The 68724-nt window shown below is 31.6% G+C and overlaps 3 protein-coding genes across 3 annotated transcripts; all 3 read right to left on the reverse strand.

The window, feature by feature from the left end:
* Positions 1-8638: 8638 nt before the first annotated feature.
* On the reverse strand, positions 8639-15549 carry LOC139484318 (glucose dehydrogenase [FAD, quinone]-like). Its single transcript, XM_071268055.1, has 4 exons — positions 15471-15549; positions 12186-12397; positions 10399-10588; positions 8639-8808 (listed from the first exon to the last, which is right to left on the reverse strand). The coding sequence occupies exons 1-4, from the start codon at positions 15547-15549 to the stop codon at positions 8639-8641; spliced, it is 651 nt and encodes a 216-aa protein (XP_071124156.1).
* Positions 15550-26243: 10694 nt separating this feature from the next.
* On the reverse strand, positions 26244-31097 carry LOC139486215 (glucose dehydrogenase [FAD, quinone]-like). Its single transcript, XM_071271009.1, has 4 exons — positions 30955-31097; positions 28838-29012; positions 27696-27921; positions 26244-26497 (listed from the first exon to the last, which is right to left on the reverse strand). Exons 2-4 carry the CDS (start codon positions 28959-28961, stop codon positions 26314-26316), a joined length of 534 nt encoding a protein of 177 aa, XP_071127110.1. The 5' UTR covers positions 28962-29012; positions 30955-31097; the 3' UTR covers positions 26244-26313.
* A 19-nt stretch (positions 31098-31116) lies between these two features.
* Positions 31117-51830, reverse strand: LOC139484319 (uncharacterized GMC-type oxidoreductase Mb1310-like). Its single transcript, XM_071268056.1, has 8 exons — positions 51689-51830; positions 46082-46293; positions 44235-44424; positions 43316-43444; positions 40621-40742; positions 32879-33046; positions 31544-31695; positions 31117-31168 (listed from the first exon to the last, which is right to left on the reverse strand). Exons 1-8 carry the CDS (start codon positions 51828-51830, stop codon positions 31117-31119), a joined length of 1167 nt encoding a protein of 388 aa, XP_071124157.1.
* Positions 51831-68724: the final 16894 nt, after the last annotated feature.

Genomic DNA, 68724 nt, shown 5'->3' on the forward strand with positions numbered 1-68724 from the left:
TTATAAATTGTAATATTGTAAAGACAGTCATAGATATTTTGATGTATGGGAGCTCATAGATATTTTGATGTATGGGAGCTCATAGATAATTTGATGTATGGGAGCTCATAGATAGTTTGATGTATGGGAGCTCATAGATAATTTGATGTATGGGAGCTCATAGATAATTTGATGTATGGGAGCTCATAGATAATTTGATGTATGGGAGCAAAATATGTTGTGAAATTAAATCTCTCATTAAGTATTACAATACCTTAATCTTGAATCTACAACAACCGAAGGGTCATTAACGGATCCAATTCTACATGTGCCTATAAAGTGAGTTGCCGTCGTTAGGAAATGACGTCCAATACACCTCCAGTAATTATCCGAATCGAAAATGTCTTCACTACAATGTCCAGGTACATCTTGTCTCACCAAAGTGGCACCAATAGATTTCCATGCTTTAGTTTGTTCTAACGAACGCATAAACCGAATGCCTGCAATTATATTTGAACGTGGTCCATACAATAGCGTGGGATAAACCTTATGTGAACTGTTCTATTGACAGTAAGTTTATTGTGTGTTTTTGTTAAATACATGTTATGTTGTCCAATACAACAGTCCTTGTGATAATTTAATCGTTTCTACAAAATTTTGTTAAAAATGTACTAAGATATAATCGTATGCAATTGACTATTGACAAGTTAAAAACTTAAATGAATCTGTACTGCTTCCCCAAAGGTAATAATTATTTAAACAATAACTCAATTGGAAAAACCATTTAAAGGAAGATAATGACAATTATTGCAATACTGGTACTTTCAAAAAGTACATTTCGAACAATACTGTTCTACTGTTAAGTCTATTTGTGGAAAAGTCCATTTGACGAGGCTCAGTACTTGTACATCCCGTCATTGTGTTGTTTAATCTTGATTTTCGTTTTTGCTATTGTGCTGTGTATGTTTAACTGTTTGTGTTTCTTTGTTTCTTTGTCTGTTTTTATAGTGATTAAGATTATAATAATTGTTGACTGCTGTACCCCTACTTTTGACATTTTTTGTTTGTTATGGTTTGTTCACATATCGATGTTAATATAATTCAATTTTATACGACTTTTATACAAGTGAGAGGTTAAGTAGCTATAAAACTAGATTTAATCCACCATTTTTTTCATAAGAAGATACCTGTACCAAGTCAGGAGTATGACAGTTGTTATCCATTCATTTGATGTGTTCGATTTGCCCTTTGATTAGGGACTTCCGTTTGGTATTTTGTTAGAGCTCAGTATTGTTATGTTATTTTGTAATCAAATCATGTAATCACACTATAGTTGTTATATCATTATTTATACCTCTAACAAAGTCTTCAATGTCCTCTGGGTGAGAAAGATATCGTGGATCTATAATAGGAGAACTTAACGGTGAATTGTCCGAAAGCCGCAAATAACCTTTACTTCTTGGTTGTAATAAAAACATTTTCACTATGAAACTATTTTGATCAACACGTTTTAAATGTTCTTTTACAATCTGAAATATGGATATGAAATAATTAACGTATGCCAAAACAATACTGTAATGTGTCATTGGAAACTACTTTCTTTAATTATTCAAAACGCCATAAATATTTTTGATGAAATGATGTTTAGACGAATTTTGTTCCACCATATTCAATCACTAATAAAATAACAAAATAGAGAACAAATAATTGTACTTTTTAACAACAAATTAGATACGAAAATACGGAAAAGCAACACTTTGTCTGGAGTTAAAAGATAGCTTATTAAACATTGAGACTACCTCAATGATATATATAGCACATACCAAATACACTTTAAATTAGAAGAAAAAGTTTTGAGTAGAATCGTTCAGAAGTACAGTTTCCTAGTACGTAAACACGTGGCTTGTGTTTATTATTGAACTAAGTGAAATTTAATAACAGTATAACTAAATAAATTGTTATCGAACTATTCAGATACCTTATACAATATTAATTTTTAATCAAGAAAACTCCCCAAAACGCCATTGCAATTTTTTTATGACAAATCTCATGATCCTTTAAAGTGTCACTTTATTAACGAATGAGCCATGCTGCTTCATTATTTCTATATTGTTCAGATAAGCGAAAATAAAATATAACCTATTTGTACAAATATGATGATTAAGAAGAAAATTTTCACAAAGATACTTAATATAAATTGAAACGTATATTAAATATTACGTCTTTTTTAAATGCAAGGTATGGATCAAGAACCAAACCCTCTTCATATGCCTTGTTAGTAATTTGAAGTTCAATTTGTGGACCTCTTGTATATAGAGGGTTGACATTTTGAAAAATTATTCCTTCAACTTCGTTTCTTGAAAAAATTCCTACAAATACAAATTAAGATATTGATATAGACGTTGATGACATGAATATCGATTATATGGTCATTTTAATAAATTTCCTAATGACAAACTTTATATTTTTCGAAAACTAAGGATTTTCTTATCCTAGAAAAAGATTACATTTGCCCTTTTTAGTACAACTTTTTCAGAACTTTGGGTCCTCAATGATATTCAACTTTGTACTTGTTATATATGACAAGGCTTTATAACTATTTCGATTGCAGCGTCACTGATGAGTCTTATGTAGGCGAAACGTGCGTCTGGCGTATTGCATTATAATCCTGGTACCTTTAATAACTATTATGTTCAAAGTTTTTTTTAATTTCCTTTTTCATGTGTTCACTCTGCGTTGCAATGTGATAAAACAATGCATTTATTTTGACCGTTATAAGGTGAAGGGCAAATAAGTTTTCTGAAAGGATTTTATTTGTTTTTTGTATTTTGTTGCTAGAGCATTGCCAATTGGTCTTATGTAAATAAAAAACGTATGTACGAACTGTAGTCTTTTTACTAATCTATGAATACCCTCTTGTTTGCTTACCTTGAATATAACAAATGCATGATGTCATTTTAATTAATACTTTACACCATATATAAATCTTATCATCTTAGAGAGTAAATTTTAGGTGGTGCAATTGAGTAAAAAGCCCAAATGTAATTATGAGAAAATAGAACCGAAAAAAATCATTGAAAGTTAAGTTGCGTTACTTGCCTTCTCTGTTGAAAATATAATCGAGAATTCTGTCTGGTTCTGAAGCCTTTTTATTGTTAATATTTAATGGTTCAGTGATATTATATTGAACAGCAAACAGTAAGTGATCATACAAATTTTGTCCGACAGGAAGATCAACTTTTAACGGTATCTGTAAAGGAAGACATATCACATCTTTGAGTTATTCTGACCAGAATATTTAACCTAATGTTAAGCTAATTATGCGCTTATATATTTACAAAACCTCATGATTAGCAGAACACGCTCTCTATTCCACATGTGTGGCTCTCTCCTTCTCATGAGTTCATGTCTTAGTTTTTGTTAATTGCATTGATTGGTTTTCGTCATCGATTAAGATATTTGCACCTTGATGAACTTCTATCGTCAATATATGCAAATGTATATTAAGTAGAAATACGTTTTTTTGTAAATATTTTCATAATAAGCTTTTGTATTGGATTGACAGAACATTTCCACTATTTCACTTTTTGTTTGAATAAGCACATTTTACTCTAACATTGTTTGCAACTTTTTAAATTTTGGGATAGTGTATGTATATTCACGTGTTTTACTCTCAACGTATAGTAATAAAGAACCAAGTAACTACAAATCAATGAAGGAGAAGTGAATACATCAATGATATAGCCTGCAGACGACACAAATAAGCAAAGTATAGTTAAAAGCAATATATATGCATTTAGCATATTAAGGATAAAGTTGATACTAACTTAACATAAATTGTTCTGCTGTTTCAATTGAAAAAAAACAACACAATTTGGAAGGAAACTGGCAAGTGTCACTAATTTCAATTTCTGCTTTGGACCTAACTTTTCTTAACTATATTGAGAAACATAACTTCACTTAGTTAATCGTTTTAAACTTAAAATTTGAGTGAAAGCAAAAAACCTAGCAAACGTGCAAAATCATCGTAAAAATTAAAATTATTTGTGAAAAATATTTTTTTGTTACCTTCATTTGTTGGAGATGTTTGCGAGGGCCGATTCCCGAGAGCATTAAAATTTTAGCAGAGCTTATAAATCCAGCTGAAAGAATAACTTCATGTTTTGCGAATATCCGTCTTCTCTTTCCATCTTTTATAAATTTAACTCCAACAGCTTTGTTACTCCTTATTAAAACCTGTATGTCATAGATTATAGATATAAGTTTAGTTAAACTACATGATCTATAAGCAGGATAGTTACACAATGGGATCCAAACATGATTTAGTAAAATATTTGTATATGGAAACATATATTTGAATACGAATACCTGCTTAAGTTTAAGGATACTCTTTTACCTTCAAATTTAATATTCGATGGTTTCGCCTTTAAATAATCAAATTTAAGAACTTGTTGTTGCCGTCGACGTATTCAAGTACTATGACTTACTAATAAATTTATTGATATACAGAGTAATATTCAAATTACAAGGAGTTATAGAATATACGTATGTATTACCCTGATATGCCCTGGCATTGCCGTAAAATGTGATTGTGAATGTATTATAAATTTGGTCTTATTGCAACCGGTTTGTTCTTTTTAAATCATAATGTTTTGCTATGAAAATGTAGCATGACTGGTGTGACCTACTGTATTCCTATGAAAAGGTAGAAAGATATCACTCCACTCTTCAACCGATTGTGATATAACTATAATGATGCAAAATATTTACAAAGGACAACAAAGAGTTGTCATTACCTTTGTTACGCGAGATCGCAAACTGACTTGTAAGTTGTGTCTTTCTAAGACTGGCCTAAGGTAACAGGTCGATGTGCTGCAACGTTTGCCGTCTTTAACATTCATCTGATTTTTACAGAAACCTAAAACATTTAATGTATGTAAAATCAAAAAGTTGTTTCCTGCTCTTTGGATTGATTAAATTGCCATAAACATAAAAGTATAGGAAAAGTTGGTAGGCCAGTAGCCAAACAACACATACATTTAAAATCAATATCTATGTTTTCGTATCTTCATCCTTTGGAAAAAATCATTAAATGTCAAATTTTGTGTTAATCAGATTAAAAGGGCAGATATTAAACGTACCACTAGTTTAAATTTGCATTGCAATTAACGTGCCCCCCAAAAAATCGCTAAAATGGTGAATGAAAGGCAAAAATTTAGTGTTTAAGGATAACACGTGTACGCTAGTCTCCACTTTTAAGGCAATTTGCTATTGTATAATTAATAATCTGTCTTAAGGCATTTCTGTTTAAAACTTCGTAGTCTACAAAGGCTTTACGCCATTTTTTTATCTTTCAGGAAGATTGTGATATCCTTATGTAAAATAATAAATATTTACAATCAAGATCAAGTATTCAAAAATCTTATAAGTTAACATAAAATGTATTAAATCAAAGACCAAATCGCCGATTTTGCATGTTAACATATATTGCTGACGATTGGATACCATACAAAAATTCATCAGAGATACAAAGTTATGAATTTGTTACGCTAAACACACGTAATATTAGCATAATGTCATTGGAATCGCAAATTATATTTGAGATGACCTATGCCCTGCAGTTTATTCAACCAATATTGATGAATGACGAATTTTAATAAGATTTTTTTGTGTATTTAGCTCCCAAATGGTCTCAAGGAAGTTCGCTATTCCGTTTTAAAGTAATAAGTTTTTCATAACATTAATATATATATATTGATAGGGGATTAATAAGGGAACCAAAAGAGCAAGAATAAAATATTGGTTAATGTGCTTCTTTTTGAGATATATGCCATTGAAAGTTTGGCGGGAAATTTTCTCTCTCGATTTTTCATGGCTTAATCATTGACAAGTTTAATTTCTCAAAACTTAAAAAAAAAAATAACAACGCTTTTTTATAAGACTTTTCAGATGGCTTGTATTGTTACATGTGAAAGATAATTAAAAAAAAATGGGGAAACATTTGTTTAGGCATTCAAATGGATAAAATCAGAGGATTCCGAAAATCTGACAAAAACCATAAGCCTGACATGACACAATCAGAGGTTTGACTTCATCAACCTTTGACACGATTTTAAAAACTGATTTAATAATGCATTGTTCAAAAACCAGAATGACGGGTTGAATCTGTTTTTTTCTACAATTTGATAATCACACTTCTCTGACAGCTTTTTTATAGTTTCGTTAAAGAAATTTATTGTTAAAAGGAAGCTCGGTGGTTAGAAACCAGGTTGGGTCAAACCAAGACCAATATCAGCCCATGTTGTTCCTTTACTAATACTTTTCTGACTGATACTATCAAAAATGAATTGTAGATTTTAAAATTGTCACCTTAGTTCATCCTTCACTTCATGTATTCACTTATTTTGTTCTAGCTCATCTGACCAAAAAGACAATTGAGTTTTTCTCATCACTGGGCGTCTGTCGTCATTTTCAAAATCATCTCCTCGGAAACTACTGAACCACATTTAACCAAACATGGCCACACTAATCATTGGGGAATGTAGATTAAGAAATGTGTCCGGTAACCCGGCCTTCCATGGTTAAGTAGTTATCAAAGGCACCAGGATTATAATTCTGTACGCCAGACGCGCGCTTCGTCTACACAAGACCCATCAGTGACGCCCATATCAAAATAGTAAAAAGCCGAAGAGCATTGAGGATCCAACATTCCAAAAGGTTGTGCCAAATACGGCTAAGGTAAGCTATTCCTTGGATAAGAAAACCTTAGTTTTTCAAAAAATTCAAAGTTTTGTAAACAGGAAATTTATAAAAATGATCACATTATTGATATTCATGCCATCACCGAAGTGTTGACTACTGGGCTGGTGATACCCTGAGGGACGAAACGTCCACCAGCAGTGGCATCGACCCAGTGGTGTAAATAGTTATCAAAGGCACCCCAAGATTATAATTCTGTACGTCAGACAGGCGCTTCGTCTACACAAGACCCACCAGTGACGCCCATATCAAAATAGCACAAAGCCGAAGAGCATTGGGGATCCAAAATTCCAAAAGGTTTTGCCAAATACAGCTAAGGTTATCTATTCCTGGGATAAGAAAATCCTTAGTTTTTCGAAAAATTCAAAGTTTTGTAAATAGGAAATTTATAAAAATGACCACATACATGTAATTGATATTCATGCCAACACCGAATTCGAAGTGTTGACTACTGGGCTGGTGATACCCTCGGGAACGAAACGTCCACCAGCAGTGGCATCGAACCGTGGTGTAAATAGTTATCAAAGGCACCTCAGGATTATAATTCTGTACGTCAGACGCGCGCTTCGTCTACACAAGACCCACCAGTGACGCCCATCTCAAAATAGCTACAAAACCAAACAAGCACAAAACCGAAGAGCATTGAGGATCCAAAGTACCAAAAGGTTGTGCAAATACGTTACGGCTAAGGTAATCTATTCCTGGGATAAGAAAATCCGTAAATTTTAAAATAGAACATACGGGTACAATTTGGAATTTGGCTTCGAACTCTGAATTCAAAGTATTTCGAACAAATCTTACTTGGGGTAAAAATGTTTATCAGGTCTTTTTTTCAGGAAATTTTCAGTTGAATCGGACAACCCGTTGTTGGATTAATGCTCCTAAATTTGTAAATTTTAGGAAATTTGGCCGTTTAGGGTAATTATCTTGAATATTATTATAGATAGAAATAAACTGTAAACACTAATAATGTTCAGCAATGTAATATCTATAAATAAGTCAACATAATCAAAATGGTCAATCAAAACAATTTTTCATAATTTTTTGTATTTTGAAAAAAAAATCTATTTCTCTCAAACAACAACGACTTATTTAACCAAACATGTTCACAATCATCATAAGGGTAACATGTTTTAAAATGTGTCCTCCGATGTTCCTGCCCGCGAACCAAGATGGCCGACATGGCTAGCAAATAGTACATAGAGTAAAATGCAGTGTTTGGCTTATATCTCTGAAACCAAAATACTTAAAGCAAATCTGACGGGATAAAATGGCTAATTAGGCCAAGATCTATCTGCTTTGAAATTTGTTGACCAATCATGCAACCCATTGTGGGGTTGCTGTCCCAAAATTGGTAGTTTTAAGAAAATTTTACAGCTTTTGGTGTTTATCTTTAATATTATTATAGAAAATAATAAACTGTTTACAGCAATAATGTGCAGCAAAGAACGACCTGCAACATCATCCAAATGGTCAAATTACCCCTTAAGGAGTTATTGTCCTTTATTGTCAATTTAAAAGAATTTCATATTTTTTTTTTAATTTTTAAAATTTGTATAAATTATTTTCCACCCTTACTACTGGGCCAAGTTCATTATATATAGAGATAATTGTAAGCAGCAAGAATGTTCAGTAAAATAAGATCTACAAACAAATCACAATCACCAAATCAAAATTTTGTCACGAATCCATCTGTGTCCTTAATTTGATATGCACAAACACCAAGGTGCGCGACACATGCTCTTTAGAGCCTCTAGTTAATTTGACTTGGTTTATCTTAAAATATATTCACTAGATTTGAATATAGGCGACTTACTGTAAACTCTAATTCTCAGTTTACTTTGATCGCTCTTAATAACACCTACCGACCGTTCAAGACCCTTATGGGAAGTCATGATAGTTAATAACCACCCACACCATTAATACTAACTAATAATCTACCTATCGGATCATCACTATTACAATCTACTGTAGAAAACCCAATTTCCTTTGCCGCTGTTTGATGAAATGACTGTAAAATACTCCCAGTAGTCTCTTTTATGTTGATAGGTCCATGTAGTCCTCGTAAAGCTATAAAACATATGAATTCACACATATGACTGAAACTGACTTGTCTACAATTGATTATAAACCAATTGTTTTGATATTTTCAAGTTTTAGTGATTGATAAAACCATACAAGCAGTATCTAGAAAGGATATTTTTAAAAAAGACTCATTTTGCCAATAATGATTTCACATTCCATTTACTTAAAAAACTCACCAAAGATAAAAGGTGTTGGCTCCTTACGCCAGATGTTCATTTAATATTTAACCAACACAGCTAGATTATGAAAATTATTAAAAAAGAAAGGAAAAGATTATAGGATTTTTTTTTTCAGAGGTAATTGATGTGTAAACCGGGGCGATTAACTCACAAACTGTATAAAAGTCCGAAGTCACATGCACAAATGAGAAAAATGTCGTAACCTAGGAGTTGGCCGCCATATTGACTTTCCAAAATCCACAAATGTTCAAAAACTGCAACGGAATCTAAAATAAATGAGCACCTACCTCAAATTTTTTTTTTATTGAGATATTATCCAAACTTGAAGCGTTCAAGTAACCAAATAATATCTCCAATGAAAATGTTCATTCGAATGACGTCATGTTTTGATATGACGTAAATTCGCCAAATCATTCATGACATTTCGCGGAATTTTATCTTAATTTTACACATTTTCGAAGATTTAGTGCATTTTATTTATTTCTTTTTTTTGGTTATAAATGCAATAGAGTAGACACAATTGTTATGCATTTGTTTTTTAATTTTAATTTGCTGAAAATCCCGGGATTTCTGAACGCTTGTGTATCGCTCATGAACAGGTTACGAAAGTAGTTTCGGAAACATGGTTTATCCAATTGTAAACTAAGAGAAAAAATTTAAGTTACCAATCCAATTTAAGTATTTACAGATATGCAAATCATATAAAAATTATTGAATTATAAATATAGGTTTTAAAAGTATTAGTCCAATTTGGCTAAGGCCTCTATGCTTTGTATATACCAACCTTAGGTTGGCGATTGTTTTACTTTATTCACAACAATAAGGAGATGTGGAATGATTAACAAAGATACAAATGACCACAATTCTCAAAATCTGACAAAACAGCTTGTAAATTAATTTATGTTGACAGCAATGCAGAAGAGGGACGAAAGATACAATAGGGACAGTCCAACTCATTATTCGAAAATAAACTGACAACGCCTGGCTAAAAATGAAAAAGAAAAACAGACAAACAACAGAACACATGACACAACATAGAAAACTAAATTTTTATGAAACCACGATGTTCCTCTTTAAGTTGGATATACACACATATATATATCTATATCATTGAGTGTTAAACGGAGAAGCATTGAACATGTTGAAATAGCAGATCGAATCACAATTCAGATAGTAATACACCATTTAATCATAATTAGTTCTTAGTGTGTAATGTCCTTTTGTTCGTATAATTTGTAAGTACAGATTTTTGTTAATTTTGTAGCTTTGAAATATTACAAATGTTAATTCTTTCAAATGCAAAATAAGAGATCATTTATTGAAATTTACCTAGCTGTATAAATTCGGTAAGTTTAATACTACAAAACTATTCTTTAAGAATAAAAGTATATCATACTTGAGTCTCCGTAAGATGTATCTGTAGCATTTTCGAGTTTTCTGAAGAAGGGCAAGACATCGTCGTATCCCCAACCGACTGCCCCTTCGTGTTCCCATTGATCATAGTTGTTACGACTGCCTCTTACAATATTTTGTGCATTGATCGACGATGAACCTCCAAGCACTTTGCCTTGTGCTATGTAAGCCCTCTATATTAATAAAAAAAATTAGTAAAATTAAGATGTGCATCTAAAGAAAGATAAGAAGTTAGCAATATCCTTTAACTCCACTTTCCGCTATATAGATGATGTTCTTTAACTAAATAATTCAAAATTGGGGACTATGTGGAAAGCATTTATCCCATCGAACTAGAGATAGAGGATACTACAGATACAGTTCAGTCGGCCTCATATCTTGACTTACATCTAGAAATTGACAATGAAGGTCGGTTGAAAACAAAACTTTACGAAAAAACAGATGATTTCAGCTTTCCAATTGTGAACTTTCAATTTTTAAGTAGCAACATTCCAGCAGCACCTGCATACGCGGTATATATCTCCCAATTGATACGATATTCCCGTGCTTGCATTTCCTATCATGATTTGCTTGCTAGAGGGTTGCTGCTCACAAGGAAGCTTTTAAACCAAGAGTTCCAAATGGTGAAGTTAAAATCATCCCTTCGTAAATTTTACGGACGCCATCACGAGTTGGTTGACCGTTATGTAATAACCGTTTCACAAATGATATCGAATATGTTCCTTACGTCGTAACTACAATCTCCTTCCCTTTCTTGAATGTGACCAACCGAATTAAACTATTTACTGGATTTGTTACCACATACGCAACACGACGGGTGCCACATGTGGAGCAGGATCTGCTTACCCTTCACTTCAGTTATTGTACTATGAACAACAAAGTTATTTAATTTTTGATAAATATTTCTTATCTTCATTACTGTATATACCTAACAACAAAATTATTCATTAACCTCTGTATATTATTGCGTGTGGGGGCATTGTTTTCAAGTTATGGTTGATTGAAATTGTTTAACATATCACACCTTATTTCATTAAATTTGTATTTACATTGTCATGATTGTGTCATAAGTCAAATGTGAAAGTTCATTGTATTATCTTTTGTTGATGTTAAGCTAGTAATTTATGGGAGCCTTTACAGTTTGCTGGTTGGTGTGAGAAAGTTCATTGGCCTTTAATGGTTTTCTTTTATAAATTTGACTTGGATGGAAAGTTGTCTCATTGGCACTGATACCAATTCATCTTATATCTTATTTAAGCGTGTTTACATGTCTTACAACAAACATAAAACACCGCAATTAAACAAGGGTTCTCTGTTATGGGTGTATACCAATATATGCATTCGTGGCATTCATAATTGAAATTTGAAATCAACACTTAGTCGTTATCTTATGCTACAATAGATTGAAAGAAGATTGGATTGTGATTTTTACAAATTGAACATACAAATATGAATAAATCATATGAAATTTGTCACCAAAGCGAAATGGTATACGAATTTTTCAGCAAAACCACATGTTTGACTTGAAATACTTAGCATAAACTGTTTGATTCAGTCTATTGCACCGTTTTAATATATATGTGTCTTATTCTATTGAACTAATGTCGATTGTCTTACTTAACCGTTTCAACCTGACTCAGATGTTATTTTTTTTATATTGATTTTCGTTCGCGACAATAGTTCTGTAAACATATCAGTCGCTCACCTGCAAAAATAGACACCATTATGTAACTTTATTCAAAAACATTATTGATATAAAAAAGATATAACCTCATTTTCATAAGCAAAATGGGAGTACTTTTGTTGAACAGAATGATATCCCCAATCTTTCTCTGAACCTATAAGAGAACCCCACAGAGATGGTATTTGGGTTACGTCATCCGGTTCCAAATCTGACATTCCAGCTTCCAACAAAAGAACTGAAGTATCATAATCTTCCGATAATCGAGTGGCAACAACACTACCTGCAGAACCAGCTCCTACTACAACATATAATAAACAAAATATAAAGTTTACATATTCACACAAAGTTAACCTATTCTTACAGATTTAACCTACTCGTACAGAGTTTACCTATTCGTACAGAGTTTACCTATTTGTACAAAGTTTACCTTTTCGTTTAGAGTTTACCTATTCGTACAGAGTTTACCTCTTCGTACAAAGTTTACCTATTTGTACAGATGTATGCAGTTTACTTGATAAGTTGTCGTGTTTTAAAACTGCTTTAAACGGTCAAAGGACCCAAATCAAAGTAATTTTTAAGCACACTTGGACCTTGGATTGTCTCATTTATGACGGCTGAAGATTTAACTTAAGATAGGTCTGCTACTGGAGTGAACTTCGAAACCAAGCTATGTTGTACCTTGAAAATTAAATTGAAACAGACGTATTCAGCTATTAACCTTTTGTTATGTCAATTGTTCGACTGGTACTCGCTTGGAAGGCCGAGTACTCGAGTACAGTTTGTTGTAATGTTAAGGAGACTCGCGGGTATAAGATTTTCAGAAAAAAAAATAAACATTTATTTTTCATTAAAATTTTTATTAATTACCTTAAGGTGGTACCTAACACTACAGGGAGATAACTCTGTAAAATCAGCAGAACGTTTTAATGACGTTGTGTTGTTAAGGGAATATCAAGCTTCTCAGTGATCAAAATAAGTTTTTGTCGAACTGCTATATAACCAGTGTAATTTTTCAGATTAAACGGTTGGTTCAAAGTTTTTGAAATTTTTATATTTTTGTCAAAGGGTCAAACTAAATACTTTGTCAAAATTTAAAAAAGATTAAACGAGCCAAATTAATTTTAGTTCAGGTGTTAGGTACCACCTTAAGTAGTTGATACTTTATCATATGGTACAAAAATGATTAAAAAAATTGATTCCTGTTGGCCCAAGGTGACTTTTAAAATGTAGATACCATTGAAAAAGCTTCAAATTATCTCCCTTTGGTGCAAACATGCTATTTGTTTGCATTAAAATTAAAATATCTTTTTTAACACATTGGTGACCTATATTTGTTATTGTTGTTTACGAATAAGCAGAACATAAACAAAATAATTGTAAAATTTCAGCGATTTCTGTAATTAAGTTATTTTTTTATTTCAATATTACCGCTATTTCTCCTATTAGTTCCACAGAAGAAAGAAAAACATTACCAAAAAGGTATGCTTCTTTCGAAGGCAGGTTGTGAGCGCAAATGAACGGTTTTTTTATTTCATTTTTCTATTATTAAAGTATAAGATAAAGTTCATTTTATAGAAAAATATAGCGAAATCCTATGTTAAATAAAAAAAATCATTTAGACCCGCGAGCCCCCTTAAGATATTTCTCTTCACATTTCCATTCACTTAAGTTCCGTTGAAGTATGTCCCTTTCATAATACTAAATAAAATCAATAAACCACCTAAATATATTTATCCGGAGGATTCTATTAGTTATAGTAGTACCAGCAACGTCCATTTTTTCAGGTGCACTACTTGTAACAAAAAAATAGAAAGTCAAACAGTCTTTCATCCGAAATTGTTGACCAGATCATATTTCTAAACCAGAACAAAATCAGAGTGGCTTGTGGTGAACTCTACGCGACTGATTAGAGACAAGCGCTATAAAACCAGGTTTAATCCACCATTTTCTACATTTGATAATGCCTGTACCAAGTCAGGAATATGACAGTTCTTGTCCATTCGTTTTTGATGCGTTTGTTATTTGATATTGCCATGTGATTATGGACTTTACGAATTGATTTTCCTCTTAGTTCAGTTTTTTTGTTATTTTACTTTTTTGTAACGGTGTTTGTACACGAACAACACTTTCATGGATTAATAAATAACTCATCACAAGCCGTAAAAACTTACCTTGGTTTATTAATCAAGACTTCTATGTAAACGTGATTGGTATGAGATGGACACTTAAATTAATTGAATTGCTCTCCTCAGTGGAAACTTAACTATTTTGAAACATGCTAATTTACCGGTGCCGCATGTGGAGCAGGATCTGCTTACCCTTCCGGAGCACCTGAGATCACCCCTAGTTTTTTGGTGGGGTTCGTGTTGTTTATTCTTTAGTTTTCTATGTTGTGTCGTGTGTGCTGTTGTTTGTTTGTCTTTTTCATTTTTAGCCATGGCGTTGTCAGTTTGTTTTAGATTTATGAGTTTGACTATCCCTTTGGTATCTTTCGTCCCTCTTTTACAATTTATAGATATGCAAAAGTACGAGAACGACATGTTCAAACCCCAAAGTCGAAAATAGACTGACAACGTCATGGCTAAAAAAAAATATCAGACAACTGATAGTGCAGAAAAACAAAACACAGAAGAGATAAGACCGAGCAACACGAAAAAGCAAAAGTCAAATATTATTGTTTACAAATTAATTGACAAGTCGTATTTAAAAAAAAGTAACAACTCCTCAGGAACAGATGATACATATATTGTTTACTGAGTAGGACTTTATATGTAAATATTTTTAATTTTATTGGAATTTGGTTCATGAACAAGTACACAAATAATGATTCCTTTTATATAGGTTATTTGTAGAAACGGCGGTCGGTAATTCATTGTTTAATTGACAAACAAACAAAAAACCAGAGGGTCATGCTATGTTTGAAGTACGTTTGTCTTTCGTTAATATGTTTAAGAAAGGTAAATAAAAACACACTGCATCCAACCTAAAATCTAAACTTTTCAATAGAAGTTTAATATTCATCCGAGTACTCGCGAGTACTCGAGTATTATGACCGCGTATCCGAGTATTAAATTTTAGATCTTTTGACATCCCTTTTAGTTACTAATGGTTACATTGGTTGTGAAAGAATTTTAACATTGCTACATAAACATAAATACACTATGCGTATTTTCATGTAAGCTCTTTGTTAATTTATCATTAAATAATGTACATTCTTTTTGATATGAAATCCTATCGTATTGAAGCTTTTAGATTTTAATCATGCACAAAACTGACCATAATTTACGGGGGGAAAACGCAATCTTCAACAAATATCTTTGTACGATCACAAACCTAAGTTATCTGTCAAAACTCCAAAGTCAAAAACTTACCGTCGATGTAATCATACATCTCTTTGAAGGATTTCTCATAAACTCCTGGTGGATCTGATTTTCGTTCAGGAAGAACCATCGCAAGAAAGTATACAAGTGATGCAATTGCTGATTTACGCACTATCACTTCTGCGAAAAACATTGTCTGTTGATAAACTATTGGGTGATAAATATCTATAAATAAAAATCAAAACAATCCAGTTAAATTCAACTACCTTGATTTTATGTAAGCCTGGAAAGGAAAATATCATATCAACGAGGAACTGAAGAGGAATTTGATGTTTTAACAATTTGTACAAGAAGAAGTAATTGCTATAACACGTATATATACATGTAATTTTAAGGTATCAAATTTTATTTGCAATTATGATTTATCAATTAAAAGTGTTTATGATTTATCTGAGCATGTCATTGAGAAACATTAAAACCATGTCTTATTTTTACTAATGTAATGACTTGTTTACTTTAAGAAATACACATTTTCTTAAGATTTTATTTGTATATTGAATTTCGAAACGTGTTTAACTAACGTAAAATGTTTACTGTAATCGGTTATGAATCTTATATATCTGTCCAGTTTAGACATAACATTCCTAACTTCATTTTTTTTAAAATGTTTTATCAAAATAACAAATCCCCATTTAAAAAGAAAAAAAAGAAAAAAAAAGAAGAAAAATGAACGTCATCCTAAAATTTTACCTTTTCAGAAGCTGTTATCAAATGATAATGTAACAATACAACAAAATATAAAGGTATGCATCATCTAACTTACCAGGTTTTACACCTAATGATAATCTGTGATGAAAGAAAATACATGCATGATTATGTGTTACGGTTCATTTCTTCGATAAGTATTTGTAAATGTCATAGCATGTTAGATTATAAATAAAAATACTGAACTCCGAGAAATATTCAAAACATAATGTCCCGATTCAAAGAGGAAAATAAAATGGTCAAACACATCAAACGAATGGACAACAACTGTCATATTCCTGTCTTGGTTCAATCATGTTCTTATTTAAGAAAGTGGGAAAGGTGTAAAAAACCACAGACATAATAGGGGAAATTGTCAGAATAGGGGAAAAGCAGTAAACGTTGTGCAATTATTCTAATCACTATAAAAACAAACAAATATATAAACAAACATTTACAATCGCTCAATAACACAATGTCGGGATGTATAAGTACATATCTAGAGCCAAGTCACATACAAGAAAGAAACACGAAAAGCCACACAGACAATTTAATCATATTAGTAAAAACGAACAACAAGAATACAAAAGTTATCGTACAACAAAAATTACTTCTTTTTTGATATACTTGAGAGTTATATTAAATTCAGTATGTCTGTATTTCGTATCACCAATTGTCTTTATAAAGAGTCCAACTTTTCAGAAAGTGTTCGGTGCATCTGGAGTTTCTGTCTGAAAACACTATTTACATCTATCTGGAAGACATATTAGTTATAGCTACAAATGTCTAAATTTTGCTCATTGCCTCAATGTATGTAAATTTTGGTAAACGTCAAGAATTTCGTCAATGAAACTGAAAAAGTACGTAGGCAATTGTAAACGATTATCAAATTTTCAAAACATTTTTTGATTAATTGAATCATCGTTGATTACTGAACATGATACTAAGGATTTTGATAGGAAAACATAAAAAAAAACCAATTCTTTGTACAGCAATGTCTTCTATTAGACAACACAAATAACTATAGTCTCAGGACTGAATGTTTTTAGTGCAAAATCGAATGATGTGCTATATTATTTCTAGAATAACTTTCTGCACTTTAATTTTCTTGTAATTCTCAAAATACCTTTTTTAACTTGTTCAATCATGACCGAGATACACTGTAATAAACCAGTTTACACACTTCAATAACCTCTAAAAATGTTTTTTTTCAACTTTTTTAATGCTTAATCATTCATGAGCAATTTTCAATTAACCTTTCAGTACATTGGCTTCTAGTTTCCATTAAATGCACAATTGACATTTTGAAACTAATACGTAGGCCACCATATTGACTTTATTTGTTGTGAAAAAGATTCTTAAATGAAATAACACCTACATTTACCGCACAAATTTAACTTTAACAAATCAGATATTATTGAATTTGAGGCGTACAAGAAACGGAATAATCTTAAGTTTTAATTCATATGATCTCAAGTTTCCCCTGAAGATAATGCGCCAAGCTGATTCATGATTTTTTCTAGGAATTTCATTTTATTGTAAAATAATACATTTCCCAAGATTTAATGCATTAATTAATGTCTTTTTATTAATCATGCATGTCATTAGAATAATGCTAACAGTTATGTATTTGTTTTTTTTTCAATCTCAATTTGTTCGAACCCCTTGATCCATGCATGAATAGAAAACATTTAAGGCTACAAAAATAGTTCGGCAACATGGTTTATCGACGTGTAAACCGAACAAAAATGACAACATACGAATCCCATAGGCAGATCAGACCCCTTTTGAGGGAAACATGTGGTTGATTATATAGGGAATTACTGAAACATGACTGGAGCCCCCTTTCTAAGGCCAGTCAGCAGATCCCCTTATGAAAAGTTGTGGATTCGCCACTGAATCCAATTCAAGTGTTTGTAGATATGCAAATCGAAAGAATTATATATATTTATATAAATATTTACAATATATCAGTGAGAGTACTTAAAGTTCACAAAAACAACAAAAGAAAAACGCATCAGTGTTATCAGAGTTTATAATTGAATTGCCTATAATCTTTTAAAAGACGTGTCAAACTAAACTTCTGTAATATTCAACAATATCATAATGATTTAAGCGAATTGAGGTACTTTGTATTTACATCAAAACACGGTATAGATACATATCATTTAAAAAAAGTTATTATGAAATTATGAAAGCAGCACTTTGCAATAAACAAATCGTAAAAAATCAGCTAGAAGGGCCCGCGTTAATAGCTATTGACCCTTTCAATAATTTACTTGTCATTACTTAACTCCAAGGTATGTCTGTATTAGTTGACATATAGACGCCAACGGGAAACTTTTTGTCTTTGATAATGTTCACGATAACTGGCGGACCTTTATTGCCAAATATCATGAACGAAGTGGTGACTATTATGTCTAACTACAATTTTTTGTTGCTGAATTCTGTTTTAGGGTTTCTGTTTTTTAGAATAGCCCTGATCGCAATGAATTTCAATATTTAGTGTGTAATCATATAAATTTAATTTTAGTAAAAGGGGATCCTTCATATCTGTATTTTTGTTATTTTCAATTATCCTCTTTTCTTTACATTTTAGTACCCCATTATTCTTTATTCTTCATATTTTTATCATTATTCTGCACTTTTGGCTCTCTATTTTCTATTCTGTAAAACTCATTCAGGCCCTTATCTAGGGAAAATATTTTGTCTTCAATACACTTCATCGTTTTGTCCGCCATTATTGCACATCACAAAAGTTCCCGTAAAATTTTGACGTCGTAATAGAAAATATATGAACGCACAATGGAAAAGTGATTGTTGTATGACGTCTAAAGTTCATGCGGGACATTATCGGGTCAAGTAGGAATAGCCAATATGTTTATATACATTGTAAACGGAGGGGCAAACTGTTACAGTTTCTAACAAATCGAAGATGAAATGTTCCAGGGAAATATCTGTATTTATACCTAGTCTATATATTCGCCAAATGTTATCGCCATTAAAAAATCAGAAGGGTCTCTGGTAGTTGTTTGCGATATATTTTGAAATTTGTTTTTTTATATCTAACTTAAAATTTTAGTCTTAAGTATATACTTTGTATCGGAGAAAAAAAAATAAGGAAATGACCTTTTTAAACTTTTCATATTAATTTCAAATATTACTAGAGTGTTAGTTTGTATTTAGAAATATCATGTTGTAAAAGTATAACTACGATTGCATTTAATATTTCTTTAGAAAAATCAAATTTTTATTCATTTTAACAGTTGAATATCGACACACCTTCCAGCACCTAGTTGAATATTTTCTAACAACTAGTTGAATATTTCTTCTAGCACCTAGTTGAATATTTCATAATAAAAAACGAACCGGACACTAACTTCACATACATACGGTTGTTGTAACTTTGGGTATCTTGACTAACTTTAAACTTACTTGTTCTTTAAGTAATGCTCCGTCTTACAAATCTTTCGGTTCGATTAAACTTCCTCGAAGAAAATGTAGCTTTGTTAATTCATTGGTCAACGAAGATAATACGAGTCTTTTAAAATTAAAAAGACCTTTTATTTGACAGTATTTTTAGCAGAGTAAGTATGAAACGTGACACTGATGAATATGAAAGTATTGATAATACAAGTAATATTGTTTCGATAGCTATCACTTAATATGTACTACATAAAATGTACACATTTGTAGCACCTGGCTGTCCTTAAAAAAAATATGGTCTTATTAAATGTTAAAACTGTTGATCTCCATTATCCATCATTATTCTAAATGTCAATATGTTTGCCTCGTTGAAAGATGCAGAAAGATTCGTTTGATGTGTTTTACCCTTTGATTTTGCCCTTTTGTATTTTCCTCGGAGTTCAGTATTTTTGTGATTTTACTTGGATACATTTTCATTTTACACTGTTAAAGACATTAAAAAGTCACGGAAATATAAAACTACTTCTCTGTTTAAAACAAGATTTCCTTCCTGTGCAACTTTATTTGAAATAAATAATTATCCTATTTTGAATAAACTTATTATAAGAGTTTACCTATAAAGCACTGTAACTACTTTATGTATCATATGTTTATTTATATATATGAAATAAGCTACTAGATTGAAACCCACTTGTAGCCGGGAGGTTTTGTCGGTGTTTCAATGGCATTCACACATAACAGATTTCAATGCGGGGTCCGATTCCCTGTGAAGGCATATACAAATTACAAAAAGTAAAATCTAAGTTTTAAACTCAGATCTATAAGCGAACAGAAATTAGTCAATTAGCCAATTAGAACTTAATGAAATTAGGCACACTGAGGAATCCAACGCTATTATTTACTAAGTCCATTTCAGCATCAAATAAAGGAAGCATAAATTCTACAAAAAGAAACCACGGTAAATGACTAGGCTGACGTCACGGTAATGGTCTCAATGAAAATAGTTGTGTACGTGTAGAAAAACCAAGCAGACCTTCGCAGCATTTACTTTACAAATGTGTAGACTTGTTGAATGTAAACCGTCGAAGTAATATTGTTTCGATAGCAATCACTTAATAGAGCTTTCTTACAAATTGACGAAAGGTACGTATGCTTGACGAATCATACGTAAGACTCGTTTAAGGGATCCTTTATTTTGACATATTTAAATAATAGTCGTGGAACTTCGGACAATTATCCTACATGCAACGACAGTTATTAAATTGGACTTTTCCGATATATTTATAGGATGTTGGGACGTACGATATGTTAAAATATGATATCACCAGGTCGGATGAGATAACACTACAAAATATCCTAAATATATCTAGTAGTCAGACAAAAAAAATGCCCCTAAAAAACTAAAAACCGACCCCTCCCCTACGTATACTCTTCAATATTACAATGTTTTGAATCATCGCCCCCCACCCCCCTTAATGTGTATATATGATATACCGGGGCAATGGAACGAATATTTTAGCGTATAATTGCGTTTTGCCTATAGTCCTCAACATTCATCAAATATTAGGCACTGGACGATAAGTGATAACTTCGCGTCTATCTTCCAAACATGTGTATTATTAAATCGTCATTATAAAATCCACAATGTATATGGTATAAATCGTAGATTTATTTTCTTGATATACAAAATCTGTTTTTCTAGATTTATTCAACATTACTTTTTAAAAACATGTATCATCATTTTTGTTTAGCAAATCTCGATATTCAACTTTGACAATTTGCTGAAAGTGTACTATAAAAAATAAAATAAATGTGAATCTTTAAATTTAGACTAACGTACTTCAATAATGCCATTGAAAAGTTAATCGTGAAACTCGTGCTTAAAAATTTCCCGCGGAAATGTGTGTTCTCGTGGTTTACGTAAGTAACGTATCGGACGTAAGTGTATTTGACACTATTTTTCTCTGTTTGATTATATTAAAATCGTGTATTATTTGCGATATTATTCTTTTTTGAAAAATAAACTTGATTTAGAAAAGAATGCTGTTTTACTGGATAAAACACAGACTCTTTTAACAGTTATTGTGGAAATGAAATACGTGCTCCCTTTACGTTCGTTCGTACCTTTCGTCAATTTGTAAGAAAGCTCTAATATGTACTACATAAAATCTATATATGTGTAGCACCTGGCTTATCTTAAAAAAAATTCTATGGTCTTATTAAATGTTAAAACTGTTGATCTCCATTATCCATCATTATTCTAAATGTCAATATGTATGCCTCGTTGAAAGATGCAGAAAGCGAAAATTAAAAAATTCAAATAAAAAAAATACATAATATTTATCTTGCTATACATATATATCTATTCTGACGCCCAACACGCGAAACAAGTAATGCGTTTTTTTAATTTGATAGATATTTTTTGTGTTTTTGTATATGTTTGTCTTTCTTGAGATTGTAACACAGTGATGACTGCTGTAACCTTAATTTGACTATTTTACTGATTATGTCTGTTTTGTTCACGCATCGTTGTAAAAACAACAGAATTTGATGTGACTGTCATAAAAGTGAGAAGTTTAGCGCTTGAAAACCAGGTTCAATCCACCATTTTCTACATTTACCAAGTAAGGAATATGACAGTTGTTGTGTATTCGTGTGATGTGTTTTATCCTTTGATTTTGCCATTTGATTATGGACTCTCTTTTGGAATTTTCCTCGGAGTTCAGTATTTTTGTGATTTTACTTGGATACATTTTCATTTAATACTGTTAAAGACATTGAAAAGTCACGGAAATGTAAAATACTTATCTATTTAAAATTAGATTTCCTTCCTGTGCAACTATATTTGAAAAAATAAAATATCCTATTTTAAATAAACTTATTCTAAGATTTTACCTATAAAGCACTGTAACTACATATGTATCATATGTTCATTTATATTATATGAAATAAACTACTAGATTGAAACCCATTTGTAGCCGACATGTTTTGTCGATGTGTCAATGGCATTCACACATAACAGATTTCAATGCGGGGTTCGATTCTCCGTGAAGGCATATGCAAATTACAAAAAGTAAAATCTAAGTTTTAAAATCAGATCTATAAGTGAACAGAAATTAGTAAATAAGCCAATTCAAACTTAATGAAATTAGGCACACAGAGGAATCCAACTCTATTATTAGGTGAGTCCATTTCAGCATCGAATAAAGAAAGCATAAATTCTACAAAAAGAAACCACAGTAAATGACTAGGCTGACGTCACGGTAATGGTCTCAATGAAAATAGTTGTGTACGTGTAGAAAAGCCAATCAGACCTTCGCAGTATTTACTTTACAAATGTGTAGACTTGTTGAATGTAAACCGTCGAAGCATTTAAATTACGGTTCGATCAATCTGTGCAATTTACTACTCGATATTGTACTCTTTATGCCTTGTAACGAAAACAAATCTAATATAGAAAATACTTGGATATTGGGTATCTATTCTTGACTCAACATCAGTGCCTACATAGCAAAAAAGAGACAAAAAGCAAAGGAGCAACGCTTTAATTGTTGTTCTTCATCTCAAAGACCTTGAAAAAGGAGAAAAACACCTCTCACCTCACTGCAAATTTAAGGCGGCCCCTAGCATCAGTTTCAAAATCATAAAGCTAATTTGTAAACATCACTGGTCGGCGAATGGTTGAAATAAAAATAAGATAGTAGATACGTTGACTATACAACCCAAAAGATCTTTTCGAATACATACAAACTTAGACTACTTCATCTTGCAATAGTATTAAAACATTTGACTTGTCTATGATTTACAAAAGTATTCCCCATTTCAAACTAAAGATAAATTGAATGAGTTGTCCTTGCTTTGTTTCATAAAAAAAGAATGACCAACGTAAATACAAATATCTTGTCGTAGGGAGCGATAGATCCTACTATATGATTCGAACAAAAAATTCTCTGAAACTGACATTATCACGATGCTTGATTTCTTGATTGACAACACACTTAGTATTTTTGATGTGCGTTTCGGGGACGTGTTTTAAAAATAAAAAACAATCGGCATTCCCACGGGAACCAACTTTGTCCCTTTTCTTGACGACTTGTTCCTTTATTCATATAAGGCTAAATTCATACAGGAACTTCTTAGGAAGAATGAAAGGAAAAAATATAATCAGTATCCTTTCACTTCACTCTCCGCTACATAGATGATGTTCTGTCACTAAATAATTCAAAAGGAGTAGGTCCGGTAAGGGCCGAGTTTTGGCCTCAAATTTCAGGTTCATTTAACGAAATATTTTGGACACTTTTTAAACACTTAAAGGTCTATTTCAATTGATTCAATTAGTTTGTGTGAAAGATTTTAACTGATTTAGTCATTAAAAACGCTCCGATTCAATCTTAAATATGAAAAATCTACCAAATATGCCAAAAAACGTCACTTTTCAGATGTTTTTTTTTGTCAAAAATGGAAGTGGCCGCATCCGTGTTCATCCACAACCTTTATATATGTTATGTATTATCATCAAATACAACTTTCATTTCAATATTATGAATAAACACAAATGCCACATTCGTGTTCATTCATAATATTGAAATTTAAGACGAAAACCGTCTAAAATTTAACTAAAATGCTAAAATTGTGACGATTTCAGTAATTAAGCATGAATTAATGATGCTAGTACCTAATATATGTGCATTGTATTGTCAAAAATAGCCCATATTGATGAAGCAGAAGCATTCTACTTTCCAGTAAAACGCTAAAAGATTACATTTTCACAATTTTGTAAAACTGCTATATTTTGGGGCCAAAAAGGGGTCTTACTGAACCTACTCCTTTAGTTATTATGTTAGACGCATTTATGACATTGAACTTAAGATAAACGATACAACAGACACAGTTAATTCTGCCTCATATCTTGACTTGCATCTAAAATTCGACAACAAGGGTTAGTTGAAAACAAAATTTGATGACAAAGGAGATCATTTCAGCTTCCCAATTGTAAACTTTCCATTTTTATGTAGAAAAATAACAAGCAGCGCCTTTATACGGAGTATATATCTCCAAGTTGCGACGATACTCCATGGCTTAAATGTCTCATCATGATTTTTGTGATAGAGAGTTCGTGTTTACAAGGACGCTAATAAACCAAGAGTTCTAGGTGGTGAAATTGAAATCATCCCTTTGTTATTTTACCGAAGCAATAACCAGTATGTTGTCATTGTATTGACATTTAAAAACTAAAGGATCTTATAAAGGTTTAATTGAATAGAAAACCGCTAGCAAAGACCTTACAGAGATGAAAATAAATACTCAGTGTCAACTTAACAAACGTTTCAGTGATAGATTATATATTTACCATTGCAGTTTTCCCTTTAATGTCTATGTATTATCATGTCACTTTTATACGAGGCTCGGTATTTATAACACGGCTTTCAAATGTTTGGCTTTCAGTGTTCCTGATGAAGGTAGACCAGTTTGGCGCCACGACGTATGATATTTTTATAGTATTAGTTGCATGTTGTGTATTCTCGTATATATATTTGATTTTATTTGTACTTTAACGAGAGATTGTGTAAATGCCATTATGTTTGACTATACAGCAACAATTTACTGGTGGAGATTCATTTTCCCGAGGGTATCACAAGCCCAGTAGTCAGCACTTTTGTGCTGACATGAATTGTCAATGATATGGTTATATTTATAAATTACTGTTTACAAATTTTTGAATTTTTTGAAATACTAAGGCTTTTCTACCTCAGGCATAGATTACCTTAGCTGTATTTGGCAAAACTTTTAGGAATTTTGGTCCTCAATGCTCTTCAACTTCGTACTTTATTTGGCCTTTTAAACTGTTTTGGATTCGAGCGTCACTGATGAGTCTTTTGTAGACGAAACGCGCGTCTGGCGTATATACTAAATTTAGTCCTTGTATCTATGATGAATGTATTTACTATCAATTACAAACACTTTTATATTTCCGTCTTTATCAAATGTAATTGTAAGTTTGCTGGAAGTTTTTAATCAAGTAAAGTTGTGTATCTATGATGTAATCATGTCTGATTAAGATTGCTCATGCGATTTTGTCAATATACCTAAAACTATTTGGTGTTTCACGAAATTGATATATTCAACAATAAAAGGGCAATTTGTTTCATGTAAGATTGCATTCATCAACAACTGTCTTACAAATTGGTGATTGACGACTGGAAAAAAATTATGATGATATTCAAACAAGGGAGATAACAACATATATTCTGGGGATCTTAGTATAGGAATATTTTCAACAATAAACATGTACTTTGCTGCAATTCTGGATAAGCTTCAGAACTATATCTAGTCCATTTTTTAAGGGTGTATTGGAATTGACTTGACAACTGTGTGATGCGAACAAATGTGTTTATACAAACACAGGTAGACTTTAATTAAGACTGAATTTAGAATGATATGTAACATATTCACACTACCAAAACGAAAAAAACGATTTATCTATGTGTACAATGTTTTCTAGCATTCAGAGTGTTGATTTTCAAATGACGCAATAAAACAACTGACAACAATACAAATTTACTATAAATGAACGCCTTATCTATATATGTGGTATAATTTTACCCGCTGTCAAGAGAAAACCATCTTACCAGATTAAAATTCAGAAAGAACACCTTCAATTCAAATTTCTTTATTCTTTTTCGCTACAACATATTTTATCAAGACATCAAATTATTTTAACGATTCAATCCATAAAATATTTTATTGAGTCAATACGGGTTAAGATGTTATATCTGTGAGTTCTGTCACGTCTGATCATCTCTGCAGCTTTCTCCCCAATCATCATGGCTGGTGCGTTTGTATGACCTGAAGGAAGATATCTCATTACGGATGCATCTGCCACTCTTAGGTTCTTGATACCAATAACCCTGTTAGACAAGAGTATGATGATTTGTAAAATTAAGGAATGACTGTCTATGAAGAAATAAAATCGAAACTGTTGTGCATTGAAAGTGTTTACATTTTTTTAAGGTTATTTCGAATAGACAGGAAAAAATGTTACAGTCAGTCCTGATGATTTAATCCTAAATTCCATGTTTAAGGAATAAATCATGAAACAAACGTTGGTGACGTCACGGTCACACGTTATGTATGTGAGTTGATAGACAAAAAACGTTCAGCCAACCAGAAAACGTGTTACATCCACAATTAAATTATTCACAAATGCATCTACAACATATCTAAAGAAAAATATCTGAAAAAAACTTTGGTGACGCCACGGTCACACGTTATGTATGTGAGTTGATAGACAAAAAACGTTCAGCCAACCAGAAAACGTGTTACATTCACAATTAAATTATTCACAAATGCATCTACAACATATATAAAGCAGTGATTTATTCGTTACATCAACGATATGTGCATAACTGAATTCACAATAAATGAAGTATATGAACCAGAAAGTAGTATATGAACAATTGTCATGCTCTGGGAATTCCAAAAGAATTAAATATCCAATCCGTTCAAAACTATGTTATCTATACTGATATATAGATAGGTAAATATATGCTGACCATACAGGGACATACATGGAGTTTATGATATTGTATGTGATCTTGTTTTATTAGATTGGCATATTTGACGTAAAATGACCATTTTACACAAAGATTGTTTATAGAGAATTTTATATGTGCAAAGCCTCTAACCAGTTTAAAAGTCAGTATACCTTAACATCTTTGTATATGCCACCTTTTAACAAAATCTTTTGTTTGGTAAAGCATTGGCTTATATATTCATATGCATGACAATATCTTAAATTGAGGCTATTTTCATGCAGTGTTTTAGGTTTTGTTTAAAGCGCAAGCAACTTACAGAAAATACAAAGCATCAATGTACAAAAATCTGGCAGACGAAAATTTTCTGAATATCTCAAGGATAGAATTTCTAATCTTTAGATTAAAAAGTCCAAACAGTGGCGTTGCCATCTTGATTTCCTTTATGATTAATTTGTTGCTAACAATAACAATATTTTATAAATAGTAATATTAAAAAGACAGTCGCAAATATTTTGAGCTATGAAAGCAAAATATGTTGTGAAATTCAATCTCTCATTAAGTATAACAATACCTTAATCTTGAATCTACTACAACCGAAGGGTCATTAACTGACCCCATTCTACATGTGCCTACAAAGTGATATGCCGTTGATAGAAAATGTCGTCCAATACACCTCCAGTAATTATCAGAATCATAGATTTGTTCACTACAATGTCCAGGTACATCATGCCTTACCAAAGTGGCCCCAATAGATTTCCATGCTTCAGTTTGTTCTAACAAACGCATAAATCGAATGCCTGAAATTATATTTTAACGTGTTTATCTATGATGAGTTTATTTATATTCAATACCATAACGTGAGATATACATAATATGAAATTTCCCATTGATAGTAAGTTGTTTTAGTGTTTTTGTTAAATATGTTTTCTCCAATAAAACAGTATTTGTGATAATTTAATCGTTTTTACAGAATTTTGTAAAAATTTACTAAGAAATAAGCGTACGCATTTTGATTATTGACAAGTGAAAACTAATTAAAAAGGAATCTGGACTGCTTTCAAAAAAGGAATAATTAAGTAAACAACAACTTAATTAAAAAAAAACAATTCAAAGAGAGATTCTCACAATTTTTGCAATACTCGTAACTTTCGACAAGTACATTTCGAAAAATACTGTCCGTTCTACTGTTTAGTCTATTTGTGTTAATTTCCATATGACGTGGCTCGATACTTGTGCATCCTGTCATTGTGTTGTTGTGCTATGATGTATTTTTTTTATTATTGACTTTCTTTTTTGCTGGTGTGCTGTGTCTGTATCCCTGTTTGCGTTTCTTTGTTGACATATTTGTTTGTTTTTATAGTGATTAAGATCATAACACAATGTTTACTGCTGTAATCTTATTTTTGACATTTTTACCTATTATGTCTGTTTGTGTTGTTCACACATCGTTGTCAATATAATGAGATTTTATGCGACTGTCATACAAGTGAGGGGTTTAGTTGTCTATAAAACCAGGTTTAATCCACAATTTTCTATATAATAAGATACCTTTACTGAGTCCGGAATATGACAGTTGTTATCCATTCGTTCGATGTGTTCGATTTGCCATTTGATTAGGGACTTCTCGTTTTGAATTTTCCTCAGAGTTCGGCATTGTTATTTTACTTTTTATATCAAGTGGTTATAGCATAGTTGTTATATAATTATTCATACCCCTAACAAAGTCCTCAATGTCCTCTGGGTGAGAAAGATATCGTGGATCTATAAAAGGAGAACTAAACGGTGATTTTCCCGATAGCCACAAATAACCTTTACTTCTTGGTTGTAATAAGATCATGCTCACTATGAAACTATTTGGATCAACACGTTTTAAATGTTCTTTTACAATCTGAAATTTAATATAGGTATGAAGTAATTACCGTGTGTCAAAAAAACTACTGTAATGTGTGTTGTGTTATTATTAACTTCCTGCCTTAAATCTTTTAAGCGCAATAACATATTTTTGATAAAATTGAATGTTTAGACAAATCATATTTAACTAAATTCAATCAGCAATTAAGAATAATTGTTCAGAGAACAAATTCAGGTCTTTTCAGAATAATTTACTTAAGATACGAAAATTTTGATAAGCAATAGTTTTTTCAGGCGTAAGACGATAGCTTATATAACATTGAGACCGACAATACAATGTTTAAAACAATTTTGAATAACCAAGGAAGATAATAAGCCACTTCCGGTAAAATCAAAGTCACTAACGGTGTCATACAATAACTTACTTACGCTAATTTCAAAACAATAAGTTTCTATAGGCTTTTTCTAAGTTAATAAGTTCTTACTGCAGTTAACACCCCCCTTCCCCCCGAATCACGTTATGGGTTACGTAATGCTGACTACAAAACTATATTGTTTTGGTCCTTTTAAATGATATCAACAAATTGCTACTTCCTGCTGATCATTTCAAATTGATATCAGTATATCTAACATAGTCTACCACCCTAGTGCAAAAGACCCTATAGCTTTGTCGTTAATAAATATGAATTTAAAGCAAAGATCAGACTCTGGAACGTCAAATTTACCTTTGATCCTGACGTACATGTTAAGGTCTCTACTATATATGTTTGATATATTAAATGAAAATACAGCTTATTTTAAACATATGCAGTGAGAAAAACTCCCATTTAATGTCAACACTCATGTTTAAACAAAAGATATATGTTACGACATGTCGAAAGTAACAGTTAAGTGAAAATATGTTATCAATATCTTATCAGAAAAGCGATTCGGACGCATGAAATTGTTAACGTGTTGTTTTACATATTTTATACAGTATCTGAGGACAAGTGATAATAAGCCAAAGCTAAAATCAAAATTTGAAAGACGACCTTTGACCTTACCATCATTTTTAGTGGTTGACCAAGGACCTCAAATTAAAAGACCCAAAGTCCTTTCACTTATGTTTTTTTCGGTAACAAATACATATCACTTATAAGAGGGAATAACTCTCATGTGAAGTCTCCGGACTGTTTTGGTCAAAATTATTTTTGATACTCTGATTATGTAATGAGCAATATTGTGGCTTTACTTTACGGTTGCGAAATAGAAATAACAAGTAAAACTAGTTCGGGAAGATAACTCGTACAAGAAAAATGTTTGGTTAAACGGTGTCAGTTTCAAAATTGAATAATCTGTTTTATATCGTATACCAAATGTAGAATAGACATCTAACGAAACAAAAGCTTCTTGCAAGAAATAAAAGTGGCGGAAGAAAAATAATATAATCAGAACAAAATCAATAGGTCCGTGGAAGGACCAAATTGCAAATGTAGTGTACTATTCATTTATCGTATACGCATTACGAAGTTATGTTTAGACGCCCCTAATTTATAAGTCGCCCCTCATTTATTAGTCGCTTTTAATTTATTAGTTGCTCCTAATTAATTAGTCACCAAAACATAATATTTACATATACTAGTATATAAGAGTCTTGAAATGATATGTTCATTCATCAATGTTTAAGTAATTATTATTAAGATAAATAAGCACTGTATCAATTTATTTCATCCGTGTATCTCAAAAACGTAATAAATCCCTTAATTGACTTATTTATATTCATAGTAAAATTGTTGGTCTCCTTTACATATAAAGTATATGTTAAACTTCATTTGCTCTGTTATATATTTCAGATAACATGGTAATAACCCTGTCTTTATTGACATGCATCGTTAAGAATTACTCATTGACCTATTTAACACAAATATAGCATGTATAATGCTCAAGAAGAAAATGTTCAAAAAGATACTCAATCTAAATTGAAACTTCTTTTTATATACTTCTCTTTTTAATGCCAGATATGAATCAAGAACCAAACCCTCTTCATACGCATTGTTAGTGAACAGAAGTTCAATTTGTGGACCTCTTGTATATAGCGGATTGATTTTTTGAAGAATTAATCCTTCACCACCGTTTCTTGAAAAAAATCCTACAAATACAAATTAAGTAATTGATATAGACGAGTTTATAATTCGCTGAATTCTTATTCCTTTCCTTTTTCATGTGTTTATTATGCGTAGTCATGTGATAAAAAAAATGTTTTACATAGACCGTTATAAGGTGAAAGGCAATTGCATTTAAGGTTTTTATTTGTATTTTGTCTATTGAAATGTTTGTTACTCGAGCATTATCGATTGGTCTTATGTAAATGAAAAACGCATGTACCAAATATTATCTTTTTAAAAAAACTGTATAGACCACCTTGTAAACTTTGATTAAACAAAATGCATGGCGGTATTTTTAATTTTACTTTACACAATATATAAAGCTTTTCTTAGAGAAAATTTTACGTGATAAAAAAAGACCAAAAACATAATTATGAAACATTGAAACCGAATAAGTGATTGAATGTCAAGTTGCGTTACTTGCCTTCTCTGTTGAAAAATATAATCGAGAATTCTTTCCGGTTCTGCCGCCTTTTTACTGTTAAAATTTAACGGTGCAGTGATATTGTATTGAACAGCGAACCTCAAGTGATCATACAAATTCTGTCCAACGGGGAGATCAACTTTTAATGGTATCTATAAAAGAAAATATATCTCATCTTTGATATAATTTGAGCAGAACATTTAGCCTACTGTAATAGCTAATTCGTCGCTTATATTTTGACATTACCTCATGCATAGCAGAAAACGCTCCATTATCTACGTTTGTGGCTCTCTGATTTTGAGGAGCTCATGACGTTAGATTTTGTTATCTACATCGATTTATGAGATATGCACATCGATAAACTACTATTATCAATATATGCATATGTATATTAAGTAGGTTCTCTTCTCAATATCAAAATAACAAGCTTTTCATAACTAGTAAATATTGATAAGGGATCATTAAAGGAACCAAAAGAGCAAAAACAAATAATAGGTCAATGTGCTTGTTTTCGAGATATTAGTCATTGAAAATTTGGCTGGAAAATATCGTCTCTTGACTTTTCATAGCTTTATTATTGAAAAAAAAGTTTAAGTGCTCATACAAATATCAAAAAATAACAAGGATTTTATTAGACTTTTACAGAAGCCTTATTATTATACATGTAAAAGATTTATAAAAAGAAAAATGAATGTCAATGGGCAAATTTTTTTAAGGCATTCAAATGGATAAAACCAGAGGATTCCGAAAATCTGACAATAATTCCAAAACATGACAAGCGAACATCCTTAAGTAGAAACACGGTTATTTTGGGCAAATTTTCTCAAATTAGCTATTGTATTGGATTTAAGAAACATTTCAATTCTTTTCTTTTTGTTTTGTTTGAATAAGCACATTTAACTGAAACACTGTTGGCCACTTTTTAAATTTCGGAGTAGTGTATATATTTACTCGTGTTTTGATAAAACATAGTCATTTAAGAACAAATGAACTACAAATCAATAAAGGTGTAGAGTAAGCATCAATGATACAGCAAGCAGACGACACACATAACCAAAGGATAGTTTAAAGCAATATATATGCATTTAAGATTAAAATGGAATGTTATCTGAACATAAGTAAGCTGTAGTTTACTTCGATTCAGACTTGTTTAAATCTAACACAATTTGAAGGAAAAATGGTGAGTGTCATTTATTTCAATTTCTTCTTTGGACCTCACTCTTTCAACAATATTAAAAAACATAAGAATTTTTGCAAAAAAACTAACAAATGTGCGAAATCATCATAAAAATAAGACTTATTTGTAAAAACGTGAAAATATTTTGTTTATGTTACCTTCATTTGTTGAAGATGTTTGCAAGGGCCGATTCCTGAGAGCATTAAAATCTTAGCAGAGCCTATAACTCCAGCTGAAAGAATAACTTCATGTTTTGCAAATGCCCGTCGTCTCTTTCCATCTTTTGCAAATTCAACTCCAACAGCTTTGTTATTCCTAATTAAAACCTGTATGTCAAAGATAATAGATAAATGTTTAGTTTTTATCTATAAGCAGGAAAGTTACACAATGGGATTTGAAACTTAATTTAGTACAATTATTGTTAATGAAAACAAAGATAATTCTTAAGTTTAAGGATGCACTTTAACCTTCTAATTTAGTATTAGATACATAGTCATTTGTATTGTAAAGTTGTCATGTTCACACTGATGTCATTCATTCTTGGCGACATATTCAAGTGCTATGAATTACTTACAAAATTATACATAGAGTAATACTCTAAGTCAAATTATAAAGTATACGTATGTATAACCGGGTTATGCTCTGTCGTTGCCGTTAAAAGTTATCAAGCATTTATAGGAAACATTTAACACATCATAAATTTTGTAAGTACAAGGTAACTTGTTTTTAACACCCAGTCTCCCATAAAACCATGCAAAACAGTCCACAAGGGGGTTCATCAGATTCGATTGAAACTGTGTGTGCTTAAACAACATTATGAAAGAAGTTCATATCAAAAATATTTTATCTGGTTTCCATGACTTTCAGCTTGGAGATGCTGTAATGTACCGGGAACCAGTTTTCCCATGTTTAAGACAGTATTTTTCTATGAAATTGACCAATTTCAACACCCTGAAACTTATAAAAGCGAAAAAAACGAGCTAGAGGATGATGATTTATTGAATAATCAAGTGTTAAAGCTTTAAAAACTCATTAGTACATACATTTTTCAAGAAACAGTTTGTTGATTATTACAAGGGAGATAATCCATTAAAAAATATTTTCAGAAAATCATAAAAAGTACATATTTTAAAAGCTATCCAGCCTTTGGTCCATTAAAAATATTAAGATAACTCACTTTGTTTTATCAATTGGAATACTTAATTATGCATTTTAGCTAATACACATGCTGGGGTCTCTTTCAAGTACTTTGTAGAATTCTTCTCAAAAAATGCCTAAATTTACATTTTCTCTCTATAAATCAATGAATTTAAACTAGTATTTTATGGATAGTTTTGGGAATGTAAGTGTTTCTTTTTCAAAAGCAGTATAATTATTGACAAATTAATTCAAAGTAGCAATGACCATAGTTCAATTACAATTTATGGTGCCATATATATTGAATTTATATGGTACAAAGGGAGATAATCCAGTCAAAATGATTTAAAAAAAACTTGAAATAACTTTTTTCAAACTTACCAATTCTCGGTACATTAAACATAAAAGTATATATCTATTTGGTTATATTAAGAGACATTTTAACATGTTTAAAGCATATACGAAGGGTGGGCTCTTGTTTATTAATTTATTAATATCTCAATTCGTAGACAATTTTGTGAATGTATTTTTTTTTTTTATCTAAACCACTATTATTCCTAACAATGTAATTTAAACTAACAATGAAGACAATACAATCAAAATAAATAATGACATAAATATTGATTATTTATGGTACAAAGGGAGGTAATTTTGAGAAAAAATGCATTTTCAAAAATCTGAAGAAAAAAAAATTGATTTTTCTTCAAATTTAGTGTTCTTCTCTTGATAAATCTTAAGCGTTTCAATACTTCCTTTCTTTTCATAAAGATAAATATAAAACAAAGCCTACAAAGGTGTAATAAGAAAATGTGTAGACTAAAACAATCAGGATTTTTGTACGATTCTGTTGAGAAATGAAAAAAATTGCAGTTGTTAAATGATAACAAACATTTATAGAATAATAATCTGTATATCCATATAGTTTTACAGATTATTTTAAAACGAAAAGAGAAATAATTTAACAAGGTGTAAATACCAAAAAAAATATAGTCAAATTAACAATGATTTTTATATGACGAATTGGATAATACAAAGAAATCCAAAATTATAAAAACAGACTTCTGAACTAATGGGTGCTGTCGTACTTTTACTAGAGTTAACTCATCATTATAAAATCATCTCATGTATTTAAATGTTTCTTATTATGAAATAATTATAAAACAATTTTTTCTTGCTTTTTAAGATTGACATCCTTAGATTGAAGTTTTCAAGATACTAGGCAAAAATTAAAAAAAAAAGGTTAAAAATCTTCATTATAAGGCTATAAGTCGTCTGACGATTTGAGTCATGCAGACTTTTTTGTAGTCCTTTGATTTTTACCCCTATAGTTTCTATATACTTATATATTAAACTATTACAGTTTATTCCATTTCCAAATAATAAAAAAATGTTTAAAACCACCATTGAAGGACAATAACACCAATATGAAGTAAACTGGCAAGTTTAGCCATTGAATTGTTTTTACATCTTGTCATGCTGATAATTTATATTGATACTGCACTATTTATATTGCAAAAGTGAGACATAGCGATCCTATATTCTTTTGTTAATTGCAGCGGTGTCAACATTTAGTTCTTTTTTAAGACACCAATAACTTTGTCAAACTAAGATTTTATGAAATTTAGACAGAGCTTGTTAATGTTAAGGTTTTTTTTATGGTTAAGAGATAATGTCTGAAGCAAACTTATTTTTTTTACATAAATAAGGCCGTTAGTTTTCTCGTTTGAATTGTTTTACATTGTCTTATTGGGGCCTTTTATAGCTCACTATGCGGTATGGGCTTTGCTCATTGTTGAAGGCCGTACGGTGACCTATAGTTGTTAATGTCTGTGTCATTTTGGTCTTTTGTGGATAGTTGTCACATTGGCAATCATACCACATCTTCTTTTTTATATTTAGAAAATACTTTATAGATTTTTTATAGATTTTTTATGTCAAAATTACACTCTTACACTGACACGGACATAGCCGTCATCACAAGGTCTTTTTCAGTTTTTTGCCACTTTGCTTATATAAAATAATTCACTGAGCACAGCCTGATACGACCGCTGATGTCGAACATTCAATGAATTTACATTTTTGAAACCCTCTTGGAGCAACAACCCCAAAACACAATCCCAACTTCTCCTTTGTATGACGGACTCTAGTAGTACTTTCCAGAGAGATCCATACACTTTAACAGAAGTAATTGTCTAGAAACCAAAAAAAAATGCTTGTTTTTGGCCCTTTTTAGACCCTAATTCCTCCATTTGGGGTTATTAACCCCAATCTCAATTCTAGCCTTCCCTATGTTATACGGAACCTTGTGGTACAATGTCAGAGAAATCTATACACTAACACACAAGTAATTGTCTGGAAACTAGATAAATGCTTGTTTTTGGTCCCTTTATTCCTAAACTCTTGGCCTCATAACCCCTAAAATAAATCCCAATTTGTTGTACAATTTCAGAGCAATAGAAATACTACTACACAAGTAATTATCCTGAAACTAGAAACATGTTGTTTTCGGACCCTTTGTGGCCCCTTATTCCTAAACGGTTGGGACCATCATCCCTAAAATCGATACCTACCTTCCTTTTGTGGTATTGAACCTTTCTTAAAAAAATTAAAGAGATCCATTCACTCAAACCAATGTGTTTTCGGACGATGACGCAGACGACGACATCATATCATTATACAATCCCAAAAATTGTTTGCAGTCGTAAAAAAGGCATACAATATAAAAGTAAGAAGATGTGGTATTATAATAAGTTCTTTTTCATTTTTTCAAGAATTTTTACCTTTTCTTGGGAACTTTTAAAACACAGCCTTTGTTTATCAAATCTTCATTGTTTTCTTAGTTTATATTTGAGAAATCTAACAAACTGACTATAGAGACCTTCTATAAAGTCAAAAATAATTGCAATATGAATAAAACAACCGATTTTCAATGTTACCCCAACTTCTAATTGTTTAAACTGGGCTCATCTTCAGCCATGATCATTTATCTTTAGAAAGCCATGGCATTAATTTTATCAAAATTAGATAACGATTTATTATACTAGATACTTTACAATACGAACTGATGCTTGGACAGACGAAATAACAGCATTTATATATCCCAAGCTGCAATATGATGCTGAGGGGGACAACAAGAATAGATATTGGTTATATGTCAAGGATACTTGGGGTTCGTGTTGTTTATTCTTTAGTTTTCTATGTTGTGTCATGTGTACTATTGTTTTTCTGTTTGTCTTTTTCATTTTTAGCCATGGCGTTGTCAGTTTGTTTTAGATTTATGAGTTTGACTGTCCCTTTGGTATCTTTCGTCCCTCTTTTAACAACATTTTATCTCAGAAGTTAACCAGCCAAAAAAAATGTACACCCATAGGTCGCTACACGATCTGAAACAAACTGGGAAACCCGACACCATGTAGTTAGCTCTATATGGCCTAAGACTGTTAAATATAAAAAAGAAGATGTGGAATGATTGCCAATGAGACAACTATCCACAAAAGACCAAAATGACACAGACATTAACAACTATAGGTCACCGTACGGACTTCGACAATGAGCAAAGCCCATACCGCATAGTCAGCTATAATAGGCCCCGATAAGACAATGTAAAATAATCCAAACGAGAAAGCTAACAGCCTTATTTATATAGAAAAAAATTAACGAAAAACAAATATGTTACACATAAACAAACGACAACCACTGAATTACAGGCTCCTGACTTGGGACAGGCAAATATCCTATATCTATTTACTCATCAGATGGACAAAAATACAAGTGGAAGTGGCCGGATACTTGTACATCCCGACAACAAAAAGACACTAGGAACAGTTCTGAGAGTACTCCCAGTTATCTGACAGCTAGTTCAAAGCCACTAAGGCAGCAAACATTTGATTTTCGGGGGGGGGGGGGGGGGGGGGGGGGGGGCGCTATGGGGTTTTTTTTTTCCGGACAATTTTTTTTTCCGCCTACGGCGAAAAACAATATTTTTTTTAAACAAGTCGAAAACAATTTTTTTCTTTCAATTTTAGCATTATATATAGTGGCAGCTGAGGGTGAAACAAACATTTTTTTTTTCAGAATCAAAAACAAATTATTTTTTTCTCCAAAAACTGGAAACAAACTTTTTTTTCCCAAAAAAACCATAGCCCCCCCCCCCAGAAAATCAAATGGTTGCTACCTAACAACTAATAAAAAAAATCATGCATCTAAGACTAAACTATCAATCTGTACACATTCAAGCTGAAATGGATTTAGTGTAAAGACGTCATAAATAGCCAGAGAAAAACATGACCTTGTGCAATGCCAAGTTACAGGTATCGACAGATTGTAGATCCATGAATTTGTAATATTATGTATAACATACTAGTAATATTTAGTTTGATTTTAATTTACTGATAACAAAATCAATATTTATACCAATAAAAACAATATTCAATGATCTGATTACAGTGTTGAATTGGTAACCTTTTAGAATAAGTTTATTTAAAGGAGTGATAAGTTTACATGGATCATTTTAAATTTCCGGGCAAGGTTAACAACATTCCGTAAAAAAATGAGGATATGCTATCCCGTTTGAAATAAGTTTTCTACAGGTACAACCAAACTTAAAAACCAAATCTTTATGGAAAAATTTAGTCAAGGTTTTAAGTAATTTATGGTAACGATACATAACCAAAGTTGCATTTTCATTTTTGTACACTATCCTGTTACAGTATGATTTTTAATTGCTTTGATTTATCTCACATTTTTGAAAGTCACCATGAATATGCAATTATAATATTATTACAAACATTAAATTCTGAATTTGCAGTATTTCAAGTTTCTGCATTAAGCTAAAATTCTACGATTTTTTTTTTAAATTTAACTACAACTCGTTAGAACTGTTTTAGTTAATCGAAACTAATGTCTCCCCTGTAGAAGCCACTCTTGTTAAAAAAGACTTCAATTGCAATAGAAATATATGGTGCGTGAGTGGAAATATGCACTGTTTCCAATAAATTTAACAATTTATGAATCGAGGGGTTAGGGACATGAGGAACATAATTTATGATACACTTAATTGGTGTAGTCATGATATATTCATTTAAGTATAAAGTGTATAGGTGGGTATCTGAACAGTGTTTATAAGGGGCGCGAACTCAAGCAAAAGCATCATTGGTGTACTCTAAAGTCTGATTGAATATGTATATATATGATTTAAGGTAGGACTATGAACATATTTAACAATCAATTGTTTGTAGGGGGCAGGGCATGATCCCCATGATGAAATAGAAAGGCAATTAAAATTAAATATGGGTTACAGATGGGTTTCTGAACTTTTTTTAAAAGATAAATCTAAATAGCAACATCATTATATGAGGGAGCGGGACATGACCCCAGGGAAAAAAACCCTTAGCTGTACTGCAAAGGTCTTGCCCGTTCTGTGGCCTATGAAATAAAATTGCTTACTACCACAACATTTTAACTGTGATGGATAGTTGTCTCATAAGCAGTCAGTACACTTTTTTCATATTGACATGGCAAGACATAATTGTTTTAGGCTGACATATAGAATTATCTATTTGACCTTGACCTTTTATTTGACCTTGAAGGTGAAATATCAAGGTCATTATCCATGGTACACATCAAATCATATTTTGGTGCTGACATGTGTGTCAAGTATTAAAAAAATCTTCAAGGAAGAGAAAAATGTGTGCTCAAGTAAAAAAAAACGGGAAAAAAATCAAATATTTTTACCTTGAGGTCAAAGGTCAAGGTCAATTGGCAGTTTTCATTTTATGAGATATACTGTCTTATTGTAATACACCTTCATGACAAATATCATGAGATAGTGTCAAAAGATAAATAAGTTTTCATTATAAAATACACAGATTATTGTGAAAAATATATGAAAATGACCCATTTTCAATCGGTTGCCATGGTAATGGTGTAATAGACCGCAGCTCAAAAATCATAAAACTTGTAGTACACATGTAAACCTTTATAGAAATGTTTAAAACATTTAAAAAATCAAAGTAATTTAAGAGATTTCATGTCCTTTTGTTGATCTTTTTACCAAGTATCCAAAATATGCCCAAAATACCCTTTTTGGACCCCTCAGCCCCAAAATTTAGCTATACTCAAGCTTTAACATTTTGCCAAGTTTCGAAGGACGAATGATGCTTGTTATAAAAATTATTTCAAATACCAGTTAAACATAACCTTATCTAGCATATTCAGAGAAACAAAATTATGATATTTTTATAGATTTTTTTGGAAATTCGGGCATTTCCAGTAGATGGCGCTGTAAAATCTAAAAATACTTTAAAATAAAATTTTAAAGTTAGAATTTTTTTTTCTCTTGACTATCATAACATGTGTGCAAAATTTCATTTCGTTTGGTTGACATGTCATGTGGACCCACTTATAGGCATTTTGCATGGTTTTATCAAAGACTGGGTGTTAAAAACATAGCTTAAATGGTCAGGAAAAAATGTATCAAAAACAATGAATTTTTCTTAATTTTCTACCTGAGATCGTTTCAATGCTACTGGTGTGTTTTCTTTAAAACCTTGTGTTTTCCTATGAAATGGAAGCAAGAGATAAATCCAGTATTCAACCGATTGTACTGTAATTCTAATACATAATATTTACTAAGGACAATAATGAATTGTCTCTCTTCTTTATATTCGCTAACTCTTCATTTTTCCGACTTTGATATTAGACAACTAAGAGTTGAGCATGGTCATAGACGTTCTTTAAAGTAAAACATATTAAAACTCATTACTTTTGTTACACGAGATCGCAAACTGACTTGTAAGTTCCGTCTTTCTAAGGCTGGCCTAAGGTAACAGGTCGATGTACTGCAACGTTTGCCGTCTTTAACATTCATCTGACTTTTACAGAAACCTAAAATATTTGATGTAAAACAAACGGGCTGTTTCTTGCTTTTTAGGCTGAGTAAAAGACCATAAACACAAATATGTAGGAAAAGTTGAAAAGCCAGAAGCGAAACAACACCTAAATCTAAAAATATGATATATGTTTTCCAATTTTAATTTTTTGGAAAAAGTCATTATGTGCTAATTTTTGTTTTAATCAGATTAACAGGATATTAAACGTAACACTTTTAAATTTGCATTGCTATTAAGAAACTGCCACCAAAATTACTGCTCTAATAGTGATTGAGAGGTAAAAATTAAAAGTATTTCAGGATAACAACTTTACGCTAGTGTCCACATTTATGTCACTTTGATATTGTATTGTTAATATACTGTCTCTGTTTCGAAATTCGTAGTCTGCATAGAATTGTAGCCATTTTTGACCTCTCATAAATATAGTGCTATTCCAACGTAAATAATAAACAACTGCGAGTACTCTCAGATCTGTTCATTGCGTCTGTTTGTGTTGGGATGTATAAGTACCTGGCCACGTCCACTTGTATTTTTGTCTATCTGATGAGTTAAGCCTTTTTCAACTGATTTTTATAGTTCGTTCTTATGTTGTACTGTTATACCACTGTCCCAGGTTAGGGGAGGGTTGTGATCCCGCTAACATGTTTAACCCCGCCACATTATTTATGTATGTGCCTGTCCCAAGTCAGGAGCCTGTAATTCAGTGGTTGTCGTTTGTTTATGTGTTACATATTTGTTTTTCGTTCATTTTTTTTTACATAAATAAGGCCATTAGTTTTCTCGTTTGAATTGTTTTACATTGTCTTATCGGGGCCTATTATAGCTGACTATGCGGTATTGGCTTTGCTCATTGTTGAAGGCCGTGCGGTGACCTACAGTTGTTAATGTCTGTGTCATTTTGGTCTTTTGTGGATAGTTGTCTTATTGGCAATCATACCACATCTTCTTTTTTATATTTACAATCGAAATGAAGTATTCAAAAATCTTATAAAGTTACATAAAATGTATAAAATCAACGACCAAATCACCGATTGTGCATGTCAACATACATTGCTGATCATTGCTGACGATTGGACTGGTGATGCGATGCAAAACTTCATCAAAAGATACCAGGTCAATAATTTGTTACGCCAAACGCGCGTAACGTCAGCATAAGACTCAGCAATGTCGTTGGAATCAAAATGATGAAAGGTGAAAACAAAATACGCTATCGAAGTAAATTACCGAAAACTCGTCAATTATGTTTAAGCCCACCTATGCCCTGCAATTCATTCAACCAATGTTGATCAATGACCAATGTCGCAGTTCCAATAAGAATTATTTTTGATTATTTAGTTCTCAAATGGTCTTGAAAGAAATGATTTAACAAAAACATCAACATGAATAGCCTTTGACACGATTTGGAAAACTGACTTGTTAATATAAAAAAGAAGATGTGGTATGATTGCCAATGCAACAGCTCTCCTCAAGAGACTAAATGACACAGAAATTAACAGCTATAGGTCAGCGTACGCAATGCATTGTTCAAAAACAAAATGGCGGGTTAAACCTGGTTTTATAACTAGTTGATAATCACACTTGTCTGACAGTTTTTTTTATAGTTATGTTAAGCATATCAAATTGTGTGAGCAACCCAAACAGACACAAGTGGTTAACGAGGAAACATCTGGTATCCAGCAGACAAATTTGTGTAAAAAAACATTAAAAAAATCCGAACAAATAAATTAATACAAATGATTCATGTTTTGTAGTAAGAAGTACAGTATTAAAGTAACACATAATGACGTATTCACACGTTCCCGATAAAGTACAAATTAAAATACCATGGGATACAAAATATAAAACTATAAAAATTTCATGCGTTCGAATCGCAACTCTGGACCCATTCGTATCGTATCAGGAAAACTGAAATTTAAAATCCGAAAATTGAATTCACATATACCGAAGCAGGTCAAAAGTCATAAGTCCTAATGAAACATGAATATACAAAAACAGATTAATGGAAAGAAGCAAATTTATTAAATGATTCAAAACCTCAGCACATGTTATCTATATCTCACGACCATACTGTTTTATTTGTGATGTTGACAATTAATAATTGCCGAATATCTTGTTAGCTTCCAATGAAGAAATAGGAATAGTCGTATATTGACAAAACCATGGGTCGAAAACATTTGCAAAAACATCGATGACGTTTTACAAGGTTCGAGTAGCATTAACATCGTCTATATATAATTTGTAAAAAGAAGGTCGTTGGTTCAAACCCCGGTCGGGTCAAACCAAGCCTATTTTTAGCTCATCTTGTTCTTTAACTAATGCTTTTCTGACTTTTTAACTTTCACCTAAGTACATCCTTAAGTTCATTTATTAACTCATTTTGTTTTTATTTTGACTTGTTTAATCTTAAAATAGATTAACTAAATTTGAATATAGGCAACTTAATGAAAACTCTTATTCTCAGTTTTTCTTTGATCGCCCTTAATAATAACTACCGACCGTGCAAGACCCTTATGGGTAGTCATGATAGTTAATAACCACCCGCACAATTAATACTAACTAATAATCTACCTATCGGATCATCACTATTGCAATCTACTGTAGGAAACCCAATTTCCATTGCCGCTGTTTGATGAAATGACTGTAAAATACTCCCAGTAATCTCTTTTATTACTATAGGTCCATGAAGTCCTCGTAAAGCTATAAAACATTTGAACTCACATATATTATTGAAACTGAATTGTCTGCAAATGGTTATAAAAAATTTCTACAATTCACGATTTTTGATAATTTCAAATATGTTCTGATTGATTAAACCATGCAAATAGTATGTTCCAACGAAGAAGGAGTATTTATAAAAAGACTCATTTTGCCAATAATGATATCAGATTGCTGCATTTCATTTGCGATATTTAAAACTCACCAATTATAACAGGTTATAGATGCTTACTCCAGATGTTCATTTAACATTGAATCAAACAGATTGAGTATGAAAACTATTAATAATTTGGAAAAAAAATTGAATCCGAAATAAAGTTTAAAAAATGTATCTCCAATTTGGCTATGCTTTGTGTATATCAACCCTGGGCTGTCAAGGAATTTTACTTTATTGATAAAAATAAGGAGATGGGGAATGATTGCCAATGAGACAAATGACCAAATTTCTTAAAATCTAACAAAACAGCTTGTAATTTTTTTTTGACGGCATTAAAACTTATATGACATCATGATTTTCCTCTTTTAGTTTGATATATATCCTTAATTTTAATACAGACAAATAATGAAATAGCAGATCGAATTACAATTCAGATATTTATAGACAATTCAGTAAGATTAAGTTCTTAGTGTGCAATGACCTTTTATTGGTAAAACTAGGCAGAACAATTTTCCGTTATTTGAATGTTTTCTACTAAGTGGCTTTGAGTATGTTTGTTGTTCGGTAAATATAATACTACAATACAATTCTTATTACTATAGAGGTATAACCTACTCGAGTCTCTGTAGGATGTATCTGTAGCATTTTCGAGTTTTCTGAAGAAGGGCAGAACATCGTCGTATCCCCAACCGACTGCCCCTTCGTGTTCCCATTGATCATAGTTGTTACGACTGCCTCTTACAAAGACTTGTGCATTTATCGACGATGAACCTCCAAGCACTTTGCCTAGTGGTATGTAAGCCCTCTATATTAATAAAAAAAATTAGTAAAACTAGGATGTGCATCTTTCCTGTTAAAAACGTTAAGTATTTTTACATATGGCAATAACTCGACAGTCTGTAATATATTACTGTTGGATAAGTACATGTGCCTTTCATTTACATAGATAACAAGAACTTGTTATTAGGATTATTTGTATCTCATGTACTATGTGCTATTCTGTTATTGTATGTCGACATATCTCCAAAAACAATTTATTACCAGTTGGTCTCAATTCATTTTACAGAATGGGAATCTAAATCGTGCAGAAAAGGAATTTCTTTTCGGAGAAACTAATTGTATCAAATCATCCCGGTACAATGGCATACGGACGAGATGAGAAACACACACTCAAAAAAGAAAAAGAAACCGAGCAACATAAAACAAAAGAAAAAGAAATGAAAAAGAAAAAAAGGTAGAAAGTAATAAATCGTCGATCAGTGAAATATTTACTACTATTTCATGTTTTATCTCAATGGTAAGATACACACAGTTGATAAAACACTGCAAATAAACTTAAAGTGTGTACATGTAGTACGACAAACATAAAAAACCACAGAAAAACACAGGTGCTCCGTTAGGGGTATATTTCACTATATGCATTCGTGGCGTTAATACATGTAATTATTGCAATTATAAATCCACACTTAGTCGCATTATATGATGTTACTATAGATGGAAAGAGGACCGGATTGTGACTATGACAAATTGAACATACACACGTGAATTAATCGTATGCAATTTGCCAACAATTGTTTTTCAGTTGTGAATGGAAATATCATTGACAAAGCGAAGTAGTATACGACTTTTCCTTCCTAACCACATGTTTGACTTGAAATACTCTTACCATTAAGGAGGCTCGCGGGTCTAAATCAATTGTTTTATTTAATATAGGATTTCGCTATATTTTTCTATAAATGAACTTTATCTTATACTTAATAGAAAAATGAAATAAAAAAATGGGGTCACCGTTCATTTACGCTCACAGTCTGCCTTCGAAAGAAGCATACATTTTGTTAATGTCCCTTTTTTCTGTTGAACTAATAGGTGAAATAGCGGTAATATCGAAATAAAAAAAGAACTAAATTACAGAAATTAAAATTTTACAATTATTTAGTTTATGTACAGCTTATTCGAAAACAACATTAAAATGATAGGTCACCGACGAGTTTAAAAAGATATTTCATTTTTAATGCCAAAAAATGGCATTTTTGCACCAAAGAGAGATAATTTGGAGCTTTATCAATGATATCTACATCTAAAGTCACCTGGGGCCAACACGAATTCATTTTTTGGAATGATTTTTGTACCATATGATAAAGTAACAACTACTCAGGGTAATAAATAAAATTTGTTATGAAAAATAAATGTTTAATTTTTTTCTGAAAATCTTATACCCGCGAGCCTCCTTAACTGTTTAATTTAGTCTATTGCATTGTTTTGAAATATATGCGTCTTATTTTATTGAACTAGTGTCGATTCACTTCCTTTACCGTTTTAACCTGACTCAATTGTTATTTGTTTTTATATTGATTATAGTTCGCGACAATATTTTTTTAAACATGTTAAATGCTGACCTGTCAAAATGTACACCATGATGTAACTTCAAGTAAAAGATATTCATATCAGAAAGTTATTATTACCTCATTTTTATAAGCAAAATGGGAGTACTTTTGTTGAACTGAAAGATATCCCCAGTCTTTCTCAGAACCTATAAGGGAAGGCCATAAAGATGGTATTTGGGTCACGTCATCAGGTTCCAAATCCGATATTCCAGCTTCCAACAACATAACTGATGTTGCATAATCCTCCGATAGTCGAGTGGCAACAACACTTCCTGCAGAACCAGCTCCTACTACAAAATATAATTTACAAAATCTATATTTTACTTATTCGTACCGGTTTTGTGCTGTTCCAACCTGTATAGCAAGTTAACTTGATAACTAGTCATTTTTAGGACTACTTCAACCGGTCCTAGGACCAAAATCAAGGTAAAATTTTAAAGCAGACTTGGTCTTAAGACTGTCCCATTTATGACGGCTGAAAAGTTATCTTTAGACAGCTCCGCTACTGAATTGAACTGCAGTAAGGTAACTTCACTTTGATAACTACGATTGAACCAGACCTATTCTATTTAACGTTTAGCTTATCTGCTCAATTCACATTCATTTGATAAAATTGAAAAAATATATTCAAACATGTCTCTGTTTCTTGATACAAACAACAATGAACAATGCAGTTTAAACAAATACAGTACGCATAAAACTTTGATTGAAATACAAATATCTCTCTGATCTGCCTTTTAACAAGTCAAAAACGATATTGATTACAGCTAAAGTATATCTAATATTTCAAGGTATGAAGAGTATTTTAAGTAAACATGATAAAAGAAATCTAAATTGGTGTAATTTAACTAAGAGTTATGATCGGTTTTAATTCAAAGTGCCCCATTTCTCCTTTTTTGGGGGGAAAAACTGAACCGAAACTAAAAAACAGAAGTTATTAAATCTCGGGATGGTTTGTAAAACAAAAATATTTAATTGCATCAACCAAAACTGACTATATTTGCCCTAAAATATGAAAATTATATAGCATGAGGTATTGTATATTAAAAATGACAGCAATACTAGTATACATTGACAACAAAAAATGTACCTCGATGATTTAGTGTACTAGCATATCATTTCTTTTATTCATAGTGCTGAACAATCGCAAATAATCAGTAGAGTTTATATCTCGGGTAGAACAAAAATGTTTGACCGTATCAACCGAAACTGACCATATTTGTATTGTATAATGAAAATTATATTATAATTATAATAATAATTTAATCAATTGATTCGGTTTTTATATGACGGATTACACAGTACATATGACAAAAATATTTGACCGCATCAACCAAAACTGACCATGAATTGTATAGTGGAAGTTATGCTGTGGTATCATTAATCAACTAATTCGATTTTTTAAAGAATGGTTTAAACAGTACATATGACAGCACTTTTTGTACACGATGACTAAAATTTTGTTTCTGCATCAATCTAGAGTGGAAGCATTTCCTCTGTTTATTCCAAAATACTGAATCGTCAGTAGAAATCAGTAGTTGTAATTTATACTGCAATCAGCTATTTTACTATACAGATAAAGCTATACGTATACACGTTAGCTTTATACGTCAATGACCTCAACTAACCTATAAGCCCCGCCTACTAAACGGAACTACTGTATTTCATCAACAACGTCACGTCACAACCATGACAACGTGTAGTAACAATGGTCAAACTTTTATGCATTTAAACTTGTTATTTCTTCAAATTGTTAATTTATATACCATGTGTATCAAATGTTATTAATTAAATTCATTTTCCCTTTCTTATTTCTTAAAATTTTAATGTCTTACCGCCTGGACTACGCTCATAGGGAAATACCCCGGCCCAAAATGGTACCCTTTTTTTTCACAATATTTGTTACATATGTTTATTTTTTTTAATTTTTTTTTATCGATTTCAGTATAAAAACAGTATACGTATAGTGTCTTGAAATATAAAAATTTATTTGTATTCGGCACGAAACGGGAAAATGCTCGATAGAACCTCGCATTTTCCCCGTTTCTAAGCCTCATACAAATCAATTTCATATTTCAAGACACTCAACGTATATTGTCTAATTCTCAGAACGGTATGAATGACAATGATAACAAAAAATATGTGACCATATCAACCAGAACTGACCATATCCGTTATTTATAAAACAAATTAATATGAAGACATCATAAATCAGAAAATAGGATATAATGTATATTACAAATGACGGCAATTTTTGTATGCTAAGACCATATTTTTTTCCATCTAAATAAGAGTGCCATCACTTCTTTTTTTTATTCAAAACACTGTACAGTAATTAATAATCATCAGCTTTTACCGTCAGGATATTTTGCATGACACACATATGTTACTGCATGAACATAAACTGACTATAGTTTCACTTGATCATGAAAATTATTAATGACTATGTAGCAGTTTCTTAAATCAGTTAATGTGCTCACTCATGATGGCTTGTATAATATATATGACAGCAATATTGGTACACAATGCCTACAACAATTTTCTATTGTCAATTTACATTGCCACCATTTCCTCTTTTTTATTGAAAATGCTAAACTGTAAAAAAAATATCAGTAGTTTTCATAACTCAGGTTGGTCATTATATTTTTTATATATGTATGGCATAATATTTTTACTGCATCAACTTAAACTGACCATACTTGTACTTTATTATGAAAACTATACAGCGGTATCATAAATCTGTAAATTTGTGTATTCAGGATCTCTCATCCAATACAAACGACAGCAATATTGGTAAAAAAAATTGTCCACATTAATTTCGAGTTCTAGCATTTCATCGTTTTATATATAATAATGAATTGTATTTAAAAGTCAGCAGTTTTCATATTTTGGGATGGTTTGTATTACCATAATAATACATATATTCGACCACATCAACCAAAATGGACCGTTTTGGTACTTTATGAAAAAAATATTTCACGGCTGTTTCATTAATCTGTAGATTTGTTAACTCAGGATGGAATGTTGAACATGTTTTGTTTTCGCATCAATTTGAATGCCAGTATGTCCTCTTTTTATTAAAAAAAATAGAACGTGTCGATTGACGGAAATAATAAAGTAAACATTTTAAATGCAGCACCCGTGTTATCAGAAGTTTTGACACTAATAATTAACCCGAAATCGATTGAACAACAAATTATATATCAACAAAGGTGTTAATTGGCCCATTAACATGTTACTTAAAAACATATTGCATGAAAAATGCTACAAATGTAGTTTTAATTAATTTTTATTAAATAATAAAAAAGGCAAGCCCAATATGTTTTTTTTTTCGTGAAAGAATTATGAGGAGATAAAATTAACACTTCATCATCCTATAAATATTATAATCCTGTCTGAATTTGTACATGCTACACTGGTGCTACGTCACTGCATATAGTTAATAGTGCGTTTGTTGATATTCGATGTTTTCTCTAGATTATATGCCCGTATCGATGTACAGTTGTGTGCAGACCAAGCATAACATAAAGTAAACGCACGTTAACGCCGCTTGCAAATATTTTATTTGTCAACTCTAATTTTCGCGTTTACCAGTAAACGCGCGTTTTCTAAAATTGCGCGATGAAAATGGAAATTTCAATTGTCTACTCGAGTAAACGCACGATTACTCTGTGTACGCTTAGTTGGTAGTAAACTGGCGTTTACCACAGATTTAACATCTTTACCTGTGTACATGCACTTAGAAAACACGCGTTTACGATTCCCGTATTTTACGATTTGTAGAACTTATAAATATACTTTTTTATACATAAATAAATAAAGTATCGTTAAAAAAAAATATTCTGTAATTATTTGGATTAGTAAATACTGCAAAACATAAAAAAAAAGATTTATATGTTAACAACAGTTAATATTCATTACGGTGGATTTAGCTAGGCAATGAAACAGACTACATCAAATGATCTATAATATTTTCAGACAATACTCTTATTTCAAAATATTTGCCGTAGTTCATGGTTTATTGAATTTGAAAATCAACATTTATATACGACGTAAAATGTCAATTTTATTAGATGTCGTTATACATATAATTAACCGTAGACTTAAAGATCTCTCAATTTGTGTAAAAATGTCCGTCATATGTACCAAAAGAACAGGATTTTAATGCTGTAATATAATATTTTTACAAAAGTTAAAATACTGACACCTTACATGTATGTTGATGTTACAACAAATTTTGCAATTCTAAACTTTAACTTCTTCACTTTTATTTTTAACAATCCATTCTGAGCTAGAAAAGTACTTAATTATCAAGCCAATACAAGAATATTAATAAAAAAAAAAGAAATATTGTCACTTTGTATTGCTATCGACATAAATATTAATAACCGTAGAATTAGAGAGCTCTCAATTTGTGTAAAACTATTCATCCTTATGGACAAAAAGATCAGATTTTTAATACCGTTGCAAAATATATTCTAACAAAATTGAAAACATTGGCACCTTATTTTTATGTGACAACAAATTTTGCAATTTTAAACGCAAATTTCTTTATTTTCATGTCTAACAATCCATCCTGAGGTATAAAAAAACTCAATTATCAGGCCAGTACTAGAATATTAATAAAAAAAAGAAATATTGTCACTTTTAATTGTTATTGACATAACTATTAGTAAGCGTAGACTTAAAGAGCTCTCAATTTGCGTAAAACTATTCATAAACGGCCGTTTACTTTTGATGTCTACTAAAATTTTGAAGTAAACGCAGAGATAACGCGGCGTTTACATGAAGTGCACGCGAGTAAACGCGGCGTTAACTTTTTCCACGCGTTAACATGTAATGCTTGGTCTGCACCCAACTGTAGTCAAATCTATAGGGGATCTTTACATGTCTTGATTTTGACAACAGTTGTTACATTCCGTTGGATACTCAAAGTCGTAGATAAAGCCATCCACATAAACCACGAGAATTGGTAACACGAATAAAAGTACTTCCATAGTATAACATTTGTTTAATGATTTTTCAAAAGAAAGATGTGATCTTCACCCTCGCTCTGGTATGACTCACAAACTTTAAGGTTGTTTCTTGCGAACTATTTTGAAATCGTGGATAAAAGTTGGTTTATAGTTATTTATAGTTACAGTGGTTTGGAAGAACTTTAAAATTTCCACATATTAGATACACAATATGTTGTTTTATGTTAGCTGTCTGTCCATTCCTTACTGTTGGATAACAATTTTCGTGGATTTCGAGGGTGCAGGTTAACCACGAATTCAAATGTTTAACAAATTGCAAATTTTACATTGGCTTGAATGCATACTTTGGCAAAACCACGAAATTAAATATCCACGAAAATATCAGTTTTCCTCAATCCAAGAAAACCGGTACCCACGAAAATAAATGAATCCACAGTATAAAATAATTTATCTTTTTTCAATATCGTATTGAAGATTTACAATTTTCATCATGCAAAACACTGACCATCATTTATGAAAGAAACAAGAACGAAATCTTTAACGTATACCATCATTATGATCACAAACATGAGTTATCTACACTCGTCAAAACAAACATTGCCGATTCAGTTCTTCCAAGAAAGTAGCAGAGTCGACCGAGAATTGACGATTGGACTTAACTTATATGGTTTCGAATCTTGAGAAAAAATAGGCAAGTTCAAAAACTTACCAACAATGTTATCATACATTTCTTTGAAGGGTTTCTCATAAATTCCTGGTGGATCTACTCTCCGTTCAGGAAGAAACATTGCAAGAAAGTATACAAGAGATGCAATCGCCGAATTACGGACTAGCACTTCTGCAAAAAACATCTTATATTGACCAAATAAAAGCTGAATAAGTAAATACCTTCAAAAGTTCAAGTTAAATGTAACTACCTTTGATTGAATGTAAGCCCGAAAACGTAAAATTGATATATCTATATCAATTTGTTTTATTTGATCTTGATGTCATTAAGAAACATAAAAAACATGTTTTTTTTTTTACCAATGTAGTGACTTGTATACTATTTAGAAATACACGTTTTCTTAAAATGTTGTTTGTATATTGAACTCCGAAACGCAATTATATAATGTAAAATTTATATTGTAAACGGTTATGAATCTAAAATATCCAGTTTAAATATCGCATTGCTAACTTTATTTTTTAATAATAATTTTCAGAATAAAAAATTTCCTTTACAAAAAAGTACATACCTAAAATGTATACGTCACCCTAAAATTTTACCTTTTCAGTAGTTGTCATCAAATGTAAATGCAACAATACGACAATATATGATGGTATGCATAATTTTACTAACAAGGTGAAACATCTAAAGATATCGTAACAGAGCATCTGTGACGAAATAAAATACATGATTATGTACTAAGTATTACAATTCATTTCCTCAATAAGTATTCGTAAATTTCATAGCATGTGAGATAATTAACAAAAACTACTTTTTTTAGATATACTACAGAGTATCATTTGTGTTTTATCATCTGGTACTGAATTTATATTAAGAATTTAGTACCTCTGTCTTCCGTATCCCTAATTGTCTTTATAAAGAGATCCACTATTTTAGAAAATGACAGCTTCATTGGGTTTTCTCTGCGTTTATAACACTATTTAAACTTATCTCCAAAACATGTTAATTACCTACCAATGTCTGAATTTTGCTCATTGCCTCTATGTATAAAATTGAGAATGGAAATGGGGAATGTGCCAAAGAGACAACAACCCGACCATAGAAAAAAAACAGCAGAAGCTCACCAACAGGTCTTCAATGTAGCGAGAAATTCCCGCACCCGGAGGCGTCCTTCAACTAGCCCCTCAACCAATATATACTAGTTCTGTGATAATGAACGTCATACTAATTTCCAAATTGTACACAAGAAACTAAAATTAAAATAATACAAGACTTACAAAGGCCAGAGGCTCCTGACTTGGGACAGGCGCAAAAAATGTGTATTTTGGTGAATTGCAAGTATTTCGAAACTAAACGAATACGTAGGCAATTGTAAACGATTATCCACATTGCAAACATTTCCTTCATTGCATGCATCATCTTTAATTAATCAAATTGATACTTACATGTATATGATTTTGGCAGGAATACATAAAAAATTATCAGTACAGCAATGAGTTCTATTCGACAACACAAATAATTATAGTCTTAGGACTGAATGACTAAAAACTAATGGTTTACAATGTTATTTTTCAGAATAACATTTTGCATTTTCCCTTACAATTCTCAAAACATCTATTTGAACTTGTCAAACCACGAACGAAATACGCGGATGTATTTGCAGAATAAGGGCCATGACGCTACGGTGAGCAGTATTTTTGTGACTTTTTATTTTTTTTATAGACAAACAATGTTCTTTTTTTTTTAAAGTAAAATTAATTTTGCTCAAGGAAAACAAGCAGTGAATTGAATTCAATTAGAGTACTTTAGGTTCAACGAAAGAGAATGTCTTGCAAAACAAAACTTTGGTTTTCAACATAATCAAAACCTTTTTTACCAATATAATTACGTGTCCAAAATCTGTTACTTGTCTTGTTTTCCTACTATATTGTTCTCTTTGACTTCTGTTTTGAACGCATGCTTTTTCTTAATTTTCAGTATGACAGGATTACGTATTTTATGCATACAACCTAGCATGCACCTTTAATTTATAGTTTAAAAGTGAACGCTACGTAAAGATTTTAATTGTTGGTATTGACAATTTGAACCATCACTTGGGATTCCATTGGGTTTTTTTATATTCATTTTTCATGTTTTCATTTCCTTTTTCCAAAATATATTAGATTAGTGATGTGGTATGATTTAATTGCAATAAAAAAATCTTGTAACACCTCTCAGTAGCTTATATCCATAACTTTAAATCATTGGGAGTATTAAAAGATCACAAAAAAATATATAGACATTAATGAAATGTGTTTCATATTCTAGAATGTGTTCTATCACATTTCATATGCATTCAGCAACAAAAGAAACGCATTAATTTTATCGGACTTTATAATTCAATTGCCTATAACTTTTTTAAAGATTTGCAATGTGTCAAACTAAACTTCTGTAATATTTGGAATTTTTTGGAAAGTTTTTTGTCTTGGATGAGCTCAGAGGGCTGAAATTGCAGTTTGATATTCAAAATATATTGCAAGGGACGTTGGGACCTTCCTGGTCTTTTACTGTAAATAAAACTTGCTAAGTATTGATACCTATATCAAAAAGTGTCACTTTGCAATAAACATTCATCGAAAATTCAACCCCGGGCAGCGCAATGACAAGATACTTCAAATCTTTCACTTTTCATAACATAGAGTAAGTTAGCGTATAGACACAAAAATTAATTGATGGAAACTTTATGTCTTGGATAGTGTTCTCGAAAACTGACGGTCCTGTCGATCCTCACCACATTAATTCCCAACTAGAAGTTTTGATTGTTGAACTCTGTTTAAGGGTCTCTGGTATTTAGGATAATTCCTGATCACAATGTATATCAATATTTAGTATAGACATGATAGAACCATCTAATTATAATTAAAATTAAAAAAAAAAAAAAATGGAAAATATGAATTCTGTTCCCCAAACGCCTTTGCAAGGGACTTAAAGTGTCACTACTATATATGGGTTGCTTTTTGTAAATACAGCTGTTTTACAAACTACGCATTTTGGGGAGATATATAATATTCATAGATACTTTTTATGTTTCCGTACTGGTTCCAAAATATGATCTCTATGTTTCATTTCATAAAGACATAACTCGGAAATGTTAAGATTGAGAATGGAAATGGGGAATATGTCAAAGAGACAACAACCCAACCAAAGAGCAGACAACAATTGGTCTTCAACGCAGCGAGAAAATCCCACACCCAGAGGCGGGCCTCAGCTGGACCCTAAATAGAAATGTGTACTAGTTCAGTAAAACTAGACGGCATACTAAACTCTAAAACATATACATTGTAATTGAAATAAAATTAAAAAACATACAAGGCCAAAGGCGCAAAAATGCCTGAATAGCGATATGGATAGCGGCGAAATTGAATTCTGAGGAAGACCCAGAGTGAAGATAGGATGATACAGAATTTTATTAGAAATTTAAATTCTTAGAAGTTCGGGGCTTATAAATGTTGAAAATATGCCGCACAGCACTATGTTTCGACCTTTGAATAAAATAGTATTGCATATCAACTTTCCATTCTAGGATATAATTGTTTACGAAACTTCTTCATAGTAAAAGTGGCACAGTAGCCGTAAAGGGAGTTCCTATGGGAAATTGCATTGTCTATATTTACAGAATTGCAACCTATATATACAAAAGTCAATGAAAAATGACTGGATGCGTTAGATAGACTTCCCATGTCTCACACATTGTAACAATCATCATAAAATTTAGCACAGAAAAAGTTAATACGAAAATACAGATATACAGATATAATAACGATGAATTTGTGAGGGTCTGGATTTGAGGGGGGGGGGTGTATACTTTATTTCTGTACTCTTTAATTTTTAAGGTAATTATTCTCTTTTATTTATATGTAAGCACCACATACTCTTTATATTTTTGTCCTATTTTTCTCTATTCTTTATATTTTTTACCCATTATTCAGCACTTTTTACCCACTTTTCTCTATTCTGTTAACCCCATCCTGATCCTCATTTGTGGAAAATATTTTGTCTTCTCTATGAACGGAGGGCTCTATGTTTCACCGGGGACTGCTTAATAAAGGCAACAGTAGTATACCGCAGTTCGATATAAAATATGTTCATATTTAATATGACAATTATAATTTTGGTTACAATGACTTACATATCGAAGAAGAAATGTTTCTGGGAAATATCTGTATTCATACCTAGTCTAATTGTTAGCCAAATGTTATCGACATTAAAAGATCAGGAGGGTCTCTCTCCGGTAGTCTTTTGCAATATATTTTGATATTTTTATATCAAACTTGAACTCTGAGTCCCCAGTATATACTTTGTATCGAAGACAAAACATTACGGACATGTCCTTTTTAACTTTTCCATATCTATATTTAATATATTTTCAAATACTACTAGAGTGTTAGTTTGTATTTTGAAATATCATGTTTTAAAAGTATAACTACGATTGCATTTTATCTTTCTTTGAATAAGTTATCGAATATTCAAATTTTGATTAGTTTTAACTAGAGAGGTTGAATATCGAAACGTTTGCTAGCAGCTTGTTGGATATTGAATATCGAAAAACGAATAACGAACCGCACACTAACTTCACATACATACCGTTGCAGTAACTTAACTTTTCTTCAATAATTGAAAACTTGCTTGTTCAGTATTGTATGCTCCGACTTACAAATCTTTCGGTTCTTTTAAACTATTCGGACTTGGTGTGTCATTACGGACAACGAAGAGGATATACATGTAGTTATAGCAGCTAATAATGGTAAGTTTAATAATATATATTTTAAAATGTAGTCATCTCCTATTACTTCCTTTTTTTCTCGGGTTTTATTTCTTTTATGTGAATGAGAAAGAAAAGAAAAACATGACAGGTTCACGTTGATGAAAAAGGTTCAACCATATCGAGTGCACCGCAGTCGATTTTATTTCAAATGTAACACTACGAAATATAATGAATGAGCACAAATAAAGAGATAACAAGCGTGCAATCATTTTAATTTTTCATTGTTCATCGGAATTTTTCCATCTTATATTATTTTAATGAATTTTAAGAGAATTAGGATCCAAATATTTTATCTTTTTATGTAAAAATGAATTAGTATAGTAATAATATCTAAATTCATCGCCATGAAATGTCCAGAGATCAATTAATCGATCAGACCAATTCACCAACTATACATTTAAAAACAAAAATATTTACAATTTTCCAGTATGACACAAGTATGACGCAGGACCCCTCTTTCCTTCCTCGTTCACAAAAAATTATCTCGATTCGGTGGTTGATTTGCAAGAGACGGTTATTGTTAGCCCAAACGGTACCACCTGAATATTTCCTTTTATATGTTTTTTCTGCAAGGTCGTGTCGCTCTTCTTTTCGTTTATTTGCATATTGATGTCCCTTGTGGTTTTTTCATGTTACCGGAACATAATTGTGTCTCTCGATTTCCCTTCGCAAATGATGCTTTCTTTTTATCTTTCAAAACAAAGCAGGTGTACATATCTTTGTTTCTGTGCTTAATGTATAATTATTGCATTCAATCAATTTTACCTATGGGATCTAAACTAAAGTGAAGTTACTGAAACTGTTTGGAAAGTACATTGGAAAGAAACAAATGTAATTCGTATTATGATGTTATATAATTATAGTAAAACTACTTTTATTAATCCATCCTCTTTTCAATGTAGGACAGGGTTTTTTGTTCAAATTTTGTATAACACAATCACGAAATTGTCTAAAACTTACTTAACAAACATATGATTAAATATAGCATGAACCTACGTTTATTTAATTTCAAGAGAGTACAACGGTTTAAAAAACAATTCACTACGAACAAAGTGCGAATCGGACATATGTTTGATTTGTTTAACAGATGGAAAAGGATCCCAGTTACGGCAACCAGTCCAGTTAGAATGTAATTCTTAAAAAATATAACTTTTATCTAAAAATGGTGTAGTGTTATTATTACACAAGTTCTGTAACTGTGTGTAGATTTATTTGAAAGGGTAGGCTTTCTAGTTTGAATTTCTATAAACATTTTGATTGTTTTAAATGTAATCTGGCGTCAGTACATAGAGTAAATTGCCTAAATTCTAGCCTTTACTCTTCGCCGGAAGTAGACTGACTAACTCTGTTGTCAATCAAAACAAATTTTGCAATGAAATGGCGGTCATGAGGCACCGAGATTGTACTGATAAACTTCGAAACCAATGCCTAACATGAAACAGAAATCCCAAAATTATTTATTGAACAGCACCCCATTTATTAACTATGATTTTCAATGCGTTTCAATGGGGCAACTAACTGGGTCCCCACTCCAGATAACAGATAACTATGGAACACCACAGCTGTCTTATGTGGTATCTTATATTTCGTAATGTGGTTTAATTACTGCTTTATGATATTTTGTCTTTACATAATATATTTTTGACGTTACTTAAAGATGTTTTAATATTACTTTATATGGTTTTGTCATTACTCGATGTGGTTTCACCATAATGCAATGTGGTTGTGTGGCTTTAACATCATTTGATGTGACTAAACGTAATATAGTTGTTTCATTACATGTTGTGGTTTTGTTATTTGTAATAATGATTTGTTAATTCTTTATACGATTTTAACATTACGTAATAATATTTCCAAATTTGAAAATTTTACACTACATGATATGTTCGTTACACTATTTTATGTGGTTGTGTCATTCTTTGATGTGGTTATTACATTACTCGATGAGGTAAAACCACGTGACCATTTTGAAAAAGAAAAGTTTTATTTTTAATCCGGTTTCCATACGTCGTTTGTTTCATGTGCTTCGGATGAGTGTAACTATCCATTGAGTTATTTGGTATAAAACAGGGGAAAGGCAGACAAAAATATGAAAAAAAGTACTAACAAAAATTACAATAATTCGGACATAAAAAGGGGGATATTCCAAAACCACTTGGTCTGACCGGTTTTTTGTCCTTAGTTCTCAAATAGAAGCAGTATTATTATAAATTCGTGAAGGATTCCACGGAACCCTGTGTCTTGCCTAAGATTGTTACTGTCAGTGTAAAAGTGTAATGTTGACTGTAAAAAGACCATTTATCGGTAAAAAAATAAATAAAAAAAAAAATGTTTTTTCTGTAGATGCTTTATCTTGATCTTGAAGATTAACTCCTATACAAGTTTTATAAGAATTCGTGGAGATTTACAAATTTATGATGACAAAATAGTTTAATTCGGCAATACGTACTGCAAAAAAAGGTTATATAAAAATAAAAAGATGTGGTATTAATTGCCTATGAGACAACTCTCCACCGCATACCAAATAACGTAGAAGTTAACAACTATATGTCACTGTATGGTCTTCAACAAGGAGCAAAGTCCATACCGTTTAGTAAGCTATAAAAAGGTACCAAAATGACAAATGTAAAACAATTCAAACGAGAAACCTAACGATCTAAATGATGAAGAAGCCGACGACGGAAAATAGGTTTGCTGTCACTCACTTCCGCGACATTTATGTCGCACGCAGACTAGACACAATCAAATGACTTGTACTTTATTGTCAACAAATGAGACACTTTTAATCAACCCACACTAAAGTAACAGGGGAACCGTTTAACGGAGGAGCGGACTAAGCGACAAAGCATCAATTCTATAAATTAAGAATTCTTCGATTTTTTTCTAGCGTGTATGATCATTTGAACATATACGAATCTATCTTTTATTTTTATCAATGTCATTCTCTGATATACCTCGCACTAAATTGAAAAAAAGCAAAACTTTTTGGAATATCTGCTTCACAGGTGACGATGGATATGTTACAATTGTCGTAACCATAATCCCGTCCTCATTTCCTCGAATGTGACCTACCGAATTAGACCAAATCAGTGGGTTTGTACTTTTAAGAATAACACGACAGGTGCCACACGTTGTGCAGGATCTGATCACCTTCCGGAGCACTAGAGATAATCTCCGGATTACAAGGGATTTATATTGCCTAGTCATATCGATCTTTAAGTTAAGCCAATTGCAACTGATTTTTTTTTCTTATGTTGTGCTATTACACTATTGTCCCAGGTTAGGGTTAGGGTTGAGTGCTAACAGACATGTATAACTCCGCTACATTCGAATTGTATCCGTCCTAAGTCAGACGCCTGTAGTTCAATGGTTGTCGTTTGTTCATGTGTGTCACATTTGTTTTTCGAAAATTGTTTTGTTATAAATTAGGCCGTTAGTTTGAATTGTTTCTCATTTTACATGGTGGCCTTTTACAGCCGACTATACGGTGTGATGAAGGCCGCACAGTTGCCTATAATTGCTTACACCACATTTCCTAACTTTATTTAAAGTTCTATGCTGTGTTTTGTATACTGTAACATTGTTTATCTTTTGTACGCATACCCCTAAGCCCTCTTTTCGGTAGCCCGATCAAAAACCCTTAATCCGCGATAGAAAATTTAAATATGAACTCATATAAGTTAACTCGAATTTCAACTCGGAATCTTAATCAAATCGAGACTCAAATTCGAAGTCTAACGCGAACTCTACCTCAAAAGGTGACTCAAAATCTGAAATTCGAAGTTGAAGTCAAATCGTAATTGTAATTCTACCTTTAAATGTGACTCAAACTCGAAGTTTAACTCGAAACTCAATGGTTACTCGAACTTTAATTGTAATTTTGGCTTGAAATCTAACTCGAAATTGAAGACCAACTCGAAGTTTAATTCGAACAGTAACCCGAACTTTAATTTGAACTCTCAACTCGATTGACATGGAAAATCATAAAAAAAGCTATTGTAGTCTCCTTGTTCATTAAGCAAGTTCTCGATTTGCACTTTGTACACAGGGTAAGGTTTAGGTTGTTAATCAAATTCTTAATAAGCTATTTTGTCCAAGGAACAATATGTGGCTTGCACATCAACACTTGGTAAAACATTTACATCAGATGAGCGATTTTCTCTTGATTATGATAACACAATAGACCACTTTCGAGTTATCTTTGACAAGAAAAGTTCGTCAATTTTATGTGCCTTTGTGACGTCATTTACCAGATAGAGGAGGTCGCCTGTATACCTGTTTTATTAAAGTTCATCAAGCGTATTTGTGATCGTCATTATACATAATAAACTAGAAATAATATTTGTACCGTAAGTACTTAATCACAATTCCCTAATGACAGCAGTGCTGATTATTAAATATAAGTCTTTACCTTGCCGAATATTTCGTGCAATATTGCATTATCATTTTGTCAAGCAATCGCTCATCATAGAAACGGAAGTGACGACACCCCTAAACGCACGAGTGACGTTCACTAAAACCAAAGTTTTTGACGGAAATGCAACAAACTCGAAAGTTGTCTATTATTGCATTTGTTGTCCTTGTATTATTGCGACATGATCTATCAAGCATTAGAAGCATATGATTATTTGATTTTTTTCATTTTAATTGTAGCTGAAGTATATGTTAGGAAGAATGAGAGCAACACCATAGGTCGATTTTTATATCCAAAAACGGACGAGGACAAATCTTGTGCAAAAGGAAATACCTAAAAGCAACAAAAACAAAACTTACAACGAGCATTTTCAACCAAATTGGTGCAGAAAGAGACAACCCAAAACATGAGAAAAATGGCTGTGAAGTAAGTATTGGCAGTGTTAAAATTTAGACAGTATTTTTTTTCTCTCAAGAAACCGTCTTGTTGAGTGACAAAGTTATTGTATTGGAAAGTGACTTTGGTAAAATATTTTTTTTGTGTAATTGGCATTTGTTTTTTCGTTGTATTTTTTTTTCACATGAAGAAAAGAAATGTGGGAATTGATTGATTTTTTTCAGTTCTTGATTTATCATTTACCTGTAAGAATCAATTATGCTACCTGCAGCTGTCCAATATTTTTTAGAAAGAGGAGGGTTATTCTTAAAATATTGGACAGTTAAAGGTAACATAATGGTTTCTTACAGGTAAATGATAGTCCAATCACTGAAATAAAGAACGGGTACAACAATAGAATGACGTCACAACAATGTTTTATACGGTTTTATTAAAAAAAAAATGAGTTATCTTGTTTGTGTTGTCTATCATATTTGTTTTTCGTTTATTGCTTTGAACATAAATTGCCAATCATACCACATTTTCTTATTTCGTATATTGATAAATATATATTAGACAAGTCTTTATTCAATAATATAAACATTAAAAAGTACTACATTTATGTAAAAGATAATTTTTGAATAAAATACAGTGAATATTCTGGAAAGGAATATTTAAAGTATACCGTGTCAGTATGCATGTATATGATACGGGAACCATCTATAAGTCTTGTGGCAGAAGATGGCTTTCCCATTTGTCTATAGTTTTTGGCGAATAATTTTCGACGGACGTGTGGAAATGTCATATGCAAACTTACTTTTTTATTTTGTTACGAATTTTTTGTCTTTCTCATTTGCGTTCATCATTATCATTGTTATGTTCATTTGTTCCGGTTAGTAACACTTTACATTCTCGATCTGTCCTAATTCTACATTTGCATATTTTGTGTGCATATCTTTACGGAAAGTATATCCATAACAAATCAAGGACCCTTTTAATTGTATTTGTCTCAGAGATCTTGTTAGTGGATTTCAACTTCTTTATGTGTGGACAAGTGGTAAGAACAATGGCATGTTTTTTGGCTCATCGTTAGTATTTTTGATGGTCCATTTCTGTTTTTTTCTTTTTTGCATTTGGAAGACATTCTGTATCTCTTATTCCTCTTCCTATTAAATCGATAGATCGGACGGCAGAGGCACATACCAAACATGGCCTCGTTTAGTCAAAAAGACATGGATGAATTTATGAATGCAGATGTAACCGAATGTGAACTGTGTGGTATCCGTTAATATATGGTATGGCAGCTTTTGTGGGACATCCCTGTATGGACGATAAGCTGGATAGAGATAAATGTTTGCTTGTAATGTTATACTTCTGGGACACAAGTTACAACGCCTGCTTAACAGTAGTTATATTATATAATCATAAATTTCTGGTCTATTTATATCATGTTTAATCGGATCAAACTTAAAACAAATAATGAAATATCTGATAAAAAATGACGGTTTTAATATTTAGCAGCAATAATTTGATAATGTGGGGAGGCTGTATTATTTTTTGCACACTTGTTATCTATTTTAATCTCGCTATGCATGCTTATTTTTTTCAACTTTTACCAGGCCAGCATATTTGAATTGACAATCCTCCTACCCCCCTTTTACACACAAAAAAAACAACAAAAAATAACAACAACATGGTTGCTTAGTTTTAAAGGTCCAGTGGCAAATATTCCATGCAGTACGACACGAGTCTACAAGTCGGGTATATAATACAAAAATAAGGAGATGAGATATGATTGCCAATGATTCAACTATCCACCAGAGTTCAAATGGAGTGGATGTAATAAATTATAAGCTACATTACGGTCTTCAACAAAAAGGAAAATATACCTTATAGTCGGCTATAACAGGTCCCGTCATGAAAAAATTTAAACAAATCAAACGAAGAAACTAACGGCCTAATTTATAACAAACAATTTACGAAAAGCAAATATGACAGACATGGACCAACGACAACCACTGATCTACAGGCTCCTGACTTGGGACAGACAGAACATGAATGTGACGGGGTTACACATGCATGAGCGCTCAACCCCCCCTAACTTGTAACAGTGGTGTAACAGCAGAACATGAGAACAAACTGTAAAAATCAGTTGAAATTGACTTAACTCATAAGATCGCAGTACGACGCACAACAAACATGTCACATATAAAACAAAAGACACGATGCAAAAGAGGATATTCGCAGTTATACTAAAAGCTAGTTAGTATTCACTTCAAGATTAGATGTGCACTTAAAGGGGTCAGGGCTACATGAATCCCACCCCCTTTATCTGCGATTTTTTTTTAATTCACAGGGATTTTATGGCAAAATTCGTTTTTGACCCCTTTTATCAAACTGTTTATAGAACCAGCAAGTTATGCGGCCCCCTCTTTTTAAAAACTTCTAGATTCACCACTGAAGATAAATCTACAATACTGAGATTGATACAAAGAAATATAGTATACCCCAAGCTAACCTTCAATGCAAACTAATGCAATGTATTAGGCCTTTTCAAACATGGCTTCCATTTAATAATAAATGAATATATCACTACCAATTCTGAATTTTTACAGAAAAGCATTTCATTACTTTATTTTTTCCATAGAGTATAATTGCTTTCAACTTTCACCTACTAATTTCTACGTCAGACAAATTGGCAAAAATATATTTAAAAACAAATTAAGTTAATAGCTAATTACAACTAATAAATACATAATTTTATCCCACACTATTATAGTATCAATCATAAAAAAAACGGATTCATTGTAAATGCGACATAAACAGTACGAGAAACGCATGACCTTGTATACATTGTCTACATACATCTTTGATATACAAAAATTATCCAGGTTGGTTACTTTGAACTTTTTTGATAGATAGACAAGATGTCTTTTTTAGTCATATATCAGACAAGCATTGGTAAATTATTTTACAGTTAGAAGATTATTCTTGAAAATCAAATGGTCGGAGTTTTAAGCGGGTCTTTTTTAGCTAATTTAAGTTAGGACAGCAAAGAGAAAACAGTTCGAGAATACAGCGATTTGTTCTTACCAATTTTCGCGCAAAAGTGGATTTTTATTTTCTTGCGCAAACTTAGGACGAATTCGCGTAAACTTAACTCATGTGAATAATTATATATAAATAAATAAAATGTTATGATATCATAAAAAAATGATTTATAAATAAATTGAATTTCATATGTCTAAAAAAAAGCTTATACTGATTTCAATACTGCAAACATTAAAAAATAAAAATAAAAATTTCATGCCAGACAAGATATGATCTAAGAAGATATTCAACTTTATATTTCGATTTGGAACAATTTTCTTTACAAGTACAGACGTAACCTGCTACTGTCCTGGCCCTTTTTTATTTATTAAAGAGTATGATAAAAATATCATGATAATTATGATATTTCTGCATTTTATTGTTTGGTGTAAAAGATATATTGTCGCTCAAAATCGTATTTTTTACATCATTGAAAAAAGATAGGTATTTATGTAAAAAAGAAATTAATATTGTCCCCGTATCGAAAAATGATTAAAATCCCGTATAATCGGCATTTTTGTCAACAGTTTCAAGTTATTCTGCTAGTGGAATCTAATTAATTATGCACTGACCAAGATTCTGATGACACTTCCGACAACTGCCGAAAGTATTTTAAGACGATGACCTAGATTCTTATCATGGATGCTGAGGTGATAACTTTAAGAATACCGATGAAAATATCTCAAATTTAATGGCTAAAATGTGTTCCGTGAATTGCAATATTATTCTTTAAATTTACTAGTTCTTATTTACCTGTATATAAAGATTTATCCTTTCTGATTGTGATATTAAGAAATTTATGATACTTTTTCGGGAAACATGTACCAACAGGGCCTCCTGCGGGGGGCAGTGTACAAATCTCGTACTTATTCTCACAATATGTGTTCGCATTTATTTTCATATATATTTATGTTTAAATTAAATTATTGTTTGCGTATTATTGACTGAGAGATGACATTATGTGGGTCTTCTAAGTCAAATTATATATAACACTTGTTTTTAAAGTAATTTCTTTGTATCATAACAAGAGTTCCGCTAGAACAATTGGAATTGTGAGAAAAAAAAGTTGGATTAATTTAAAAGAATAAAAATATAACCGATTGGTTGTTCTGAGAAAAAAATGCATGTCCCTTACAAAAGATGAATGGTAGGTGTCCTACATCTATGTTTTCAGCATTAATCGGAGGCATAAATTTTGAACACCCCCAAACAAAATACAAATGTGGTCAATTTTAATATGTTAATAAATAATCATTTATTCTGGACTCTAGAAGCTCAAGGTCTAGATCAGATTTTCCACATAATGAGAGTACTGACAGCAATAAGACGTCTCAAGCTGATCATGAGAGACCACGGGGAGCACAGGGGGGTCTCAACATGGGTTTTGGGGTACATATGTGCAGCTGGGATTTCAAAAACGCCCCATTCATATATTGTAGTCTTGTGAAATCCTAACCCATAAACCTATTTCATGGCAAAATCATACCCCATTCATATATTCCACAGTTATCAGTTGGTTATCACATATTAATTTTTTTACATCTTGACTTGATTTTAAACGATAAAACAGCATTCATATAAAAATCAAATCGAAAGATGAAAATTATTGACCTATTGACATAATACCTTGGTGAAATCGAAACCCATTGATATATTTGATGTGTCAAAAAAGGGACCCATTCCAGCGACGCATCTGTATATACCTTTATATAGGAAGAGACACCCCCCCCCATGTACGAGGAAGGGTTAGAGGAAGTAGACGTGACAATCCCAGGAGGGCAAGAGGGAGGGGTCCAAGAAGAGGAAGAGGAGCCAACCAAGTAATCGGATCAAATAGGACAGAGGTAGCTGCAGCTACCATAGAGGAGAGAAATCGACAGTTGGATGTATATAATGTCATTCTAGCAAATCTGAAAAAAATATTTTGAACACATATTATGATATATTGTATGTCTCACCAGATTAAATGTCATATTGTCCTCTTTTTCAATATATATTCACATTTCTGCATCTTTGTGACCCCGCATAAACACAAAAAAAATTGCCGCTACGCTACCACATATTAATGTTCATAAACTGTCTAAAGAGCAGATAAGAAACTTACAAAACTGTCAATCATTGTCAATGGGAAGGCTCCAGTGTGTTGGAGTGACTAAGTCTAAAAGACTCAAAATATAATTTTATGTAAAGTAACATCCTGGACATACCACAGGCTGGAACTATTACTTACGGAAAGAAATCATTCAGATGTGCAGCTGCTTCACTCTGGAATAGATTGCCAAACCATTTCCGGACTGTCTCGACAGGCAGTAGGATAGTTAGGAGTTAACCCCTTTATAGAAAAAAAATAACGTGGATGTGTCATTATACAGTTATGTTTCAATTTGTTCATTATATTCAAAGTGTCTTATACTCCTATTTTTTAAGTGCTAAGTTATGAATTTCTTTGTTTATTAATATCAAATTTTAATCATGTTTTTTTTTTTATCTATATTCAATTTTTTTAGTGCTTATTTCAATTTTTTTAGTAGATACATTTATCCTTACAATTTAAATTTTGCTTTTCAACAATTTTGTTTTTTGTTTTTGTGGCCATTTTATTCACTTTGGAGAAGAATGCTCAAAAAGAGGTATAGTATGTATAACAAGAATTATTTTTGACTGCTAAAATTAATAAAAAAAAAAAAAAAAACACAAACAAATCAATCACTTGGTAGATATTTATGGTTATTTGAATTTTATCAAAATAACATGATTTAGTTAATTTATCAAAATAAAATGATTGAGTTAATACAATGTATCGCTTCTTTACTTTGTCTCAATTGAGTAATCAGGGAATTACTTATTTTTCAAAGAATAAAGTTTGTTTTGTAAACACTTCATTTGTTTTTCTACTAAATGCTTTTGAAAGTTTATAATGTTGTTTGTACAATTAAAAAAAACAAGTTTTGAAGTATGTACTTCACAATTAATTTAGCGACGCACCTACTTTAACAGAGTTTTATTATGTATGTTTTCTACTTTAACTTTTAACAACGAAGCAGAAAAATGCAATTTTGAAGAGGAAAAAAAAACACTCTCAAAATTAAGAAATGTATCCAGAGCCATGCCCGTAGACTGGTAGTATCGTTAAATAGTTGAAGACGAATATTGGCCTGCTGATGTAAAAGATACAAATAACATCATAAGCCCTCCCGAATCTATAAGATGGAGCAATAAGAAAGTTTTAAAGCTTGAGGAATGTAATTTTTACAGTATCCATAATTGCAAAAAAAAAAAAAAAATGATTTTGTGTTCAACATGTTCAAATTTTGGTTACGAAATGGAGATTTGGAATTCATGTTCATTGGGAATAAATATTACATGTTACGTAAGATGCCAGAAGTACGTGACAGGGACGGATCCAGAACTTTTGAAAGAGGTAGTAATTCCGATAATTAAAGATATGGAGATGAGTTTAGAAAGGCAATAATTTTCGTGAATGATTTTATACCACAATTTCTTATATATTATGATAACATGATATTTTGATTTTTTGGCGACCCCCTGGATTCCGTACTGCAAGAGATAACGACGATGCAATTTAGTGTCTTTTCAGAAGTGAAAATAAGTTGGCGAAAACAAATTGAAAGTGGTGAACAAGAATATGTTTTGGGAAAGGGATGGCGAAAAAAGAAAATTGACCCAGTGGAAACCCTTTTACAGCTGAAAACAGTATTAAGCATTTCTTTCTACAGGTATATATATATACTATACTGACACAATAGCTTTGGACTTTGAAAATGTTGGAGGAGTTATATGTGGATCAGAATTTTAGTATATGTATAACTCTGAAAGACCAATGTAGTAAATTTTTATCTACAAATATACAGATATCGAACATGCATTTGTTGTATTTCAAACTGTACATGATTTCCAAATGAAGAAATCGGAAGAGAAAGCATTGAAATTCATTCTTAAGAAAGGAAGAGGATACTTGGAATCATTTAATTTCCTACATTTATCTGCGGAATGCCTTAAACTAATTGTACAATCTGATAAACTAGTTTGCGAAGAAGAATATGTCTTTGCAATGATGATCTTATGGGCCAAACAGAGGTGGGAAAAACAAAATATATTGACAACAGATCACAACGTAAGACAATCTCTTGGTGACTTATTATATTTTATACGATTCCCCTAAATGGAGCAAAAAATTTCATGGACAAAGTTTCATTAAAGAGCATTCTCACCCTTGAAAAAATAGACATGGTCAATCAACATTTCAATGATAAACGGACTGATATTTTCTCTTCGAAGTGTCGACGTGTAGGTGTTAAGTAGAAAAAAGTACTTTTTAGGGTTATTATGGTCTAGATGATCATTGTGTCGATTTCCAAACGTCGAATGACGGGG

This window comes from Mytilus edulis, chromosome 8 (assembly GCF_963676685.1).
Source record: "Mytilus edulis chromosome 8, xbMytEdul2.2, whole genome shotgun sequence".
Classification (NCBI taxonomy): Eukaryota; Metazoa; Mollusca; class Bivalvia; order Mytilida; family Mytilidae; genus Mytilus; species Mytilus edulis.

Excerpts from the sequence above, each read along its gene's own strand:
- LOC139484318 (XM_071268055.1), bottom strand. The coding sequence starts at position 15,549 with ATGGTTCTTCCTGAACGAAAATCAGATCCACCAGGAGTTTATGAGAAA. Across the intron at positions 12,398-15,470 it reads GATGTATGATTACATCGACG|TAGGAGCTGGTTCTGCAGGT; the intron begins GTAAGTTTTTGA and ends TATATGTTGTAG. Across the intron at positions 10,589-12,185 it reads ATTTTGCTTATGAAAATGAG|AGGGCTTACATAGCACAAGG; the intron begins GTTATATCTTTT and ends TTATTAATATAG.
- LOC139486215 (XM_071271009.1), bottom strand. The coding sequence starts at position 28,961 with ATGATCTTATTACAACCAAGAAGTAAAGGTTATTTGTGGCTATCGGGA. Across the intron at positions 27,922-28,837 it reads CATTGAGGACTTTGTTAGGG|GCATTCGATTTATGCGTTTG; the intron begins GTATGAATAATT and ends ATATAATTTCAG. Across the intron at positions 26,498-27,695 it reads GTAGTAGATTCAAGATTAAG|GGTTATTGGTATCAAGAACC; the intron begins GTATTGTTATAC and ends CTTGTCTAACAG.
- LOC139484319 (XM_071268056.1), bottom strand. The coding sequence starts at position 51,830 with ATGTTTTTTGCAGAAGTGCTAGTCCGTAATTCGGCGATTGCATCTCTT. Across the intron at positions 33,047-40,620 it reads TGCGATCTCGTGTAACAAAA|GTTTTAATTAGGAATAACAA; the intron begins GTAATGAGTTTT and ends TTTGACATACAG. Across the intron at positions 31,169-31,543 it reads TATATTTTTCAACAGAGAAG|GAAAGGAATAAGAATTCAGC; the intron begins GCAAGTAACGCA and ends CACATGAAAAAG.